The sequence below is a fragment of the Leptopilina boulardi genome, unplaced genomic scaffold (assembly GCF_019393585.1).
Source record: "Leptopilina boulardi isolate dan_hultmark-lab unplaced genomic scaffold, ZJU_Lbou_2.1 LbouV2_322, whole genome shotgun sequence".
Lineage (NCBI taxonomy): Eukaryota > Metazoa > Arthropoda > Insecta > Hymenoptera > Figitidae > Leptopilina > Leptopilina boulardi.
The window spans coordinates 1,013,541-1,085,629 of record NW_026137888.1 but is presented as its reverse complement, the minus strand read 5'-3'; the positions used below and the strand labels follow the sequence as shown (position 1 = coordinate 1,085,629).

The 72,089-nt window shown below is 27.6% G+C and overlaps 1 protein-coding gene and 1 pseudogene across 1 annotated transcript; both read left to right on the top strand.

Moving 5' to 3' along the window:
- Positions 1 to 18,706: 18,706 nt before the first annotated feature.
- LOC127284303 (uncharacterized) lies at positions 18,707 to 46,622 on the top strand (annotated as a pseudogene).
- On the top strand, positions 46,618 to 51,140 carry LOC127284302 (uncharacterized). Its single transcript, XM_051309691.1, has 9 exons — positions 46,618 to 46,684; positions 46,874 to 46,996; positions 47,645 to 47,677; positions 49,930 to 50,013; positions 50,160 to 50,243; positions 50,646 to 50,693; positions 50,759 to 50,857; positions 50,928 to 50,975; positions 51,040 to 51,140. The coding sequence occupies exons 1-9, from the start codon at positions 46,645 to 46,647 to the stop codon at positions 51,138 to 51,140; spliced, it is 660 nt and encodes a 219-aa protein (XP_051165648.1). The 5' UTR covers positions 46,618 to 46,644.
- Positions 51,141 to 72,089: the final 20,949 nt, after the last annotated feature.

The following is a 72,089-nucleotide window of genomic DNA, read 5'->3' as shown; positions in this document are numbered from 1 at the left end:
AAAAAAACAGCTGGACACGAAATACCCCCGTTTACAGACGGAAGGTGCCGAAAAAACGTTTACAGACGGAGTGTTAAAAATGTTCAATGGATCAATAGCAGCGGGTGTCAAAGACCTTCTCAAAAGCGTAAAACCGAAAGAAAATCTAAAAACCAATACGCTTTCTTTTTTTTGTTTCGTTTTCTTTCAATTGAGTAAATTTGAAGACAATTCTGAAAATTGCCTTAAAACCAAAAAAATAAAATAAAATTCTCCACTAAGCGGCAGACGCATCAAAGAAATAATAAAATTCTTCTAATGGCAACCTTTTTAGTCAAAAAAATACGTTATTAACTATAAAAAAAAAATTTTATTGCTCAATGTTCCTTCAACGTTGCCACGCTACCTGGAAACCTGGAGAAGCTGGAATTGTCAGGGAATTTTTTTGAAACTTGAGAAAACCTGCAAGTCAGGGAATTAATTTTTAAAACCTGCAAAGTAGCAAAGTTTTAACGAATTTGCATCGAAGACTGACTTTATTCTATGTTTTTTGTATTTACAAAATTCTATTTTTAATTTGTTGATTTTTACAATATTTTTTGAGGTAGTTTCCGTTTCCCATTTTTCTAAATCTCCATTCTTTTAATTTTCATTTGTATTCCAAGTTTTCTGAATTTATATTTTGCCGAATCTTAACTGAAATTTATTTCTCCAAGTTTCAATTCATCCAAATTTAGTTCTTTAAATTTCAATTGTTTGAGGGTTTCAATTTTATTCAATTTCCGGTATTTAAAAATCTCCCCTTTTTTTTATTTTTCACAATTTTTATTATCTCATTTTTATTTTTCCGAAATTTACATTTTTAAATTCATTTCCATTTCAATTGCGAGTTTCAAAATTTTTTACTCTTCTAAATTTGAATTGTAGCAAATCTAAACTACACTTTTTTAAAATTAATTTTCCAAGTTTATATTTTTCAAAGATTAGTTTTCTAAATTTCTGCTAGGTATTTGAAAAATTGTTCCTTTTATTATCTTATTTATCAACATTTTTTTTGTCATGTTCTTAATTTTGCTAAATTTTGACTTTTCTAAATTAGAGTTTTAACAAATCTGAAGTGGGATTTTTCTAAAAGTTGGTTTTCTAAGTTTCTATTTTTCGAAATTTTGTTTTTTCAATTTTAATTGTTTGTGAATTGTAATTTTATTTAACTTTTGGTATTTCGAAGATACTCTTCTTTATTTTTGAATTTTTAAGAATATATTTTTTGTCTATGTTTCAAGTAAAAATTTCTTTTTATTATTTCCAACTTTAATTTTTGAAACCTGGAAAATCGTAAATTTTTAACGAATGTGAATCAGTGACTGAGTTTTTTCTGATTTAGTTAAATTATACCAATAAATTAGTAAAAAGAAATTTTTTATTAATTGATCAGAAAAATTTAACGAAATGATTTCAAAAATTGAAGCCTTTATTGAATGACCAAATGAAAAGAAATAAATAAATTTATGTACCCAAATATTTTTATTCCTTGATAAATTTATAAATTTGTCTTTTGCCAAAAAAAATGGAAAAATTCCATTTTTTAGCCTAGAAAACCTGAAAAAGTCAGGAAATTTTGATAATTTATAGAATGTGTGGTTTTTAAAATAATTTCACACAATCCGTTTAAATTGGAAATAAAAAAATTTCCAATGAGCATCGGTTGAATGGAAGAACGAAATTTTCCTCCAATTTCGGTCTTTTATATTGTAATGAAAAAAGGAAGAAATGAAAATAATTTCGACAATATGTTCAGTATTGCTGTCATCAATTAAATATTTTTCTTTTATAATAATAATGTAAAATTATGAATGAATGAATTAATTAATTACCGAAAAACGAGCATTATTGTAAAAGAAAAAAATTTCGTTGTTAAATGTATTGTTGTATCATATTATTATTATAATTATTATTATAATATCGTAAGTGTACTGTAAGCTTACTGCAAACTTATACATGTCAACGTTACTGTAAGCTTACCTTGTAAACTTATAACGAATTTATTGTGTATGTTTACAGTACCATGTAAGCTTGAAGTGAGCATTTGAAAAATTGGTGGGCACTCTAGCTGCCACAAATTTTAATCGATCCTCTTAGTTTTTTTTATTTTGTTTGTGATCTAGAGGAATACGTACGGGTTTTTCGAAATATTAATATTTAAATTTTCTAGACAACTTTAAGTAACGAAATTTTGGAAAAATTAAGCACCTTTTCCTTAAAAACGATGCCATTTTGCGAAAAATGCATTTTTTTAAAACGAATACGTATTCCTCTAGATTTTGAGTTGCAGAAACTAATGCTTTTTTTATCTAGCTCAATTCTGGACCGAGTTATAGTGCCCACCGCACGGCAATCCATTTTTGAAGCACTCCGCCATATCATCTATCAGACCGATATTTTTGAAAAAAAAACAAATATTTTTTTTGTTCAAGAGTAGTAATATAGAGTAGTAATACTCTACTGTATTTTAATTTTCTTAAAAAAATTTCTATTCTTCAATAAAAATTGTTGAAAAAGCGCATTTTTTGGGCGGATCAAAAAGGTGTAACCCCTTAATGTTTTTTTCAACAATAAATTAAAAAAATTGTTGGGACATTTATAAATATTTTTCTGTAATTTTATAGAGTTTTTCAAAACGCATATTTTGACTGTTCTTTTATTCACAGTAATTAACATTTTGAAATTGAAAATTTTTGAAAAACCTTCTATTCTTGCATTACCATAAATTGGTCACAAAAAATCTCCATGAAGAAGCAAAGTGTTCATGATATGAACACAAAAAATTTATACTTCAACTTGGCAGCGGTTTTTTCATTTCAATTAGCAAAACCGAATTAAATGTAAATTCTATATTTCGTTTCGTTACAAATATCGAAACGAAATAAAAATTCGACTTTTGTAAAGTTGAAAGAATGAATGAAAGTAAAACATTATACCAAAGAAACAATAAATTTATTTTTTAGTTGTTAATAAAATTAATTTTGGTGAAATTTACTACCAAAAAATGGAGCATCATTTTGTATTAATTTACGTATGCACTTAAGTCTACGAAAAAATGACACTTTCAAATATTTCTAGGGTAACTGCACCAGTGGTGGATCAGTTAAGCCCCTTAACTTTCTTATTTTGACTTTGAAGTTCTGTATAGGTTGCTTTTAGACAAATTCGAGGTTATTCTTTATAGTATTATGGACCAGATAGTTCCAATAGACATTTCCTTCAAGGTTAGACTTGATTTTGACACCTACGTTTACTTTAATGCTCCATCAAAGATAATTTGTCAATGATCCTATTCTGGATCACTGTTTGCACCAGTCATGGTTATAGATTGCTCCAGTGGTGGATCACTTAAAAAATCATACTAAAAAACATTGCATTTCAAAATTACGAGACTGAGACGTTTTGCAACTTTTATAAGGCTTTACGGACAGATTTTCAAATTCACTTTCCTATCCATATCCCCTCCTCTTTCATTTCTATAGGTATAATGTGACTAAATGTTAATTAATCATCTTTTTATTAGAATTTTTGCTAATAAATAAATAGAAACTCATAAAGCTTCAGTTTCAATGATAAATAACATTTATTAATTCTGGGTATTTTAATTCAACAAAAATTTAACAATTTGAAATCAGGTGTTAACAATTAATAAACATTTGAATTAGTGTTAACTAAAATTTAACTCATAAAATTTTCAATAAAACAATGCGTCAACATGCGAAAAGTAGGACTGATCCACCACTAGATTTTGTTACTTTTTTGGTTCCAGGTGTGGATCACCCCAAAACAATGGACACGCGCTACTTACAGACGTAAATATTGTTCTCAGGGCTCTATGGGGATGAAACGAAATGCCCCCTATTGTGAAAAGAATTAAAAATTGTCCTAAAATGGCTCCAAAGCTTTCTATTCCAAAATATACTCTTAACTTACATGCTAAGGAAAACTCTTGTTTTCTGTCACCACTTTAGTAATTGTTGTCTTGCTTTCTTCGCGATGAATTTAAAATTTTTTTTAAATTGTAATATTGATCTGTATAACTTTCTTAACAATTACCGACACTTGCGGTTCATTTACTTACAAACGTGTAAACACAAATGACCATTTTTCTCGCAGTTGATCCACCACTGGTGCATGATCCACCACTGGTGCAGTTACCCTATTTGTTATTTAGCACGAATTTTCGTATACGAAAAAACTTACAAAAGGATTTTTGACTGAGATAATTTTTAAAAAATATGATTTACTTACGCAACTTTATCCCCGAGACATCTATACAGCATTTTGTTTTACTATATTGTTTGGCGGCAGCATCAATTTTAAAGCAAATTCCATACATACTTGAAATCGTTATCTTTATTCTATTATTGCCTTGGAGCAAGCTTGCCGTGCAAAATATGCAACCTACAAATCACAAGCTAAATCTTGTGGCAAGCTTAATCAACAAACTTGCTGCAAACTGACAGTGCAAGTTTACTGCAAGATTGCAAATGTATGCATTAATCAAAGTAGTAGGGCTGTAACAGTTCTAAAACAGTTTGACCTTGAATCCCTTTTTTCAACCCTCTTGGCCCCCCACCACCCCCTAATTTGCATATTAACTTTACTTTCAACCCTTTTGGTCACCCACCTTTTGAATTTTAACCCGTTTGGTCACCTCCCTCCACCCCTTACCACCCACTTTCAACCCTGTTGGCCACCCACCTTTTGAATTTTAACCCTTTTGATCACCTCCCACCACCCCTTACCCCACCTTCTTTCAACCCTCTTGGCCACCTACCACCCCTCTAATTTTCATATGTATTTTTAAACTTTTACCCTTTTGGTCGCCCATCAACCCTAATTTGCATAACCCTTTTCAGTATAAACATATACGGTCCCAAAAATTCAAAAATCATAATTAGAACCTCGAGGAACAAAGGGTTCGCGAGATACCGCGCGGGACTGTGGGTGGTTGGGAGTGGGTGGCTGTGGGTGGCGCACAGTGGATGGCTCAAAAGTGAAAGGTGCGCGACAGATGTGCGCGTACGGTTACCGGGGCCCGTTGGTAGTCCATGCGTCAAGTGGGGATGGAGTTCAGTGGTGGGATGTTATGTATGGTGGGGACTACATGTACCTCAGGCGATTCCCGTGGCAAGGAAAGTCATTCTGTTCTAGCTTCCAGAATCAGCAGCATCAGACCTCTGGCACTAGTCATATATCTACAGCAATCCTCTTGAGAGGTCTCATTCCAGTACAAAACTTTGTTGAAGAAGCATTACCATGAGTATCAGTGTAATTTAATCTTATTTATAATTTCTTATGTATAAATTATATCAAATTAATCATAATCCTTTTTTCTGTTATAAATACACTGTTTAGTTCAAAAAATAGCAAGTTATCTTCCTACAAGAGATAAACATTCATTTGCATTGCCAAATTGTGTAGCAGCTTTGTAAGTTTACTCAATTTACATGTCTTTTGCAAACATTTATCTTAATATGCATCAAATTGATTGTAATTTTATTTCTGTTTCAGTTATACTTAAACGAGCAAAGTGAATCTTCGCAACATCGTATTCGGCAGACATCTTTAAAAAGCTGTTGTCATCGAGAACTATACCCCACCCCACTCTCTTCACTTCCACTACTTCCTTTCCAACTTATTGGAAAACATCCATAGATTAGTTGTCAATATTAACAAATACAATCCTTTGCGTGTTGGTTCTTTCATTGATCTACCGCCATCTATTAAAGCTAAACGTGCCTGTGTCAATGTTAGAAATGAAAAGGATAATGAATGCTTCAAGTGGGCAATATTATCGGCATTGTATGAAGCTTCTTCAAACCCATCTCGTTTGCAAAACTATAAATATATTCAACATCATTTAAATTTCACTAATATTAAATTCCCCGTAGCACTCAATAACGTTGCAAGATTTGAAGTGCTTAACAATATTTCAGTAAACGTTTATTGTCTTGTTAAACGAAAGGGGAAATTCACAGTCTCGCCAATACACCTAACCTCGCAGAAACGGCCGAAACATGTTAATCTTCTACGCGTTGATGATCACTACATTGATGAGGATGATGATAAAGAAGATTCCTCAATTTCCAACAAATATCACTATGTTTGGATAAAATCTTTATCGCGTCTAATAAATAACCAAGTCTCAACAGATGGGCATGCGTTATTTATTTGCGATCGTTGTCTTCACTATTTCAGAAGCAACGAAAAACTTACTAAGCACACTGAGGATTGCCTGAAAATGAATAACACCAAAATCATCTTACCTAAACCTAGATCTAACAGTATTCAATTGAAGAACTTTAGTAATAAAGAAAAAGTACCATTCATCATATATGCAGATTGCGAGAGTCTACTAGTTCCAGGGGAGAATTCTTCATCTATGGGATGTCACACAGAAGAAATTCAACAACATCAACTTCTCAGCATGGGATTCTATTTTAAGAGTTATGATGACTCTTTAAATGAATACAGGGCATCACCCAGGAATGAAGAAGATCCGACGAGATGGTTTGCAAAAGAGTTGAAAAAGTTGGCGGAAGAAATTGAACCTACATTTATGGTAAATATTGCAATGGATACTCTAAATGCAGATCAAAAAGCCGCATTTAAAATAGCAAATATTTGTCATATTTGTATGAAAACTATCAAGCATGGAGAAGTAAAAGTTAGAGATCATTGCTATCTAACTGGGGTGTATCGAGGTGCAGCCCATGAAGATTGTAATGTCAATTATCAAGATTCCCGAATAGTTCCTGTAGTCTTCCATAATTTAAGTGGTTATGATGCACATTTTATTATTAAAGCAACTGCGAATGAGTTTGAAGGTAAAGTTGACGTTCTTCTCATTAATAAGAAAAAATATATTAGTTTTACAAAACATGTTGAAGCAAGTCTCATTAAATTTAGATTCATAGATTCATTTAGATTTATGGCATCATCTTTAGACAAATTAGCATCATATTTAAACGAATACAAAATTGTTAAATCAAACTTTTCAACCTATAGCGATAATAAACTTAATTTATTAACCCGAAAAGGAGTTTTTCCTTACAAGTATCTTGACTCTAAGGAAAAACTCGAAGAAACTCAGTTACCCCAAAAAGAGCGTTTTTATAGTACATTGAATGATTCAAATATATCAGATCAAGAATATCTACATGCTCAGCAAGTATGGTCAGAATCTTGCTGCTTGCTGATGTATTTGAAAATTTCCGTGAACAATGCTTAAAAGCATACGGGTTAGATCCTGCACACTATTACACGACACCGGGTTTTACTTGGGATGCTATGTTAAAATATACAAATGTAAAACTAGAACTGCTCACTGACAATGATATGATAATGTTTATTGAACGTAGTATAAGAGGGGGCATAAGTCAATGTACAAATCGTTATGCCAAAGCAAATAATCAATATATGAAAGAGCACAATGTCAATGAGGAGACTTTTTACATTGTCTATTTAGACGCTAATAATCTGTATGGTTGGGCCATGATACAGTCTCTTCCCTATGGTGATTTCAAGTGGGTTTTAAAATTTAACAATAACTTTAATTTTAACGTTGCAGATGATGCAACTATAGGTTATACTTTGGAAGTTGATTTAGATTATCCTACAGAACTACATAATATGCATAATGATTTCCCATTTTATCCTGAACACTTGAAACCACCAGGGTCAAAGCAAGAAAAGCTTCTAACTACTCTCCAACCTAAACGAAAATACATTCTCCATTATCGTGCACTTAAACAAGCATTAGCCAATGGGCTTAAATTGGTTCACATCCATCGCATTTTACAATTTAAACAATCAACTTGGCTTAAAGATTATGTCGATTTCAATACTAGTCAACGAACAAAGGCTAGTAATGAATTCGAGAAAAACTTGTTTAAATTAATGAACAATGCGGTGTATGGGAAGACAATGGAGAATGTACGTAATCACGTAAACGTAAAACTCGTGACAAAGTGGGAGGGTAGGTATGGGGTAGAAGCTTTAATTGCTAAACCTAACTTCCACACGAGAACTATCTTTAGTGATATACCTAACAACCTAACCAACTGAGCTAAACGGGGAACTGACAATGTGAATATTAATCTTGCTTTTAAGGAGTTGATTATCTTCTTGGTTCCACTTTAAAAGTGAGAATACTTTTCTCATTATCAGATCCCCGTTTAGCTCGGTTGGTTAGGTTGTTAGATATATACTTCGGTCCCGGGTTCGAATCCTACTCCTCCCAAATTTGTTTTCAAAACTTTCTGCGAAATGATAGGTTCCCAAAATAGAATAAGGCAAAAAAAATTTTTTATTGAATATTTATTTATTATTAATATTATTATTTGAATATAACTTGCCTTACTTTGTAAGCTTACCACAACCTTACCTCAACCTGACAACTTAATAATAACCTTACCACAGCCTTTACTCATAAGCTTACCTCAACCTTTACATGTAACCTTACCACAACCTTTACATGTAAGCTTACCTCAACCTTTACATGTAACCTTACCTTAACCTTTACATGTAAGCTTACCTCAACCTTTATTGTAAGCTTACCTCAACCTTTACTTGTAAGCTTACCATCTGGGCGGAACTTTTGAGTTCACCTTAAGTCTACCACAGCTCTATCGCGTAAGCTTACAAGCCTTACGATTAACCCTTACCACAGCCTTACAGCAAAATACTGTGCTATGTGGGATGACTCATATACTGCATAGCGAGGCGCAAGCACATAAGCTTATGCTACGTGACCACAGGGTAGCTTTCGCCTCGCGTTGCAATACAATACTCCTATAGAAAAGACTGTAGATGCATATGCCGACCTATATCTATTAGATCCAAGAAATAGTCTTCATGATTGTAAAATTATAATTCGATCAGGACGTGATCTCTGCTCATTTTCTCCCACTGAAGGATGATTTTGCTAGTATAAAAACCCTGCAATTAGTATGGGGCGTCGTCAGTTCTCCGGTTCTAAGATCGCACTTCCCGTCAAGTAATACGTCAGTATTTTGCTCTTTTTCGATAATTGTAAAATCTTTCAAGTCCAACAGTACAAGTAAACTCGTGTTCAATAGAGTAAGTTCTCTTGATCGCCCGGCTTGCGAGTATATTCTTAAAAAATAGCATAATCACCTAAAAAACGTATGAACGTGTATTGAAGAGATTATTGTTCTGTCGAGAGACCCTTCGGTTAATCATTTTATCAAATCTTGCAAAATTCTAAAATTAAGTAAACTCGTGTTCAATAGAATAAGTTCTCTTATAAACTGAATTGTGAGACATTATTGAAATTTGCATGTATCCGTCGTATTAGTCTAACTTTTGAACTATTTCTAAAATACCAAGTGAAATATCAGAAGTTACGAACTAAAGACAGTGTGTGTAAAACAACGATTCTGTGTGAAGTTGAAAGAACACCGCTGCGTTAAATTCTCAAGTGTCAACCACTTGAATCATCTTGTTTTTTGGCCCTCATAAGAGGTAGTTGTAAGTACTAATTTTCTATTTATAAAACTTCCACATTTTAATAAATTTTGGTACTTGTATTCACATAATAAATTGTACTCTTTTATATCATTTGCTTTTCAAATAATTAATTGAAATAAAATCAGAAACTACTGATTATAATGTATTTTGTTTTATTTATATTTCATACTTAAATTCGTAAAGCTTATAAATAAAGAGATAATTATTTAACAAATAAGTAAATAAATTGATAAAGGCGACCCCCATAGGATCCATAGATAACAACGATCTCACATAAATATAAATAGTCAGAACTTACTAATCTGACTGTAATCAGCCTACCTTGCCTCCCTTGTATTTTAAATTATATTTGAAATAAACATATTATTCAACCTCGCCTTTCGCTCGGGATGTAACAATAGAAAAGAATAAAATGTAATTTTATCTATATTTATGAATATTTATTGATGTTATTTATTATATTGATCAATATTTTATAAATGTTGTTATACACATTGCTTTTTAAATAAATGAAAAATTTTTTCTATATACTCTGAAACTTTGTCTACCTTTATTTAATAGAACCTTAATATAGTTTAACAATTAGGAAATAAAGAAATTCACTAAATAGTTTACATTTTATACAAATTTTATTTAAAAATAACTTCAATATAAATACAATACATTATTACATTTTAGGTTAACATTACTTCAAAGTCAGTTTAACTTTTCTTTAATTTTTTCAAAAGTTAACTTTACCTTTTCTAAAAGTTAACTTTAACTTTTCTAAAAGTTAACTTTAACTTTTCTATATAAAAAATATAAAAAGTTAAAGTTAACTTTTTGAAAAGTTATATGTAAAAAGCATGTAAATTTTAAGAAAGTTAACATTAACTTTTCTAAAAGTTAACTTTAACTTTTAGAAAATTTTAATTTTCTGATTTATTTATCCAACTATTGTGAGAATTATCGAATCCAAGCCATTTTACATAGACTTTATTATGACGATTTTTGAAAACTTTCTCTACAAGAAAAACATCTGAATATTTGACTTTGGAAATTTCTTCTTCATAGAAACCACCTTCGATGGGTTGATCTTGATAATCCTTCATCTTGTATGTTACCGGCTTTGTTGATTTTACTTGAGTGATGGTGAATATTTCAGTTGTCCAGTTGGGTGTGTATCCTTTTTCGAAAACATTCTTATACTTGCTAACTCTCACTTTATCACCAACTTTGAATTTGTTTTCTTAGATAAAATTTTCCTTTGTTTGGATATGCGTTTCAACAGTCTCTTTTCATCTTCTCTGCTGACATCCTTAGGTTTTATTCCGATAGTGCGATGTTTATTATTATTATACTTTTTAACAAGAGATGGTAAAATGTCTTCCCATTTGTAATTTCCTCGTAAGTTGAACTGTGGCCACATCATATTTTTTAATGTGCGGTTAAATCTTTCAATAATTGAAGCTTTTAAATTACTATAAGTTGAATACAGTTTAATTTTATATGATTTCATTAAACTTTAAAATACAGAATTATAAAATTCTTTCCCTTTATCAGTATGCAATTTTTTAGGAACACGTCCATTCACAAGTATAGATTCCATAGCTTCAGAAACATCTTTTCCACTTTTACTTTTTACAGGAATAGCCCATGCATACTTAGAAAATATATCTATAACTGTAAACATATATTTAAAACCTTTATTAACTTTTGAATAAGGTATCATTTCAACTAAATCTGCTTGCCAGGTTTCATCAATTCCACGCATTTCTACTTTTCGACGTGGATAATTTCTCCTAGCTTGCCTATGTAACTCTGTCACAACTGTTAACTTTTTATCATCCATGTTCAAGGATTTGTAACAAAAAATGATCTTGATAGAACAATATTCAATATAATAATGATTTTGATTTTACAAGTTCACTCTTAATATATAATTTGAGCTTCCCGTAATTCTTCAATTATTGACATAATTTCATTGTTATGACTTGAATTGACAGCCTGTTGTGATGCGACAAGTAAGCGTAAACGATCAACAATCTCGTTTGGATCATCCCAATAGACATTGTCTGGATATGATTCTTTCCTAACCGTCATAAATTGCAGTAATTGAGTTTTTCTCTTCAAATAAGAATCTCCAGATTTGAGCAAAAGTTTTGCAATAACATTAGTATATTTGAAAGTCTTATTACTACGAATAGGTTTATTTGGGCTATAGTTCTTTCTATATATGCATTCGTACTACGCAGGATTTCTTTATAGTTTACGAAATCATTAGCATTTGTTAACTTCTGATCAGGTTTTTGACGGAATATGAGTTCTAATAATCTATCCGTTTTAGAATATTTTTTCTTCCCAACTAGGTTAATGTAAGAACCTTCAAAATTAATTTGCGTATCACCAATCATAAATGTACCGTCGGGAAGTTTACGTACTCCATAAACCATATCTATATATTATTTCCTATTTTTGTCCAACATTTGTAGAAATTTCTTTGTTAATTTATCAGAATCTTCTTCTTCTATAGTATCAATCACATTACTTGTGTCTTTAATATTATACATGTCTTGCTCATGAAAGGCATCATAATATTATGATTCTCTTGATTGGGCAATCTATCAATTATATTTTCTTTTGATAAATTTTGCATGTCTTCTTCTTCTTCATAAATAGGATCATAAAACGTTACATCATCATTATAAATAGATTTGTTGAAAGGTGTATCTTTACTAATGGCAGTCTTAAAAGATGATTCAAAGTCTTCTTCTTTCTTTACATGGTTTTAAAAATTTTCAATCTTTATAGGATTGGTTAATATTTATAACTGAATAAAGCAATCAAATCCCTTCCTATATCTTCCATCATTTATATTTCTGTCTTTATCAATAACTACAAATCCATATCTGTCAGAGTTCCAACATACTGAACATAAATCTCGAAACTGTGTAAACGTCATATCTGTATTAACATGATCATTGTAAACATGCTTGAGATTCCTTTCATCTTGTCTGAATAGCACAAGCAAATTAATATTATCTCTAACAAGATGTTTTAGAATATGAGCATTTGTTTGACAAAGATAAAAACTATCGACGTTAACATGTCGCCCCATACAAAAAAACGCTTTAACATTGTCCTGCTTCTCACAAGCGATATCATCAAAAATGAAAATTGAATTAGTTTTTGCATCTTTAGGTGTAACAACTTGTTCATGTTCACTGAATGGGAAAAACTCGATGCCATCTACTTTACTAAGTACTTGTTCCAAAAATTTATATTTCGGCTGCTGTAATGATTTTGAATATAAATATATAATTTCAAATCCTAAACCATTCGGATGTATAATCAGAGAAAGAAGTGCATTCGTTTTTCCACAATTTGAAGGTCCACAAAAAGCTCACGATAAAGTGAATAAAAATTCTTGCAGTAGTCAAGGATTTCTCAATACTTTAATTAACAAATTACCATTCGAGTGTCACATTCCTGGTTATCAATATTGTGGACCTGGAACAAAGTTGGCAAAACGTCTTGCACGAGGGGATCCTGGTATAAATCCCTTGGATACGGCTTGTAAGGAGCATGATATAGCCTATTCAAAAGATAAAGACGTGGCTGCAAGAAATACTGCAGACAAAATACTAGCTGAAAAGGCGTGGGAACGAGTAATTTCCAAGGACGCTAAAATTAGTGAAAAATCAGCTGCATTAGCTGTAACTAATATAATGAAAGCTAAATCTAAATTTGGGATGGGTTTAAAAATTAATAATAATATTAAGAAAAAGATTGTGAAGAAGAAGAAGAATACAATTTCCAAGAAAAATAAACGCATGACATTAGGGAAGATTATTCATGCTGCTAAAAATAATATGAAAAATAATCATAACGCAACGGACACTATTAAAACAGCAATGATTGGTGCACAAAATGCAGTTAAAAATCTTGGTAGTAAATGTAAAATTTCATCACCTCGAAATCTTCCTGTACCTTCAAAAATTGGCGGTATTTTACCGCTAATACCAATTTTTACCGGGCTTAGTGCATTAGGAGCACTTAGTGGTGGAGTCAGTGGTATTGTAAAAGCAGTAAATGATGCTAATGTTGCTAAAAAACAACTTTCAGAAGCTCATCGACATAATGAAACAATGGAGGCCATTGCTATAGGAAAGGGTATATATTTGAAACCCTATCGTAAAGGACTTGGTCTTTTTATTAAACCACATCAAGGAAATGGATTGAAATATACAAAGAGTGTTCAAAAAACTAATATTGAAGCTACCTCACCGCGCACTAACCGACTATGATTTACTTAAATATGCTGAACTTATGAAAATACCTGAATTTCGTGGAGTTTTTATGAGGAATGAATTACCTATTACAGGACCTTATAAATGTGAATCAGCCATAATTAATCTTGATAATAAAGAAGGTCCTGGAACACATTGGGTAGCATATAAAAAGATAAACAATGAAACTGAATATTTTGATAGTTTTTAAAATTTTTCACCACCATTGGATCTCATTGTTTATCTAGGTGTTGGTAGCTATATAAAATATAATCATGAGAGATATCAAAATTTCGATACATTTATATGTGGTCATTCATGTCTTAAATTCTTAAGTAAGCAACTTAACGTTAAGAACAGTTTTAATCTATATAAGAATATTTAAACAATTATAACCTTCAGTATAAAAGTAGATGTCCAACATGAATGACTCTTTTACTTTAACGTTAACGGGAAAGTCTTCAATTCTGGAGGCTTCATACTTCCCACCTATTGAACTTTCACCTAATAAAAATTATACACTTGGACTTGTTGATTTATTTACATATAACTCAATTCCTAACATTGATGAAAATTGCAACAAATTTTATATAAATAATATTGAGATTACTATACCTACTGGTAGTTATGAAATTAAAGATATAGATTAGATATAGATAGATATAGATATAGATTCTATTGCTAGTTTATTGGGATTCACTGCTCGTAAACTACCACCGAATGTAAAACATTCCTCTGATTTACCTGTAAAAATATTGAAAGTGAATGCTCTACGCATTGAATGTAATATTACCACTGGAGCGTATATAAATAGTAAAAAGTCCACACTATACATGAATTTTTCCCCACTGTTCCACCGTGATATAAGATTTTAGAAGTTCCAGCACACATCATTTACCTTCCAGTCGCCGTAAGGACAATACATAAGATTCAGCTGCGTATAGTAGATCAGAACGGTATTTTGGTATCAACCCGCGGGGTTGATTATCCTTAAACAACGAACTTTTTTCCCATTTTCAATTCTTGGATCACTTTCAATATTATTACACATTTTTTATATTTTTGAAAAAAAAATTTTTAATTATATAAGAATTAAAAAAAGAATTTTTAACTTTTTTTCACAGAAACGAATTTACACGATGTTACTTCAGTCGTGAAACTTTTAAAAGTGACATCCCTCATTTAAGATTTTGGTGAACAAAATCATTGTAAAATGAGGGGAGGTAAAAAGTACTGGGGAAAAAAATGTGGAAAAAGTATGAAAATACTAATAAAAATAGAATGTAGCCAAAAATTTTTATGATGGGGTACATGCAGGTATGCATCAACCTTGACGCAAGATGGTACAGATGTCAAAAAAATAGAAAGTTAGGAAAAAGAATATTTTCAACTATGCTGAGTTAAAGAAAATATTTATTTTAAAAACTTTAATTTTTAAATATTCATATATAAAATAGTTATATGTAAAATAAATATAATATTCCATGAAAAAAAGGGTAAAATTCAAAATTTCCCACCAGCATTGGCGCCCTCTTTTAATATAAATCGGTAACATCAACCTATGGTAATGTGGAAACTTATCCTTCATTGGTAATCTCAAGGGTTGGTAAAAGAAATTTCAAAATTCCCGCGAGAATTATAGATATGTATTAAGAAACTGTTTTTGAAAAGGGTTATGCAAATTACATTTAAAAAAGATCCATTCAAATTAGAGAGGTGGCCAAAAGGGTAAAAGTTTAAAAAATACATATGCAAATTAGGGGGGTGGTGGGAGGCCAAGAGTGTTGAAAGTGGGTGGTAATATTTAAAAAAGATATATGCAAATCACAACATCCCACCACTGAACTCCAACCCCACTTGATGCATGGACTACCAACGGGCCTCGGTGACCGTACACGCACATCTGCCGCGCACCTTTCACTTTTGAGCCATCCACTGTGCGCCACCCACAGCCATCCACTCCCAACCACCCACAGTCCCGCGCAGTATCTCGCGAACCCTTTGTTCCTCGAGGTTCTAATTATGATTTTTGAATTTTTGGGACCGTATATGTTTATACTGAAAAGGGTTATGCAAATTAGGGTGGATGGGCGACCATAAAGGGTAAAAGTTTAAAAATACATATGAAAATTATGGGGGTGGTAGGTGGCCAAGAGGGTTGAAAGAAGGTGGGGTAAGAGGTGGTGGGAGGTGATCAAAAGGGTTAAAATTCAAAAGGTGGGTAGCCCACAGGGTTGAAAGTGGGTGGTAAGGGGTGACGGGAGGTGACCAAACGGGTTAAAATTCAAAAGGTGGTTGACCAAAAGGGTTGAAAGTGGGTGGTGGGAGGTTATCAAAAGGGTTAATATGCAAATTAGGGGGTGGTGGGGGGCCAAGAGGGTTGAAAAAAGGGTTTCAAGGTCAAACTGTTTTAGAACTGGTACAGCACTACTACTAATCAATTTAGTAGTTACCTAAAATTAAATTAGAAAAGTTATTTTATAATTATTTTCACTTACCTGAAAAGTATTGTCCGTCTATTGTCCATATATTAAATAACTTTTAATACTTTTTTCAATTTTTATATGGACACTATAAAAAAATTACGTTAAAGTTAAAATAACATTTAATTAAAAGCATAAATGTATGTCAATTTTCTGTGTAAAATTTGTAAACTGATATACTTAAATACCTACCTAAATAAAACGTAACAATAACTTCATATCACAATATTATATAAAATACTTGTAATATAACAACAAGATGATATTAAAATATTACCGTAATATTATAAAACTTTCATGTAATATTATTGTTTAGTTTAATATGTTACCGTATTGAGAGTACCTAGGTAGAAGTCGACGATTGGTATGGTACCGGCTTCATATAGTTTCCTACGGAAGATCCTACAAAACATGTCACAAAAAATGAAAAAAAATTTTTGAAGTATTTATTTTTTTATTAATGTATTTGTAGAAAAATCTTCTGGAACGTCTACAGTCAAACCTGGCGCAATCTAGAAAGCGTCTAGCATCGCTAGTCTGGAAGGTCTGGCTTGGCCCACTTCTGGTGCTACTCAGCCACTAATCAGACTCTGAATAGCTTCGCTGGTCTAGAAACACTAGTCAGACCCAGATCTGGTGCTAGCCAGAAGTAATAAATATTTAAAATTCTTTAATTTGGAATTTCTAGACTGTGTGTAGCGATGCTAGTCTGGAAAGTCTAGCCAGACCCAGGTTTGGTGCTGGCCAGAAGTAATAGATAGCAAAAAATTTTTATTTTGTAATTTGTAGACCATGTCTAGCGATGCTAATCTGGAAGGTCTAGCCAGACCCAGCTCTAGTGCTGTACAGAAATAATTTATAAGAAATTTTTTTTTGTTGACATGACAACATAATTGAGATTAATCTGATTTTAAAATTTTTTTCATTTAATTTAAGCTTATATTTTATTTACTATTTTAAAAAAGAAATATTTATATTGAATACATCCAATTAAAGAATTATTAAAAATAATAATAACAAATAATGTTTTTAACTTTTTTATAGTATAAATAGTATAACTATTATTAAATAGTTAAATTAAGTAAAATTAATAATATATATTCAGATTTTTTCAATTGTAGTTCATATAGACAATTTGAAGAAAATCTTTTTTGCCTTGCTTGTTTTTTGATTTCAATAGAAATCGAAAAACAAGCAAGGCAACAAATACATAAATAAAAAAATGAATCAATCAAAAATTTTTTTAATTTTTATTTTTGTGACATTCTTTGTAGGATCCTACCTAGGAAACTATATGAATTCCTATGGGAGGCCTATAGAAAGATATAATGAATCTATACAAGACCTATTCAAATTTATGCAAATTGTTTAAATTAAAGTTTTTTGGAAAATATAACAATAATTTTTTACTCACGTGAGAGTAAAAAATTTTTTTTTTAAAAAATGTAAAATATAACAATATTTAATTTTTACAACTTTCTTTATTTTTTCAAAATGTTATTTTTCACAAAAGCATTTTTCAATTATGTAAAAAAAATAAAATCAATGATATATAAAGATAAAAATAACATAAAAAATTTTTGTGTTAAATCTAACAATTACAGAAAAAAAATTACGCCGTAATGATACTGACTCCAACTGTTAGAAACTTATCTTTCTAACAGTTTCGTTAGTGTGTGACAGTTGCTTGAGCAGTCACAATAGGTCCCTTCCTCAGGTATATTTTCTTGCATACCTGCCTCCCCTTTGCCTCCCTGTCAAATAGTCAGTCGTGTATTAGACTGCGAAGAATTTGGAAGGTTATAGAGAGCGTTTGCGTAAATTTTACTTTTGTCTTTTTCTGTTTCTTGTTATTTTATTGTTTTTGTGAATAGTTAGAAATTGTTAGAATTGTTATTTTGTTAGAATTGTTGAATAAAATTGTTAGGATAGTAGAATTGTTAGAAATTGATTGTTTTCTCGCAAAACAATTATAATGGCCGAAGACTCTCCAAGTGTGTCTCATTTGGAAAATGAAGAAAAAAGTGAGCAAAGTGCAAGTACTGTTTCAAAGCAACAATTAAAAGATGCTGTGTGTTACTTTCAAAATTTATTAACAAAAGAAGATCTCATTGCCGAAAAACCATCTGCAAAAATGTCAGAAGAAGCGAAAAAAATTGGAGAAGAAATTTATAATAACACCATAGACATGATGCAAGATAAGAAAATAATAACAACTGAAGAATTAATTATGGAAAATGAGTTGGATGAAGAAGGTCTGTTTGAACATGTTCAAGAGAGTGAATCTTCGGATGAGTTTGAACCAGAAGAAAAGAAACAAAAAATTGAAGATCATGTTCCTTTGGAGTACAAAATTAAAGTGGTGAATTTGGCAAAAGCAAATCCGAGTTGGTCCTTAAAGACGCTTCAAAAAAAGGATGTTCGCGTTTAAAAAGTATGCGTTATTTGGAAAGATGGGAAGAACAGATTAAAAAAGGCGGAACATCACAAGAAAAATACGCATTTATTGACTCCTGGACTTACGACAGATTTAAGGAAGCACGTGAAAATTTCCAGCAAGTTACGACGAGGAATCTGCAGCAGTGGGCTCTATCTGCAGCGAGTCAATTTGAAAATTTAGAATTCAAAGCGTCGACTTGATGGGTTATCAAATTCAAATGTCGACACAAAATTCGACAAAGAAAGGTTACAAAATTTGTGTCAGAAAAAGAAACTGTAACACTGGAGGAAACGTTGCAGCATGCTGAAAATTTTCGAAAGCAAGTCCGAGCGGTGGCGCCAAATTTTGACAAACAATTTATTTTGAATACCGATTAGACTGGTAAGTTATATAAACTAATTATTTTTATGAATAGTAAAAAGATAATAATAATAATAATAATAACAATAAAAATATTTCATTCTTTTTGGATAAAATAAAGTTATACAAAAATTATTATTATTATTTTATACTATTTAAATTTCAATTTAAAATTTTTATAACTATTGTGTTACAGAAATTGAAAAATAATTACAGGTTGTCAATATCAGTCCGTATACAACAGGAGTCTTGCGGAGAAGGGCTGCAAAACCGTTTTTGTAAAACGCAAAGACATGAACAAAGCCACTCACTCGTATACTGCACAGTATACTATCACAATGTCAGGGAAATTGCTGCCAAAGGTTTTCGTGTGTTTGCAGGAGGCCACTACAGGATCATTTGGACTAAGAGTGAAAAAGACAGTACAGGAGTACTGTAAAAAGTACACGCAGGTTGAAGTCACAGCTTCAAAATCAGGAAAACTGACAACTTCTTTGTATAAGGATTTCTTAAAAAAATTATAAAACCTTATGTAAAAGAAGAGAAATTTCTCTTTCTTCTAGATTCTTGGGGAGGCCAAACTGACATATCCATGTACGACGAAATTTTTCAGGATGATGAAGGGTTGCCGACTTGTTCTTTAAAAGTGATACCTCCAAAATGTACTCCACTTGTACAACCTTGCGACGTTTACTTCTATAGGCAGGTCAAAAACTTTATTAAAAGACTGCAAAATTGTACACACTTGATCGAGCAAGAGAGAGAAATAACTGGCAGAGAAGATTGCATTAAAATACATGCTATTCTTCTCCACCAGTTATCTTCTCCAATCTTCGAAAATATGTTGAAATACGCTTGGTTCGCGTCAAAATTGACAGATGAACGTGAGGTTTTCTCAAATGTTAACCAAGTTTGTTTCCCTGTAGAAATTTTGAAAAATCCGTGTAATTGTAAAACTGCTGCATTTATAAGATGTGCCTCTTGCTTTCAAACTTTTTGTTTCCCCTGTTTTTATGATAATTATCATTCAGGAACATGCGATCCTCAGACACCAGCAGGATAGACTATTGTATAATTTATTGTATTAATAAACATCTTTTTATTTTAATTTATACTTGCGTTTCATTGTAAATTATAAGTAGAGAGATCCAAAAATTTTATATTTTATATACATACTTGAATTTATATAAAATTATTTAAATTATTTGAATATTTTTAAAAAAATGTTTATTTAAAAGAATTAAATAATTTAAAATTATGTAATTTACTGTAAGTATAAAATTACATGCATGACATATTAAGAAAAAAAAATGCCCAGTCCGAGACTTGAACCCGCAAAAAGAAAGTAACAGCCAACTGCTCTGACCACTAGACCAACCGACCATATGTGGAAACTCGCGCAACGGTGTATGTGAGGAGCGCCTGAATTTTCGCAAAATTTTAAACGCGTTTTTCTCGAAAACAAAAAAGCAGTGCGTCCTAATATTTTACCCAAGGAAACCTCATATAATAAGGTTTAATTACACAGAGTTTCAATTTTTTTAAAAATCGACACCTCGTAGTTTCCCCTTGTAAAGTAAAAAATTAGTGAGTTGCCTTTAAGTAAGGATGAATGTCAATTGGCTTGATTTATCGACATTCAACAATATATAGAAAAGCTATTTATTATTTTTTTATTTTGGACAACAGAAATGGTAATAATATTGTTTTTAAATGTATCTAATAATAATGATAGTAGTACGTAATAGTATTTTATTACATTGTCATATTTAATTTGTAGAAGTCAACGATCCTCTTGCTGTGAATGTTATTCAGAACAATGTATGTAGAGGAGCAAGTTCGTGATGAAGCAGAAAATGAAGATGGTAACTTTTTATTTTTATTTACATTTTCTACATACTGTTTGAACTTTTCAAGGATAAAATAAAAAAATTTGTCGAATATTCTGTTTTAAGAAAGCAATAACTTTAAAAAATGAAAGAAATTTTGTAAAATTTTGTTTGAAATTTTATACTCAATTAAGTCATTTGAATTATTAATTTAATTAATTTTTTTACAATGTATAACACACATAATGCTGCCTAATCATAAAAATTTCAAACATTTAAAATAAAACAATAAAAATTAAAATTTCTTCAACCTTTTAATAATCCATTTATTTATTTTTCTAAAACAGATGATGATGATGATGATGATGACACGCTATGCTGCATTTGCAAAGTGAATCCTAAAACGCATGCATTTTTACCATGCGGACATAGAATAATATGTAGTTTGTGTGCATAACATTATAAGAATATTCGAGGAGTTAAATGTGCTTTGTGTAGGAACCCAGTAAATTTAATCATAAGAATATATTTATAGAAAAAAAATGAACTATTACTGTTATAAACAAACATATTAAAAATATTATTTATAGAATTATGTTTGCATGTAATGTAACACTAGAAAAGTATTTTTATAAAGTGAACAAAATAGATATCTTAAAATGAAGATGATTATATTATATATAAACACTTATTTGTGAAGTTTATTTACTACGACTTTTGATATCAATGACAACAATTTCATTTTCTATTACTATTTATAAATAATTAAACTTTAAATTAAAAAAGTAAGTAAAAAAATGCCTCTTACTAATTTAAAAAATTATGTTTGGTGTCAAAATACATTAAAAAAATGCAAATATTAAAAAAATCAATATTAAAAAAAATTGTTGATACATTTTTAGAACATTAGAATGCAACTGAAAATATTTTTTGAAAATCTTAAATTCAAAATTGAAATATATTCTTATATTTCATTGTTACATTTTTTAAAAATTTTAAGATTTTTTTCTATTTTCTATAAATAATTGGTTTATTAAATTTGCAGAAAATAATTTTTAAAAATAAAAAAATTTCCAAATATTATAAATAATATTAAATATACTTACGTAATCTATAAATTATAAACACCGATTTAACACTTTTTAAATAAACAATTTTTATTTTAAATATAATGACATCCCAAGTTTTAATTCCTAAATTAAATATTAATTTATAAAATTGTACTTACCTAATACACGACTAATAATTATGTTATACAAAGTAAAAATCTCACCTTTTTAATTAAACCTGAAAACTTACTTATTCATATATTCAAGTATTATTTCTTATTAATTAATCTCAAAAAAATGAGAACAATATATTTTAATAAAGATTATTTTCTCCTGTAAATGCAACAGTCCTCAATTGCTATGAACTAATTTTTATTACTAATTAATTACCTTTAATTAACTTTATGTATATGATTCTAAAATGAACTAAGTTAATAAACCATTCAAATTTCGAGAAAAATTTACCCATTGGCAAAGAAGATAATCAGAGCGCCACCTACTCTGCTTTACCGATTAATTCAAACATATACCAACTACCTAATAGAAGCGCATCTCACTTACAAAAAAATCATTTGAATTTTTAGGCCAAATGATATTTAGAACAAATGAAATTTATGCCAACTGACGATTAGCTCAAACAATAATTAGATCAGATAAATAGTAGGTTGCATAAGTCGTAGGCTTAGTAAAAATTAGACCAATTAAGAATTAGTTCACATTTAATATAGATCGAAAAATAATTAGATTAAATAAAAATTCGACAACTTATTAATTAGTTTGAATGAAGTTTAGGCCAGGTAAGAAATAGATTACATGATGATTAGGTCAAATAATAATTAGTCTAAATAAATAGTAGGTTACATAAATCTTAGGTAAAGTAAAGATTAGGCCAAATGAGAATTAGATCAAATAAAAAATAGACCAAATATAGATTAGATTGAATAAAAATTCGACCACTTATTAAATAGACTGGATGAAAATTATACCAAATAAGAAATAGGTCAGATAAAGATTAGTCCAAATAAACTTTAGACCAGAAAAATTTAGGCCAAATAAGAATTAGGTTATATCAGGATTAGTGTAAATAAAAATTAGGCAACTTAAAAATTATATCATATAAAAATTAGATTAAATGAAAATTAGTCCAGATGAAATTTAGATCAAATATTAATTAGACCATCTGCAGATTAGATTAAATAAAGTTTAGGCCCAATAAGAATTAGACCAGGAAGAATTTCTGTTAATTAAAAAGTAGATTACATTAATATTATTATTATTATTATTAATATTATTATTATTATATAATATTATTATATTAATATTAGTGTAAAATATATCATTCTAAACTTCTCTGATTTATGTAAGTAAATTTAAGATTTATACATTTTACTCATCATTTTTTGTCATATAAATATTAATCACAATTTTTTGACATTTTATTAGCCAACTTTCACGGTTTGCATACGCTAGGGAAGAATGTGTACAAGAATTGTTTTATATAATTTGAATTGCATAACAAAATACGATTTCAATGAGCCTAAGCACGTTTAAAAATATTAATTTTTGCTAGAGAAATAAAAAAAATAGTAAAAACATTGAAAATTGGGTTTTTCTTAGATATCTAATTGAAAAATTAACATATTCTCTTTGTCAAGGTGTCATTTCTTTCAGAATTTTATTAACTTTAATAAAATAAAGGAGAAGGTATCATTTTCAAACAAATTTTTTTGTCAATATGTTATATTGTACAAAAGTGAATATTTTTATTTTATAAGAGAAGAAAAGACAAATTGTTTTTTATAACAAATCTTAAGTTGAAATGTGTGATTTTTTACAATTCTGGAATGAAGAAATGTTAGATTTTACAAATGTGACTAAAACACAATACACCTGTAAAACGAATATAAATAATTAATATAACTTGTGTTTTATGATATTTAGTAATGAAATAAAAAAGAAAATTAATAATGTATTAACGTAATTATTCTATAATATTATTAAATATTAATATTGTATATCATTCTAAATTTTAATAATCATTATTAACTGTAACAGTAGTAATAATTACAATTAATTATTATTATTGTAATGATGTGTGCCTAAGTCTGTTTTATCTCTGCAATATTAAGATTAAGAGTACCATACAATAATAAGACAATATTAATCTCTGTGTACTCTTTAAATTTAAATACGCGAAATCTCGCTGATCAATTGGCTAATTTTCACTGATTATTCAACGTATATACGCTGATTGATATCAGTGATATACTTATCGTTGATTAAAATTTAAAGAGTACTTATTCAGTGTCAGTTGTTTATTAAAAGTAAAAATTCTTTAAATAAATCATTGAATTTATCACTTTATAGTTCCTGAAGAGGGCAGCTGCGCTGCCGAAACGCAAAGAAATTGCTTTATTTTAAACCTGATTCGGAGTGATCGTTCAATTCATCTTAAAATTTTTAAAATTCTTTAATTTTTGTTTATGAAAAATTTGTGTTAAATAAGAGACATATATCCTGCGCAGCTGATGAGGTAAGTGAAAATAAAATAATATTTCTCTGTATCAGATATATTTTTTTCGTAATATTAAATATGTGGGAGAAATGGGAGTTGAGGACATGTGAGTTCGAAAAAAAATGTTTATTGTTTTTTACTACTTCCTAAAATATAAGTTTACATTTATAATTGTTACAAAGTTATTTTAAACTTGCTGTTCGTTATTTTCATATAGTATTAAGTTATTTGAAAGTAACTAAATAGAATATTAGATAAAAAAAATTTGTACTGTCTTTGTAAAGAAAAAGAATTCGACCGCATTTTTAAATGTAACGTCCCAGGCAGAAATCGACGACCGACATGGTACCGGGCCGGTACCGGCGGCGGACTTGCCGGTGCCGGCGTGATACCGGCATTTCCGCCGGCCCAGTCAACAATGATAACCCGGGAAATATACGCCCCGGTGCCGGTAAATCACCGGCCCGGTTCTTGTTTTTAGTGTTTTCATGCCGGTTTATTGCCGACATACTACCGGCGCGGTACTAGCATTTCCGCCGGCCGGTACTAAAAAAAATACTGTGTTAATTTTCTGCCGGCGTTATGCTGGCGCGGTGTCAGATCAGTATATTATATTCACAACACATTTCATATTTTTTAAACATTAAACAGTATTAATTATTATTTAATTTAATTGTAAACACTAAAGAGAATGCTGGAACATACACAGTAAAAACAAAGTCTTAAACCGTTTACACCTTAAATTAAGCCCATGTTTTTTGCATAAGTCTGTCCTTGTCTAGTTGGTCTGACTCCGTTTACACCTTAAATTCAGCCTAAAATATAGGCTAAAATCAAGATTTCTTTTTTAGTGTGTATGAATCATTATTAATAATTAACAGAAAATCTGAAGTCACGCGGAATTGAACTCAGGACCCTTGGACTGCAAAGTCGACGCCACATCCGCTAACCTAAACCTGCTTATGAGAAGTAAATGCAAAGTGCGCTTATAAAGTTTGAAACCAAAACCATTTGCAAAAAGTTCTAAATTAAAAGAAAACAACTTATGTAAAAGTCAATTTCAATTACACTACCGTCCGAAATTGTGCGAACTCTGCTTTTTCAACAAGTATAAAACTCTTCAAATCTTCAAAAATATTAAAACTAAAATTTTTTCTTCTTTATTTTATTAAAGTTAATAAAATTCTGAAAGAAATGACACCTTGACAAAGAGAATATGTTAATTTTTCAATTAGATATCTAAGAAAAACCCAATTTTTAATGTTTTTACTATTTTTTTATTTCTCTGGCAAAAATTAATATTTTTAAACGTTCTTAGGCTCATTGAAATCGTATTTTGTTATGCAATTCAAATTATATAAAACAATTCATGTACACATTCTTCCCTAGCGTATGCAAACCATGAAAGTTGGCTCATAAAATGTCAAAAAATTGTGATTAATATTTATATGACAAAAAATGATCAGTAAAATGTATAAATCTTAAATTTACTTACATAAATCAGAGAAGTTTAGAATGATATATTTACTTGATTTTTAAACATTATATTTTATTGTAGAATTAAATTTAAATTTTTTGACATTTTATGAGCCAACTTTCACGGTTTGCATACGCTAGGGAAGAATGTGTACATGAATTGTTTTATATAATTTGAATTGCACAACAAAATACGATTTTAATGAGCCTAAGAACGTTTAAAAATATTAATTTTTGCCAGAGAAATAAAAAAATTGGTAAAAACATTGAAAATTTGGTTTTTCTTAGATATCTAATTGAAAAATTAACATATTTTCTTTGTCAAGGTGTCATTTCTTTCAGAATTTTATTAACTTTAATAAAATAAAGAAGAAAAAATTTTAGTTTTAATATTTTTGAAGATTTGAACAGTTTTATAGTTGTTGAAAAAGCAGAGTTCGCACAATTTCGGACGGTAGTGTATGTAATGGCAAAGTTAATAATTATTTAGTACAATACATTCATTTATAACAATATACGTTGGGACGGAGGTAAAAGATAAACCGCTGGCACGGTACCGGCCCGGTACTGGCTTTAAAGAAAAAACTTTCAGAAACGCAGTGGCATGAAATTCATTAAATATCTTATTAAATTATCAAAATTCTATAAGATTAAATCGGAAAAGACTTCATGTGTAGCCGGAAAAACACCATTGCCGGTGAAAAAACGGTATTGAAAAGTGGTGCCGGGCCGGTACAAATTGTGATGCCGGTAAAACACCATTGCCGGTGAAGAAAAGGTATTGACAAGTGGTACCGGTCCGGTGCTGGGCCGGTACTAATTTTTAAGCCGGAAGAACTCCATTGCCGGTATAAAAACGGTATTTTATAGTAGTATCGGGCCGGTGCCGAAACGGTGCCGGGCCGGTACATACTTTGATACCGTCATAACTCCGTTTCCGGTATAAAAACGGTATTGACATGTGCTACCGGGCCAGTGCTGGGCCGGTTACTTTTTATCAACTGGACCGGTACCACGGTGCCGGTTATAGTCCGATTTTACCACCGGGCCGGTGTAATGCCGGTCGTCATTGAACATCCGGCCCGGTACTACGGTGCCGGTATCGGTTTTTATCCGACTTTACCACCGGGCCGGTGTCATGCTGTCGTAAGCATCGGCACACCACCTATTTTTCTGCCCGGGGTAACAGCCTGCAAAATTGACCATATTATGTTTTAGAAAATATTTTTTTAGAATTGAAAAACAAATCTTTATTGTTAGATTAAAAATTTCCAAGAAGAATGAAAATAGTAATTCTTCATATTAATTTATATCAACATTTTTATAAAGTGTCTGTTTGCCTGTGGTTTTTGTTTACTGAAGCATCCTGGAACTAAAAAGGTTGGAGGTAGGTTCAAATAGAAAAATGAAACGTAAGTATTATTGATTTCAATATAATTTTTGTAAATAACTGACAATTCAAATATCCCAGATAGCAAAAAAGCTTAAGTCAAGCTTAAAATAAGATAATCATGCTAGGGTGTTAAGCTTGCGCCAAGATTATCATGCAATCTTGAAAGTTAATTTTTGATAGAACTACAACAGACATGTGTTTGTGAATCAACACTCACGTAACTTTTTTATTTCAAAATAAAGAAAATTCTTTTTCAAAGATAATCAAATTTTACTAAAGTTTTAGTTTTTATTATATTCATTGACGATAAAGATAACATTTGTATTTTTTCCTTTAATAAAATAAATTTAGAGTGTGCTAATACTTTATTAAATCAACTATAATTAAATTTCTTCAGTTAAATTAATAAATTTTTATACTGATTCGCATCATCTAAGCTTTCATAATTTTATAAACTAGAAAATAAAACCACTTTCAATGAAATAATAATAATAATAATATTTGAAAAATTTATTTATATGACGAGAATGAAATGTAGATAAAAAACAAGTGTATTAAATTTAAAAAAAATTGTTTAAGAAGAATTGAAAAATTATTTTTACTTTGTGTGTAATTTCATTTTCTTTGATGGATGTAAAAATAGATATTTAAGTTAAATGATTTTTAATTATGTAAGGAATAATATGTATACGCAATACTGGAGTATGAAGTTTGATATTTAGTAACAAATTCTTCATCGTCTTTCATTTTTATCTGTTCTTCAATTGAAGTTTCTTCTTTTCTAATATTTTCAATTGCTAAAAATAATAATATAATTAAATATAATTTATTTCATACAAATTATTTTTATATATTGTTATGAATTATTAATTTTAGATAATAAATTTTAAGTTTTATACCAGGTAATGTATTATCACTTTCCGTGTCTAGTTTTGTATCAGATAGCTTCGTTTTCAATTCATCAGATTTTTCTAATAAATCTAAAAAATATATTTCTTCAATATAATACTTTTTCAAAATAATAATTAGTTAAATAATAAGTAAAAGCATTATATAACCTCTATTTGTGACAAAAGTAACCAAAAAATGATATAAATATACAAAATTTTAAACTGTGCTTGAATTTAATAAAATAAAAAATGTGAGAATAAAAAGTTTTTAATTCAAACTTTTGAACTTACAATTAGATACATATTATGGATAATAATTTCTGACATATATCAAATTCACTTAGGTATTATGTCCTTTTAATAAGAATTGTGACAATTCTCCTGAATATTCATATAGGTTATAATGCATGTAACAGTGTAATTTAAAAAAATGTTACAAATGTCTCTGTTCCCCCTAATTGAATTTAATAATAATATAATTGGAACATACTTTTAAATTGATTTCTTAAAGATGTTAAAAGTTCATCGAATTTTTTTAATTCTTGAAAATCGTCTTCATCTAAGTCATCATCATCACGATCCTCTTCAATAAGTTCCTCTTTCTTAATGTCACTCATTTTTATAGTTATATAACAATCGTATAATATTATACAGTATTTAATCGTGGATAATTAAATAATTTTTGTAATATGAAATTAATCTTATATTATGTAAACATACATGTAGGTTATGAAATTTGTAAAACAAAGGAAATTCTTGCAACTTGTAATGTCATATAAATAATTCGCTCGCTTGAATCTAGTTATATTTATTGTTATATATTTGAATTCTTTACATTATTTTAAAATTAGTGTTATTTCAAAATTTTTAAGGTTAAAATTAAAAATTTATAATTATTAATGTTTGAAGCTACTTTATTCTTTTGTATCAAATTAGTTGTATCAAAAAACTTACAAAATTACTAAGAAAATGACAAATTATTATATTAAAATATAAAAATATTCAAAAGCTACACATTCAATTAATTTGAGCTCGTAACCATATTGTAAATCCTTGTACAATATCTTGTACAAGAAAATGTTGATGTTCAGCAGCTGAACTTGTACCAGCTATGGTGCGGAAAATGTACATTTTCTTGCACCAGATTTGGTAAATCTTATCGACATTAATTAAACTATTTACCTGCACTCTGCACCACGAACAGAAAAAAAATGTTAATTTTTTACTTTTTTGCAATTTTAAAAGCTTTATACTGACAAATCAACAATTTCAACCCCAAATCATCAATCAATGACCGAAAATACATCTAAAAAGACTGGAGAAAAATTTAAAGCAGTTAATATTTACACAGAAGCTTAAATAGACAAAAAATTATGTGTACTATATTATTATTAATAATTATTAATTAATATGAATTTATTATTACAATTATTGTAAACAAAAATAAATATTTTTTTTATATAGATTTTTTTTAATTTAATAAAATAAAAAGAATTTAATTCAAATATCCATTAAAAAATTAAAAAGTATTCATCAAATTTAAATAGTAAAACGTGAAGGTATATATATAAATTTATATTTAATGCATATGTTGCCTTGGAAACTATAATTATTGACCGTTTTTGTCTTTCTTTAATGAGAAACATTTTTTCGTGAAATAAAGTTTCTTCTCATTGAAATCTCGTTTGATTTTAAAAATTGATTGTGGATAATGAATTCTAATTAATTTTCTTATTTTAATTCATGTTTATTTACGTAAGTTTTATCTCAATTTCTTATCATAAAATTCAAATTTTTATTTATTAAATAAAATCAAAAATTTATTTTCTTCAAAAAAATTAAAAAATTTTATATGTTAAAAAAATAATTATTGCTCTAATTAGAAATACCTTTAATACCTAATAAATATGTCAGTGTTTAACAATTTCATTTTTATTAATTGTCAAAATTTATCGAAAGAAACTAAAGAAATTTTTAATTTCAAAAAAATTTTTTAAAATTCTTTAAAATTTTAATGTATTCTTTTTTGTTTACATTTTATTTAGTGTTACAATGGAGGTATTTTACCACAACGACTTTAAATACGTAAAAGACGACAGATGCACGAAAACCGTTATATATAGGTCTGTATAAAGTATGTCGTATTTTTTCAAACCCATGTTTTCTAATGGAAAAAATTGTCTTAAAGGTTGCGCTGTCATTTAGCTTTAGCGTCTTTTGAGTGGGAATAAAAATTAGTTCAAGTTTTTTTGTGCAGAGATAATTCCTCCTGCACTTCTTCCTTTGTCATGTTCTCATATCCTTATGTGACACTCCAATTTCCAATACACAATTCTTTTTTTTTCTTATCACACTACCTTTTTTTCATCATATACTTTTCGTAACAATAAACAATCTATCATCTCTTATCGTGTCTTTGACTGTTTCTTTACTTCCACGAATTATTTTTGCATTTCTCTTTGCGTTACTCTACTAATCATGTCTTCGCTCTTTCCTCATCCTCTTTACCCCTCTTTCTTACTGTCTTTAAACCTCTCTTACTGCTACAATTTCACATTGCCTCTTCTCCCTTATCAACATTTACACTTGCTTAGTAAATTACTTCAATTTTCTTTACGTATCCTTATTTTTTACTTTCTGTTTATTTCATCACAAGCATCCAATAACTCCATTTTTCTTTTCAACTTTGCAAAATTCGTGTAGATGTTTCAACAGAACCAACAAAATTCAAGGAGTATGTAAGGGAGTCTTAAAAAAATTTGGCGAGACATATCGACTCACGCAACCGCATTCGTGTTCTTCAGATGTCAACCAAGAAAATAATGATGTTGCCAAAGCAGAGATGCTTAAGCGTTGCCTAATCATGACTTTGGAACTTAAAGAAATTTATGACAACGTTTGTTCTGAGTAAGCAAATTGAATAAACATCTTTGTTCTAGAAATGTTCCTAAATCGTTTTTAAAAAGTACGTGTTTGCTAAAATAACATTTTTAAAGAAACACTTGTAGAACGATATTTGAGCAGACATTACTATTCCAAAATCATCATAAGAACGTTCTGAAAAGGTTCCGCGTGTGTGGCCCATAAATAGTTTATTTTTAGGGTTCCGTGCTTGGTTCGGAACCCTATTAATATCGGTTTTTTTGAAATCGTGTACCCCCCCCCCCCTAGCGGCTACACGAATTTATCTGGAGGGCTGAAATTTGGTACACATATGGGTGATTCTACAAACGAAGGAATTATGAGCGGTCAAGCTTATTTTGTATATTAATTTTGAAAAAAAATTTTTTTTTTTATGAAAATTGTATATCTAAATGGTTTCTATTATGGCACTAAAAAGCAGCCGATGAAAAAAAAATTTCTTGCAAAAAATACACATCAAAGTGCTAAATTCTCATTCGTCTGGCATGTCCCGCAGTGTAATTGACAGTTCATATTGTGAAAAAATATTATTTTTCAAGTGTTTAGCGGAAAATTCATACTTGATTAGTAATTTTGAATAGTTGTAGATTATTAATATGGAAATAATTATGACATTACTCTATACCTTATTTATAAAATATCTTCTTGAATTTTGTCCCTGGATTTTGTTATCATTCGTCTGGCAGTTGAAAACACGTTAAAATTATTAAAAATCAACATTCTAATGAAGTTACAGTTCGTTATTGTTGTTAATTAAACTAAACTAAATGTGATACCACGCGCGTTTTATTTAATCTGTTATTCTATTAACCAAGATTTCTCAATTTGTGACCAAAATCGCGTTGTGACCAGACAAATTCTCATTCATCTGGCATCTATTTTTTTGAAAAAAATATTATTTTTAGGTCCTTTTATAGGCTTATGTATTACAACTTTGAATTCTCTATTGAGTAGAATTGCTTATTTTATTATTTAATGTTGTTTCTACCTTTTTTAAAAAAAAAACTGCCAAATTCTCATTCGTCTGGTTCTCATTCGTCTGGCACTTTTGAGACAGGATATACATTAAGCATTAAAAACATCGTAGAACTAATAATTTTTTAACAATTTTCGATTTTTTTGACTTAAAATAATCGTCACTAAATTTTTAAGATATTGCTAAACCCCAATCTTTAATTTTCATTTTGTATATATAATTATATTAATATGAATAAACAAATAAAAAGTACTTTTTTCCTGTGAATCGTATGAATGTCACAACAAAATCGAAATATCTTTTATTATTAGACACTTAAAGTACTCCTACACATTTGTGATTTGTAAAATTATGTTCTAGTAGAACACACGTAACTTGTTATAAACAAATTATATAAACAAATTACTAATTAAAGCGATACCTTTTATTGATCCTTGTAAAATTCGTTACTCGGGGGTTTTTGGGGTCGCTGAAAATGAATCCGGAGTCAGTTTTTCAAAATTCAAAATGGCGGATGCAACATGGCGGTCAAATATTTGAAAACACTGAAAACTACTCACTTCAGACAAATATATTAAGTTTTTTCAAAAGCAAATCCGAACGATTTTTAAAAAAAAGTCCGCCATATTGGATCCGCCATTTTGAATTTTGAAAAACTGACTTTGGATTCGTAATCAGCGACCCCGAAAACCCCCGAGTAATAAATTTTGTACAAATCCATTCATTATTTTTTGTGTTAATGTGAATTTTCTATACACGATCTTAATTTCCTGGATAAATTGTTTATAAACAACCATAACTCTTGTAATTTTTAATATTTTGTCTGGCCACTTTCAGATATCTTTTTTAGTGTCATTAACTTGAAGTTAAAGTACTTTTTAGACCTTAAATGAGAAAAAAATGTTGTGTCCATATTTTCTTCATTTTCGTCCTTCGTTTGTAGAATCACCCATATGTATTTTTGCGTGTAGATTACAGGAAAAATATAGCGAACCTGATAGGAATTGATTATCATAGCGTTGTCAAGGAAAAACCATGAATTTTTACGAAAAATGACTATGTACCCCACCCCTAGCGGCCACATCTTTTGACATAAAGAGCTCAAATGTGGCACACTTACGTATTTTTACGTGAAAATTACAGGAAAAATATAGCGAACTTGATTCGGATCAATTTACATAGCGTTGTCAAGGAAAAATCAAAAATTTCGAAAAAAAACACGTGAAAAAGTTATCGGGAGTCTCCCGGGAGCCCCCCGGGAGACTCCCGGGAAATTTTCCAAAAATCTTTTTTTTTAATTTTCCATAAAAAATGATCAAATTTATCAAATATGAATATGAATATGAAAAAACTTATTTTATTTTAAATTTCCTGAAAAGGTCAACTTTAATTGACCTGGTTACCTATTAGAAAATTTGCGATTTTCTAGGGTTTAAAGTTTTCTGTTCACGGTTAACTTTCCCAAAGAAGTTAACCGATCAAAATTAACCTGGATATCCGGTTAATCTTGATTTACGCACTGGGCATTTTCCTGAAGCGCGGAGATAAAAATGACATTGGGTTTTGTCATCTCCCATAAAATATTGAACGCCGAATTGATGTGAATATTTGATAAATTTGATCATTTTTTATGGAAAATTAAAAAAAAAAATTTTTGGAAAATTTCCCGGGAGCGACTCCCGATAACTTTTTCACGTGGGAAGATTTATTCTCCTTAGCGCACACAATATTCAACCCAGACAGTTCATATTTAGTATACAAATGTATTTTTACAGGAAAAATACAGGGAAAAAAAGCGGTCATAATTAGAGTTAATGATTAACTTTTTATCAATTTTTTCAAGAAAGAATGACAACTTTAGGAAAAAAATGTATTTTTTCACCAAAAACGAACAAAATTTTATTTAAAGGGATTTAAATTTACATATTTTAACATATTTTTACGTGTAGATTACAAAAAAAATATAGCGAGGATGATTGGAGTTGATTTTTCTGGAATTAATAAACAAATTTTATTTTTTAGATAACTTTCGATTTTTCCTTGACAAGCAGCTACTAGCCTTATATCAATATCTTAAGTTTTATCTCTTTTTGACTTAGAAAGATAAAATTTAATATTCAATGCATTTTTAAAATGTAAATACAATAAAAATATTGCGAGTTGAAATAAAATTATGTTTCTTATATTTTTTTAATAAAATATTTTTTATAAAATAAAATCGGACAAGTGCGAGTTACACTCGCACTGAAATCGAGGGTTCCGTACTCGAAGCGAACTTATTTGGTATAAAAACAAATGTTTAAAAAATATGTGTTGTATGACAAATAATATAAGTGATACAAAAAGGAACAATTTTTTTAAAAAATTTAAGAAAATTGTTCCTCCTTTGGTATAAAAACAAAAAAAATTTTAAATATGTGTTGTATTTCAAATAATATAAGTGATACAAACAGGAACAATTTTGTAAAATTTAAGAAAATTGTTCCTCTTCGTATCACTTATATTATTTGAAATACAACACATATTTAAAAATTTTTTTGTTTTTATACCAAAGGAGGAACAATTTTCTTAAATTTTTTAAAAAAATTGTTCCTTTTTGTATCACTTATATTATTTGTCATACAACACATATTTTTAAACATTTGTTTTTATACCAAATAAGTTCGCTTCGAGTACGGAATCCTCGATTTCAGTGCGAGTGTAACTCGCACTTGTCCGATTTTATTTATTCTTAAGGAATAAATTGTGCAAAATATTTTCATCGCATTAGTAATAAATATTTTATTTGTATAATAATAGGATTATGCTATGGATTTTAGATTCAAAGAAAGTGGAAAAACCTTAACATTAGAATGGAGTTCTGTAAAGCAAATTTTAATAAGAAAAAGAAAAAACGCAGGATTCCAGCGTCCAAATAGTTTAAAGGAATTAGCAGAGTATGTCTCAAAACATGCAGATCTAAAGCTCATTCTTAAAGGTATCGTAACTGAGGGAAATAATATGGCAATATTATTCTCCACTGACAAGCTCATAAGCGAATTAAATGAACAAAATGAGTTGTATATGGACGGCACATTTGAGGTAATGTTATGTTTTTTTATCATAATATACACTGAATTTCCGATTATTGGAAATATGGTTATATTGAGTATCTAGAGGATATTGGGGTCGCTGATTACGAATCTGATATCAGAAATCCAATATTGCTTCCTCAAAATCATATTAAATTTTTTGTATATTTTAAGGTATTTCTCCGGCAAATCGATTTTCGCTAGAATTTTTTTAAACTCTAGGAAAATGTTCCTTTTTATGTACTTTATAAGTGGTAAAAAACCCAGTACCCCTTGCCATGCTAAAAACTGAGAAATTTGGGTTCTAAGTTCCACCAGTTAACATAGGATTCCTATCTGAACATGCAAAACTCACATATTTTATTTGATTATTTAAAAAGTTATCGATAGATTTTTTTTAAAAACGAGTATATTGTAGAATGGAATTAATAGAATAATATAAAAAAAGTTTTAGTAGGGGTATCCAGGCTAATTTTTTAATTGCAACGTTTTGAAGTAGAAAAGTTAGGTTATTTATAGATTTTTGAATCAAGCCTTGAACCATGATCCAGTATTAAGCCATGATCAAAAATCGGAATCTTGACTCGAGCCATGATTCATAGTCTGAATAAATCCCTGAGCCACGAAAAAGAGTCTGAATCAGGAGTGAAGACATGATCAAGTCTTGAGACATAATGAATTGTCTAAATCGTCGAATTGTCTAGACCGAGCCATGATTTCGAGTCTGAATCAAGCCTTGAGCCATGATTCAGAGTCTGAATCAAGCCTTAAACCATGATCCTATATTAAGCTATGAGCAAGAATCGGAATCTTGACTCGAGTCATGATTTATTCTGGATCCATGATTTCGAGTCTCAATCAATCCCTGAACCATGATAAAGAATATGAATCAAAGCTGAAGCCATGATCAAGTCTTGAGCCGTAATGAATTGTCTAAATCAATCCCTAAGTTATGATCCAAAGTTTGAATCTAGATCGAGCCATGATCAATCCTGAAGCCATGATTTAGATTCTGAATCAAGCCTTGAGCCATGATTCGGAGTCTGAATTAAGCCTTGAATCATGATCCTGTATTAAGCTATGAGCAAAAATCGGAATCTTGACTCAAGCCATGATTTCGAGTCTGAATCAATCCCTGAACCATGATAAAGAATATGAATCAAGGTTGAAGCCATGATCAAGTCTTGAGCCATAATGAATTGTCTAAATCAATCCCTGAGTTATGATCGAGCCATGATCAATCCTGAAGCCGTGATTTCGATTTTGAATCTAGCCTTGAGCTATGATTTGGAGTCTGAATTAAGCCACGAGCTATGATCAATTCTTAAGCCATCATCAAGCCTTGATCCCTGATTCAGAGCCTGAAGCAAGCCATGCTCCACAATTAAGCTTCAATCCACAATCAGAAGATTATAAGGTTCGCGCAGCCATTCCAAATTCACTTGATGCTCTTTTACATGACCTGATGAATGAACATGTTCAAGATCATACACAAGATAGTGTACACGATCCTGTGCATTTTTTTCAACCGGGGAAGGAATTTAAAAAAATATTATTTCTTCAAAAACGTATTCAATTTTTATTAGGTTTGTCCCAAGATTGCAAAAATTTGTCAACTCTATATTATTGTTTTGCGGTTAAATGACAAGGTATGTAAAAACATAATTTTTTATTTTTGTACGGTAAGAAAAAGAGCAGTATATTGTTCATGTGTACTTTTGTCAATTTTTTTATATTTTGTGGCATGATTTTATAGAGTGTTGGTGCATTGTACATATTGATGACCAGACGCACTAAAGCCTTGTACAAGAAAGTTTTTTCAAAAATTCTGGAACTATGCCCTAATTTAAGAACTAACCTTAAAAATGCTATGCTAGACTTTGAAACTGCTGTTCAAACATCAATTAAGGAATTATTTCCAAATTGTAAAGTACACGGATGTTGGTTTCATTCGAAAAAGGTTAAATTAACGATAGTAACATAAAATCTAATAAAAATAAAATCAGACAAGTGCGACTGTAACTCGCACTGAATTTGAGGGTCCCGTACACGAACTTATTTGGTATAAAAGCGAATGTTTAAAAATTATTTTTATTGTATTTTAACCTTTAACTGGCGCAATTCTGCGTTCGAACGTAAATGGCACAACGGGTCAGCTGGACCCGACGTATTCAAAAGTGTATTATACAGCCGGTATTATATAGTTTTGCACAAAAATTTAATCTGAGGTAGCTTATGTTGTTTTTTTAAATGTAATTAATTTTACAGGGATTAATTTATTTTAAGTTAGTTAAAAAAAAATTTGATAAATAAAAACAAAAAATTACTGTGTCTTTACTAGAAAATTCATGAGTTATTTAAATTTTAATCTTATGGCTTAAAAATGAAAGGTTATACTCTTGTTGTATTATTCTTTTTTATCGAATTAGTTGTATAAAAAAACTTAGAGAATTACTAAGAATATGAAAAACTAATATATTGAATATAATAATATGAATATATAAAAAATATTCAAAAGCTACACATTTAATTAATTTGAGGTCGGTAAAATGCTCGGGTCTACAGGACTGGTGGTGCCAGTTAAGGGTTAATTGTAAAAATACATTGAATACTAAATTTTATCCATTTTGGTCAAATAATTGTAAAACTTAAGAGAAGGATAAAATTTTCTTAGTTTTTGGGGAAAAAATACAGTTTTCTTGAAACTATCAAATTGATACCAAAATTTGTATGAATTTTTTATTTAATCCACATTTTGGGTATCAATTCTTTTAATTTTGATACTTTTAAGTTATTATTAATTAATTAATTAATTAATTAATAGATTGCTTTTGCATTGATGCTTGCTGTGTCTTGTTGAAAAACAATAACCGATGACAATAATATGCTTGCCTATGGGATCATGATCCGGATCACTCAGTCATGCTCAATTGCATGTATTTTTCATAATTTTTCTTAGTTCATAATTACACTTCAAAGCAATTGAACACCTTTTTGTGATCCGGATCATGATTTGTAAGCAAGCCGAAAACACCAATTGTTGGCCATTGTTCTATTTACTTTCCCTATCATTTTTTGAATTTAAATTGTTTTGTTAGTATAACAATTGTGTAAAGTATTACGTTTCAATTCAAGGCTATGAAAAAGAATTGGAAAGTATTGGGATTAAAGAAGGCTAATAAAGTAATTTTGGATTTTGCTTGCTGTCTTGCATTGGCACCGGCAAATTGTTTTTTTGATGCTTTGAAAATAATCAAAGAAAAAGTAAAAGATTATCCTCTTAAATACCACAAGAAACTTAATAAGTTTATTAGATATTTAACAAGATTTTGGGGAAGAAGGAGAGAAATTTTGTGCATTGGACATTTGCCTCATCGTACTAATAATTTATGCGAATCATTAAACAGCAGGCTGAAAAAGAAATTGGGAGGAAGTCATCCACAAATATGGAGATTTGCATGTATAAAATTTTAATATTATATGTGTACGTCCGCATGAAAAGGGATTTTTAAAAATATTCAAAAAAAAAAATTTTATCGTCTTTTTTCTAAAAATTTTTAAATAGAAAAATGTAAGGTGATATAAAATAAAATCATCTTTCTTATGTCAAGACGAATCGATTGCTATATATAAAGTATAGATTTGATTTAAATTTTATGAATTAATGAAAATTAAAAAATCAAAAATTCATATTTTAGCTAAAAAATTTTGTATTTATTTAAATTCAAGTTAATACATAAAATAATTGTATTTCTTTCATTGAAACGAATTGATTCGTATATATAAAGTACATGTTACACCCAAAATTAATAAAAATTTTCTTATTTTAATTTTTCAAAAAATTTAATTAATTTAAAGCAGTTTGCAACTCGAAATGTTTTAAATCAATTCAATTGGAGAAATTCATTGCTTCTTCCAAGAGGAAGCAAATTTTTTGCTTCACACAATAAGGAAGTAAAATGTTTATGAAATAAACATAAAGGACCCCCCCCTTGTTTTTTTATTGTTGAAAATCTAAGTAAAAAGTGTTCCACGTTAAATTATGTATTCTAGATGACTTCATTATAATTAAAAAACTAATATTTTAATTTTTATTTAACATAGGAAATAATAGAAGATTTGAACTTCAAACTCGTTTTACTCTAAATTAGGTTTTTGACACTTCTAACTTTGAGTCTCCATAACTTCGCGAATTTTTACATACATTTATGCAGATAACTTTAATAGTGACAAAGTGGTCCCTTTTCATGCGGACGTACCATATAGTAAATTATCAAATAAAAAAATATTGAAAATAAGGTATTGTATTGTTTAAATTGTTAGAATTTAAAAAACCACAATTATAAATTTTGGAATTTTTCTAAAAATAATTTTACATTTTGTTTAGAAAACAATTTGTTATTGCTTTTTCTACTCAAAAAACATGTAAAAAGTAATAAGTAATCATTTTAAACTAATCATTGTTTTATACCAAATAAAACTATAATTGTCTCAGTTCCAAAAAAATAAAATTAAAGTAATATTTTTTCAAATTGAATCTGAGATATTAGATTAAGTATTCTGTCCGATAACATTTTAATTACTATAAAATGACAAAGTTCGTCCAAAATGAGTAAAATTGTTCTATTATACGTACAGGTCTTCCTTAATACATTTATTTTCTAAAGTCTCATTAATATATGTTTTACTTTAATTGTAGTTAAGTTGAAAAAAACACTTGCTATTGAGGAAATGAGGTTGGATTCTCTGCAAAATGGAAAGTTTATTGGTAAACTCATGTCAGAAAAAGACAAGCGCCGTGACAGAATAATATTTAAGGCTCGAACAGATTTACAAAACGGAGGGTACAAATAATATTATTTACAAAACTACAATTTAGATTTGATATCGGTAATTGCCGCGTATTTCCTTACCCTAGGGCGAATTTTTTGTCGATCCAAAGTTTTTTTTCCGACTGTCGAGCCAACCATAACCAATAATTTTAAGTCGTTTAAATTATATTTCGAGAAGTTTAGCCAACTGTCCGGCAAACCATTATCTATGATTTGAACGACGGTTGACGAAACTTTACATACCATGGTTTGATTAAAATGTCGGGCCAACCATGGGCACTTGCAATTGTCAAACTTAGGAAAACTTCAAACTCTGGAGGCCAACCTAAATTCGCATCTGGGTATAGAATCCAGCCCTTTAATTGTTTAATTTTATTTTTATAATGAAAATTTAAAAAATATTGCTGCAATTGTACTTATATATTTTATTGACCTATCAAAGAATTGAAACATTTAAAATTTTTTTTAGCAGTCTGACAGAGTTTTTTGAAACTTGTGTAAGTGCGTAAAGTGAATTTCCACCTTCCAAATCAACTAATTACAATTTATATTTTTAAATCTGTTCCTTTGAAAACGCATCAAGAGAATTTTTCAAACTGTAAAATTTAAACAAAGAAGGAGATGAATCTTTCGTAAAATACATACTTATTTTATTATTAATTTAAAATTTTTGAATAACTTCTTTATTGATTGTTAATTTTCTATTTTGAAAAAAAAAGTTTTTGAAGACATTTTTCCAGTATAATTTTCTATTCTGTTATGTGGTATGAAAACTTTATACTTTATAGAATAATAGTGATAATAAAAATAATTTTAATTAGAAATTTTTAATTAATTTCAAACTTAATGTTACTTTAATTTATGTTAATATTAATTATAGTAAATTAATTATTAATTTATACCATAGGAATTAAGCTTTAATGATTTAGTTTGAATTTTCAGAAAATAATTGATATATAACACACACTTCAAAATGTGAGACTTTCATTTTTTTGCTGTATATGTTTATGTATAAATGATAGGTTACTTGTCTTTTGGTAATGTGATAGTTCATCAATATTAAAATGTCTGAAGTGGAAGGAAAAATAAAAAATTCTACATTGATTATAGAAAATAATTTTAAATATTACTTGTCGTCAACTAATAAATTGACGGCATATTGTGCTCTTCGATCGAAAAAATGCCGTGCAAAATTAAATTTTATAGATGGGAAATGGAGATCTGATCAAAACGCGCATAATCACGAAGCTTCAGAAACTAATTTTATTGAAAAAAAGAGAGCAGAGGATGAGATTGTGGAGTTGTGTAGAACATCCATGGAGAGTCATAGAAAAATATTTGACCAAGTTTGTGAGCGGTATGATCTTTTTCATTATCTTATTATTCCATTATTTTTTAACATAATTTTTTTTTATTTTTAATATTAATCAATATTTATAAATATTTATATTTTTTCATAATTCAAAAAATTTATTTATCATTGAATTCTGAGACAATCTTATTGTTTTTAAACGTCGTTTCAAGGTGTTCTTCTGTCAATTTATAAAATAAAGTTAACTTATTACTATTACTACAATTTTTTTAAAAATTAAAAAAAACCATTAGGTGGAAAAGATTACTAAATTAATTAATATATTTTTATTTATCAATAATTTAATATTTGTACCATGAAAGTTAGAAACAGTGAAATTAGTCAGGGAAATCAGAGAAAATTCAAAGACTTTTATCAAAATTACGTAAAAAATTTCATATTTCTGAAAATGGAAACAAAATTCTTATTTTTGGCTTATAGCGAACTTTATAAATCTTGAAAAAAATAATGTTTGAGAATTTGAATTTACGTATGTTTTTTAATTCTGAAAAAAAATATTTTTGAAAAATTGCAATTCAAATTTTTCTGAAGGTGGTTGAATTTTTGAAAATATTAATTTGAAAAATATTTAACAATTAAAATTTCGTAAAATTGCATTAAAAATAATAATGAATGGTTTTAAAGAATTTTATGACAATTTTTGAAAAATTTTAATTTAAATATTGATACATAAGTTAATTTTGAGAAGAGCAACTTTAGGTTAAACTTCCTCATTAACGAAATATAAATTGCATATAAAAATAATTAAATTTTCGAAGAATTACCATAAAAACTTTTGACATTTTTTAAATTTGAAAAATTTAAATTTATTAAATTAGTAATACAAATTCATACAATAAATTTTTTTTCACAATCAACCATTTTTATCACATCATTAATTTTTCAAAATCATTTAAAAAATAATAAAACCGGCTTGAATGAAGTGACTATCAACTCATTTCAAGTGATTAAGAACTATGTTCAGTTTTCTTTTTCCCAATGTTTATTATTTTCAATTATGACGTTTACCATCTCCTCCTTATTTCTTGATATTAATGAAAAGTTCATGTGACTTGAAAAACATATAAAAAACAAATTTTCGTTCGATACTAAGAAAAAAATATTGTTTCCAAACTTCAATCGGCTTTCAGGGCGATTTCTTGTTAAATTACAAAAGCAGGTTAATTTATTATTATCATTATTATTATTCTTGTTACCACATTATTCAAAAAAAATATTTTCACGGATTGGTTTACAATTTTGTATGCTTATTGCAGTCATAAATATATTAAATTAGATAAGGATTTCTGAAAATACGTCAATTTTATAAATTTTTTTTTTAAAAAACATTTTTTGAAAAAAAATTTCATGAAGCTGTTATTTTAATTATGTTTCTTTGAATATTTCAACCTTCGGTTGCATACAGATATAAGGTAATATATTTTAAATTATTCAATTTAGGGAAAAAGTAATATTGTCTTTTAACGGTTTGAGACCAAGAATGTTAAAGGCAAAAATGGAGAAATATGAACAAGTTAAGACAAGCACGCAATTTTTCAAATTACTGAAGAAAGGACAAAACCATTATAAATCAGTGGCACCAGGGGTGGAAATTCTTAAAATTAATCCGATTAAAAATGATATCAACATTTTATACATCGATGATTCCTTTCAGGTTATTTTAACATTTGATTATTTATAAAGAGATATTGGCTTTATTACAGGATATTAAATTTATTTTACATTTCAAATTTTATTATTATGCTTAGGTTAAATTTACAAAAATGGTGTAGTATTACACTCAAAGAAAAATATATATTTATCTAATAACCTAAAAAGTATTTATTCCTTTGAAATAAATTATATTTACTTAAGATAAAATACATTCGTAGTAAATTACATTTTTTATTTGGCATAAATAAAAAATTATTATGATGAGTCAAATCTTTATGTTTCTAAAGTATCATATTAATAGTTAAGAATTTCTAAAATTATTTAATAAATATTTTGCAGTTGAGTTTTGAGAAGTTTGAAGCAAGTTTTATTAATTTTATTGTTGAAGATGGAGGAAAGGTATGCATTTTTAACGTTTAACCAGTTACAATATTTACATTATTGATACTACATTTTCTTTGAAAATAATGTACACGGAAAAAATATGCGTGTGAAACATATTACATATTCAATACATTATTAATTTAATATATTACTTTTTTAATGAAAATGTATTTTTTATTTTTAAGGCATTTATAACATTTTGTGCAGTTATAACCGTCTCAGTAACTATGGCTGTCAGAAATCAAATATTAAATGAAATCGTATCAGTCCCATGCATAAGAAATGTAAAATTAATTATTGGATCTTTTGATTCTGATTTAAAAATCAGTTGCCAACAAGTTTTTCGAAATGCAGAATACGAATGCAGCTGGTATCACTTTCGACAGGTACCCAATAAAAAATTTACTTTTGGCGCAGTACTGGCACCCAGTATTGGCGCCAGAGTTGGCGTAACTTTGGGATGATAATATTTTACCAGTATTGGCTACCAGAGTTGGCACTAGTACTCGTAACCACTACTGGTTCAGTATTAAATTTTTGTATTATTGTATTAAAATCAGTACTGTTATATTACTGACAAGTAATACTGGGCCAGTACTGGCAGTTTTTTAATTTATTGTATACGAAAAGAAAGTTTTAACTGTAACAGAGATAAGTTTCACTGCAATAGTGAAATCTCTGCTCCGGATAATACTTTTTTAGTATACTTAGGAAAAAGTGTCATAAATTTTTAGTAACCCAACACAAATTAAATATTAATTAAATTAATCAACTAACAAATTAATATTTTATTATAAAAAAGTCGAAAATACCAAGAATTTTATAAATAAATATACAATAATAAAAAATAATCAATAAAATATAATAAATAAATTAATTAACATTAAATTCAATTCAATTTACATAAAACAAAACATAAATATTTTTTTTTATTTTTTTAAGAAAAAAAAGTATACGTAATTTTTTGTAGGTTTATAAATTTCAGTTTTTTTCTAAAGTATAATATCTATTTTTAATCACATATATTTGCATCAAAATGAATTTTTGAAAAACTTTTTTAAGAAAATAAAAGTTGTTTTTTTTATTTTTAACAAGTGTTGCCAAGAAAATTTTTTAAAATTTTTATTTTAAAAAATATTAATTTTTATGAACAAATTTATTTATTTTTAGTTTGATCGTTTAAAATTTTTTTTTGGTTTATTGCATATCTGAAAACAATAAGACAATCTTACAAAATGTTTTGGAATTGGTCTCAGGAAACTTTTTGTTTAAATAATTTTACCCACAGAAAAACAAAATGAAATATACTTTTTAATTTTGAAAAATAAAATCAAGGTGAACAAATTTTTATAAACAAAATATTTAAACAAAAAGATTTATCAGGTTCACTCTACAACTTTATGTAAACTAGTATTAATCAAAAAGAAAATCTATTTGAGCCAGTACTGGCTCAATATCGGCTCAGTACTAGTTTGCCAGTACTGGGAGGTTTGTACTGCAACAGTACTGCTACAATTAAAATATCAGTACTGGTTCAGTACAGACTGCTTAGCATCGGCAGCCAATACTGAACCAGTTCTCCACCAGTAGTGAACTCTGGTATAATTCTGAAATTTTTGGTTGGGTATATGCCGTTTTAATGAGTCTACAATTTGATTATTTGTAAACATTATAAAATAATTCTAATTTAACAGAAACAATATTTTATTTAGGTCATGAAAGAGATTTGGCTCAGAAATAATTTATCAAAAGATACGACAGAAATTTTATGTGCCGCGTATGTTATTTCCTTAGTGCCTGTTCAATTTATTTTGGATGCTCATTCAGAGTTTGCACTCCTTGCTGCAAAAAATGAGGAATGTAAAAATTTTGCTCACGAGGTGATGCAAATAATTTCAAAAATGGGATCAAAAATTAGCATCGTTGATAAAACTTTACCAACTTATAACAATGTCTTTCAAATTTCGGAAAAACAATTTGATTTAGTCAAAAAGAGCAAATCACCTGGACAATTAGTTGGTATTTATAAATAATTAGAATATTTATCAAAATCTTATATATATATATTTAATGTAAATTTAATTCCCTTTGATTTCATTTTATTTCAAAATAAATTCCACTTCCCAATCAAAAATTTATAACCGTATAAGTGCTGCGCCTGTACTGGCAGAGTACTGGTCGCCAATATAGAACCAATACTTGGATATATTTGGAATAATAACGGTCGCCGTTACTAGTTGTTAGTAATGGCATCAGTCGGGTACTTTGCATTTTTTTAAAAAACCTGGTTTAAATTGATCAAAAATTTTTTTCATGCAATCGACATTATTTTCTCATTCTTTAATGTTCAAGGAAGAATTTTCAACGAGATTTGAACTAATTTATTTGATAGATTCTTTGTAAACCGATAATTCCAAAGAGGTACCCGGTTTCGCCCCACTCTCCCCTACTTCCATTAAATGGTAATTGTTCGAATTGCCGTAATTATTGCTTAAAGTACAGTTTATTTGTTTCAAATATATTTTTTTCAGTGTAAGCAAAATAGTTTAAAAACTTAATAAATTATGTATTTTTTTTAAAAAAGAGTTTTTATAATATTGGTTTGCCATTACAGTATTTACAATACCGGCACAGTATTGACTTGCAGTATTGGCACAGTATAAAATTTAATCCATGTCATTATTGAAATGATACTGTCAATATTGGCATTTGACATAAATTTTTGCTTGGGTTTAAATACATTTTAGTTCATTTTGAATTATTATTGTAAATGAATTTAAAGCAAAATCAAAGAATGTTTGAAATGACAGGATTGCTATCTTGGCCCAATATTAGCGCAGTAATGTCTGCCAAAAAAATGCAAAAGTAATTGATCCAGCACTAACGTACATGTACCTCGTTCCAATATAGTGCCAATATTGGCATTGATTCTCAGTTATTCGAATTTTACAACAATTAAAACAAACTTTTTCATTGTAGAACTTGATATTATGTTCATAATGATTACAGAAAATCTTGATGATTTACTAACAGAGCGACAAAAAACTAAGACCAAATCTGAATTTTGCAAAATTATGGAAGATACGATTCATAAATTGCAAAATGTCCCTAGGTAGGAATATGTTTACAAATATAATCAATTTCTATATGAAAGTTAGTTTCAATAACGTAGTTAATAATTTAGGTTGACAGCCAAAGCAGCATTTAAAATAATGCATGATAAAGTAAACAAAATTTTCAAACCCACAAAACGTAAGTTTTTTTCAATTTATCTTAAAAACTATTCCAATAACTGAAAATAAGTAACATAATTGAGTCAACGGAAAGCATAACCGACGCTGCGTTCCCCCTGAGTCCGAACGCAGCGTCGGTTATGCTTTCCGTGCACTCAATTATAGTTTTTTCACTTTGAAATTAAATAACATTGCTCAAAATTTCTAGTTCCACCGTTGGCAAGACTTAGAAGAATAAATGTAGATTCTCCCGCTGAAATTGAAGAGAGTAACGTCGAAGCAACACCAGAGACGCAAACAAAAGAAATGGAAGACGCAGAAGAGGCGGAAGGTATTACATTCCTACATATCTTTAACACAGTAGGGAAGAATGAATCTTTTAAATCAAAATCACTTTACAGGTCTTACACGATTTAAAAAAAAATTAAGTAATTAAATTCCTTATCACTTCTTACACCTACATTTAAAATTTTTTTTTACTTACATTTATTTTTTTGTAACAAAGTAAGATGAAGTCAATATTTTCATAAAATACAATAAATGCATCAATAATTAACGTAATACTTGTTATATTTTAAGTACATATTTTAAAATATAGAGTGGAAGTATATATATTTCAATAAACTAAAACAAAACATATTCATATAAATTAAAATTATAACCCATTTTTTCCACAATTACTTTTAACAATTTATTTTTAATTATTAAATAACGTTTTGGCAGCTCTCACAACCCTTATCAAATTAATATAACATTATTAATTATAATTTTAAACCAAAAAAATCAGCTAATAAAAAATTATTATTTGTGATATAAAATTAAAAATAAATTGTAAAAATAAAATTGATTAAAAATACATTAGAATTTGAACCCAACAAATTCAGATCAATAGATTAATTAATTAATTAATTTTAATTGTAATTAATTTTACTTGTAGGTATATAAAAATATTAACGTTAATTTTTACTTTTTATTTCAGGTGTCATTGTAGCGGAAATTACTATCCCCTCTGGTAAAATTTAACTCTTACAAATATGACATAATGATCTGGACAGTAAAATATGACCTATCATTGATTGATTTTCATTTTTGTACGATTAAATTTTGAAAATGCAGAAGCATGAATTTAATATTTTCCGAACGTATTTTTTGATCAGTATCGCACTCAAAAATCATTAAGGATTCCTCATAAGTGTCGTAAAAAGTACTATATAAAGTATCCTATACATGATTCTATAATAAAACTTATGGGCACCTTCTATAGGAGAAATAAAATAAGCTGGCTTAAAGGTCACCAATATGATGAATATTATGCAAGATCTTTGCGGGATCCAACATGAAAACTTATATGGGTTATTTATTTTGACAATTCATTATAGGATTCTATACATTATGATCTTATGTAGGATAATTCTTAACCTTCGCTTGACAAGATGCCCACCCAGGGTGGGCCAGACAAATTGAAATTGCCATATCTTCTAAAGTTTTGCCTTAATTGAATCGCGATTTTAAGTCACTGAACAAAATCTTAAGAACTTTCAAAAAATGTAAAAACAAATTTAAAAAAAAAATTTCTTCTTGATTATTTATAACTTTTATCAATGTATGTACGGAGATAACCGGGATGATTCAGATATTTTTTTAATTCTATTTTACAAAAAGACTTCAAATCATGCAGACTTTTCACTGTGAGTGTTTTATGATGTCAAATAATAGATATAAAAAATATTATATTGCATTTTTCATTTGTTTAAACAATTTATTGTTATTATTTATTAACTTTCTTTGTTCTGCACCTAGAAGGATGCAGTTTTTTTCTAATTTTGCAATTTATCAAGCGGAATATAATAAAAGATAGATTTGATGTAAAATTATTAATTCAACAATTGTTTAAACAATTATTGTTATTATTTACTAACTTTCTTTGTTCTGCACCTAGAAAGATGCAGTTTTTTTCTAATTTTGCAATTTATCAAGCCGAATAAATAAAAGATAGATTTGAAGTAAAATTATTAATTCAACAATTGTTTAAACAAATAAATATTGTTAATTACTTACTTTTTTCTGCGGACCTAGAATGATGTAGTTTTTTTCAAATTTTGCAACTCATTAAGCCGAATATAATAAAAGATAGATTTGATGTAAAATTGTAAATTCAACAATTGTTTAAACAATCGTTTGAATACTAAATTCATATAAAATCTTCATGTTTATTATGTTGAGCTTGTTAAGATGCAAAATTAGAAAAAAATTGCAATTTTCTAGGAATATTATGAAGAATGTTAATAAATAGCAACAATTATTTGTTTAAACAATTTATAATAATAGTTGTTGCAAATTGAATTATATATTTTATTTTATTTATAACCTTTGAATTAATAACTACGAAGAAAAGGTAACAAATTTATAAAATTCTTCTACTGTCGTATGTATATTTGAAAAAGTTATAAATTATTAATAATAAATTGTTTAAACATATAAAAAATCAACAAAACATTAATAAAATATATTATTTGGTGACATATAACAATTTTGGAAAAAAACTGAATGATTCTAAGTTTTTATTGCAATATACAAAGAAGAAAACATTTGGCCCACCCTGGGTGGGATCTTGTCAACCGTGTATATAAAAAGTATCCTGTCTGGCGAAGGTTAAAAATAATTTTTGTTAATTACTGTTAATTAATTAATTAAAATATAAGAGTACTAACTCAAACAATTTACTTTATTATTATAAACAATAATAAGTAATAATTATTAATAACAATCTCTCCCATATAGGATCATATGTAGGATTCTATATAGAATTCTATATATTATACATAAATCCTATGTAGAATTCTATAAACGATCCCATACAAAATCTTACAATCCTATGTATTTAATCTTGACGGCAGCTTATTCCATTTTTCAAAAGACACCTGGAATTTTGTAAAGGATCCTGTTTATAGTACCTTCACAGAAAAAAACTGAACTCAAAATGAATAGCATACAACTCAAAATTATTTGCGTACGCTACTCATTTTGAATAATCCTTTTTGCTGCACGTGAAAATGAGTAACTTAAAATTCGTTACTGAAGGGTTTTCGGAATCGTAATCAACGACCTTGAAAGTATAAAAAATGAGTTTCAAGCCGTATATACTGCTATTTTTTAGAAATATTATTTTTGGATGATAAGTCCTTTTTTACTGACCAAGACCAATCACATTACATTTACGTATGTCGTGTATAAAAATTTATTTTTAATTTCGTAATATTTCAGATATAATATCTGATCCAACCGACGTTTTTCTACCAATAGATGCGTTACACCTGAGCCAAATTTCTGTAGACAGTTACATTGATAGTGAGTAATAACAGATCTATTGAATGTAGTTTTCTAAAAAACTTATTTTCGGCTGATAAACCCCTTTTAAATTAACAATGACATATACATTTACTTACATCGAGCATAAAAATTCTTTAGAAATTTATCTTTTCATAATATTTCAGCTATAACAACTGATCCAGAGAACGGCTTTCTATCAGAAGATGCGATAAACGTCAACCAAATTACATTTAATAATGAGATTCGCAGTGAGTAATAAAAAATCAATTATTACTATTATTATATTATAATGCATATTTAATAGTGAATCTCCAGAATCTGTAGTTGTAAACAATGGCCGGTTAATATCAACCCTCACAGCACCGGATATTTAAGGATATCCCTAGAACATCCTGGGGATATCCATTGCCTTGCGGCGGTTTGGATATCCCTCGGACATCCTGAGGATATCCTGGGACATCCCTGGCATATCCCAGGGATATCCAAACCGCCGCAAGGCAATGGATATCCCCAGGATGTCTCAGGGATATCCTTAAATATCCGGTGCTGTGGGGGAACATTGTCGGAATTGACTGACTTGACATTGTCTACATTACCTGGTTCCGGAGATTCACCGTAAACCGTTCACTTATTTCCAATTCTAACTTTAGGAATTATCAACTTTGATAATCTGGAAATGATAATTGATGAAAATACAGGTACATTATAAATATACATTTTTTATTCTAAATTTCAATTTTTAAATTCTCATTGTAAATTTCAGAGAAGGAAACAGATGAAAATGAAGAAAACTCCAATGGAAGCGAGATTAATCAGCAATTGACAAGTCAACAGGAGCTTATAGCTGCAGAAAACTCGGAAAGTAATAATTTTTTTTAAATCGATCATTTATTTTTGCAAGTGTATACACTTATTTTTATTTCTAAATTTAGGATTAATCAACTTTGACAATCTGGGAATGGTAATCGGCGAAGATACAGGTACATTATAAATATACATTTTTTATTCTAATTTCAATTTTTAAATTCTCATTGTAAAATTTAGAGAAGGAAACAGATGAAAATGAAGAAAACTCCAATGGAAGCGAGATTAATCAGCAATTGACAAGTCAACAGGAGCTTATAGCTGCAGAAAACGGAAAGTAATAATTTTTTTTAAAATCGATCATTTATTTTTGCAAGTGTATACACTTTTTTTCATTTTAAATTTAGGATTAATCAACTTTGACAATCCGCGATCTCCTATATTTCAATAACTGGAATAAAAATTTCAGATAAAACAAAAAGAGGCAGATGAAGAAACTACCAGAGTCCATCAGCAAAAGTCTACTGATGTAATGAACTCGAAATGTAAGATTTTTTATAATTAAGCGCTTACACATTCAAGTGTATATTTTTTCTAGATTACAGCTAAAACCGTTTTAGTCTATAAATCCTACAAATAATTTATTTTTCAGATAAAACCCAAAATAACAGGAAACCAACATGGAGGTCAACATCCTATAAGTTAAAAAAATTTATAAAGTTCAGATTCCTCAATGGCAACTAAACCCTAACCAACCCCGATGGCAACCATACACTTATGCACTCTTTTTGAAAAGAAATCCTCGTATCGGAACGAGTGTAATATTAGTATTAAAAAACATTTTTATTTTCATTAGGCCCTTTTTTAAAAATGAAACTCGTATCGGAAGTGTGTAAATATTTATAATTGACAATATTTTTAATTTAATAGGCTTTTTTTACATATTGAAATCCTCGTATCGGAACGAGTGTAAATAAAAAATTGAAAAATATTTGAAATTTAATGGGCATTCTTTTTACACATTGAAATCGTCGTATCGGACGGAGTAAATATTTAGTATTAAAAAACATTTTTAATTTCATAGGCACTCTTTTTAAAAATGAAATCCTCGTATCGGAACGAGTGTAAATATTTATAATTACAAATATTTTTAATTTATTGGGCATTCTTTTTACATATTGAAATCCTCGTATCGAAACGAGTGTAAATATAAAATTGAAAAATTTTTTAAATTCATATGCACTCTTTTTGAAAAGAAATCCTCGTATCGGAAGAAAGGTAATTATTTAGTATTGAAAAACATTTTTATTTTCGTAGGCACTCTTTTTTAAAAATGAAATCCTCGTATCGGAACGAGTGTAAATATTTATAATTACAAATATTTTTAATTTATTGGGCATTCTTTTTACATATTGAAATCCTCGTATCGAAACGAGTGTAAATAAAAAATTGAAAAATATTTTAAATTCTTATGCACTCTTTTTGAAAAGAAATCCTCGTATCGGAAAGAGTGTATATATTTATAATTGACAATATTTTTAATTTAATAGGCATTCTTTTTACATATTGAAATCCTCGTATCGGAACGAGTGTAAATATTTATAATTACAAATATTTTTAATTTATTGGGCATTATTTTTACATATTGAAATCCTCGTATCGAAACGAGTGTAAATAAAAAATTGAAAAATATTTTAAATTAATATGCACTCTTTTAGAAAAGAAATTCTCGTATCGGAACGAGGGTAAATATTTAGTATTGAAAAACATTTTTATTTTCATAGGCACTCTTTTTTAAAAATGAAATCCTCGTATCGGAACGAGTGTAAATATTTATAATTGACAAATATTTTTAATTTAATGGGCATTCTTTTTACATATTGAAATCCTCGTATCGGAACGAGTGTAAATAAAAAATTGAAAAATATTTTAAATTAATATGCACTCTTTTAGAAAAGAAATTCTCGTATCGGAACGAGGGTAAATATTTAGTATTGAAAAACATTTTTATTTTCATAGGCACTCTTTTTTAAAAATGAAATCCTCGTATCGGAACGAGTGTAAATATTTAGTATTAAAAAACATTTTTAATTTCATAGGCACTCTTTTTTAAAAATGAAATCCTCGTATCGGAACGAGTGTAAATATTTATAATTACAAATATTTTTAATTTATTGGGCATTCTTTTTACATATTGAAATCCTCGTATCGAAACGAGTGTAAATATAAAATTGATAAATTTTTTAAATTCATATGCACTCTTTTTGATAAGAAATCCTCGTATCGGAAGAAAGGTAATTATTTAGTATTGAAAAACATTTTTATTTTCGTAGGCACTCTTTTTTAAAAATGAAATCCTCGTATCGGAACGAGTGTAAATATTTATAATTACAAATATTTTTAATTTATTGGGCATTCTTTTTACATATTGAAATCCTCGTATCGAAACGAGTGTAAATAAAAAATTGAAAAATATTTTAAATTCTTATGCACTCTTTTTGAAAAGAAATCCTCGTATCGGAAAGAGTGTAAATATTTAGTATTAAAAAACATTTTTATTTTCATAGGCACCCTTTTTTAAAAATGAAATCCTCGTATCGGAACGTGTGTATATATTTATAATTGACAATATTTTTAATTTAATAGGCATTCTTTTTACATATTGAAATCCTCGTATCGGAACGAGTGTAAATAAAAAATTGAAAAATATTTGAAATTTAATGGGCATTCTTTTTACACATTGAAATCGTCGTATCGGAACGAGGGTAAATATTTAGTATTAAAAAACATTTTTAATTTCATAGGCACTCTTTTTTAAAAATGAAATCCTCGTATCGGAACGAGTGTAAATATTTATAATTACAAATATTTTTAATTTATTGGGCATTCTTTTTACATATTGAAATCCTCGTATCGAAACGAGTGTAAATAAAAAATTGAAAAATATTTTAAATTAATATGCACTCTTTTAGAAAAGAAATTCTCGTATCGGAACGAGGGTAAATATTTAGTATTGAAAAACATTTTTATTTTCATAGGCACTCTTTTTTAAAAATGAAATCCTCGTATCGGAACGAGTGTAAATATTTATAATTGACAAATATTTTTAATTTAATGGGCATTCTTTTTACATATTGAAATCCTCGTATCGGAACGAGTGTAAATAAAAAATTGAAAAATATTTTAAATTAATATGCACTCTTTTAGAAAAGAAATTCTCGTATCGGAACGAGGGTAAATATTTAGTATTGAAAAACATTTTTATTTTCATAGGCACTCTTTTTTAAAAATGAAATCCTCGTATCGGAACGAGTGTAAATATTTAGTATTAAAAAACATTATTATTTTCATAGGCACTCTTTTTTAAAAATGAAATCCTCGTATCGAAACGAGTGTAAATATAAAATTGAAAAATTTTTTAATTCATATGCACTCTTTTTTAAAAATGAAATCCTCGTATAGAAACGAGGGTAAATATTTAGTATTAAAAACATTTTTATTTTCATAGGCACTCTTTTTTAAAAATGAAATCCTCGTATCCGAACGAGTGTAAATATTTATAATTGACAAATATTTTTAATTTAATGGGCATTCTTTTTACATATTGAAATCCTCGTATCGGAACGAGTGTAAATAAAAAATTGAAAAATATTTTAAATTAATATGCACTCTTTTAGAAAAGAAATTCTCGTATCGGAACGAGGGTAAATATTTAGTATTGAAAAACATTTTTATTTTCATAGGCACTCTTTTTTAAAAATGAAATCCTCGTATCGGAACGAGTGTAAATATTTATAATTACAAATATTTTTAATTTATTGGGCATTCTTTTTACATATTGAAATCCTCGTATCGAAACGAGTGTAAATAAAAAATTGAAAAATATTTTAAATTCTTATGCACTCTTTTTGAAAAGAAATCCTCGTATCGGAAGAAAGGTAATTATTTAGTATTGAAAAACATTTTTATTTTCGTAGGCACTCTTTTTTAAAAATGAAATCCTCGTATCGGAACGAGAGTAAATATTTAGTATTAAAAAACATTTTTAATTTCATAGGCACTCTTTTTTAAAAATGAAATCCTCGTATCGGAACGAGTGTAAATATTTATAATTACAAATATTTTTATTTATTGGGCATTCTTTTTACATATTGAAATCCTCGTATCGAAACGAGTGTAAATATAAAATTGAAAAATTTTTTAAATTCATATGCACTCTTTTTGAAAAGAAATCCTCGTATCGGAAGAAAGGTAATTATTTAGTATTGAAAAACATTTTTATTTTCGTAGGCACTCTTTTTTAAAAATGAAATCCTCGTATCGGAACGAGTGTAAATATTTATAATTACAAATATTTTTAATTTATTGGGCATTCTTTTTACATATTGAAATCCTCGTATCGAAACGAGTGTAAATAAAAAATTGAAAAATATTTTAAATTCTTATGCACTCTTTTTGAAAAGAAATCCTCGTATCGGAAAGAGTGTAAATATTTAGTATTAAAAAACATTTTTATTTTCATAGGCACCCTTTTTTAAAAATGAAATCCTCGTATCGGAACGTGTGTATATATTTATAATTGACAATATTTTTAATTTAATAGGCATTCTTTTTACATATTGAAATCCTCGTATCGGAACGAGTGTAAATAAAAAATTGAAAAATATTTGAAATTTAATGGGCATTCTTTTTACACATTGAAATCGTCGTATCGGAACGAGGGTAAATATTTAGTATTAAAAAACATTTTTAATTTCATAGGCACTCTTTTTTAAAAATGAAATCCTCGTATCGGAACGAGTGTAAATATTTATAATTACAAATATTTTTAATTTATTGGGCATTCTTTTTACATATTGAAATCCTCGTATCGAAACGAGTGTAAATAAAAAATTGAAAAATATTTTAAATTAATATGCACTCTTTTAGAAAAGAAATTCTCGTATCGGAACGAGGGTAAATATTTAATATTGAAAAACATTTTTATTTTCATAGGCACTCTTTTTTAAAAATGAAATCCTCGTATCGGAACGAGTGTAAATATTTAGTATTAAAAAACATTTTTAATTTCATAGGCACTCTTTTTTAAAAATGAAATCCTCGTATCGGAACGAGTGTAAATATTTAGTATTAAAAAACATTTTTATTTTCATAGGCACCCTTTTTTAAAAATGAAATCCTCGTATCGGAACGTGTGTATATATTTATAATTGACAATATTTTTAATTTAATAGGCATTCTTTTTACATATTGAAATCCTCGTATCGGAACGAGTGTAAATAAAAAATTGAAAAATATTTGAAATTTAATGGGCATTCTTTTTACACATTGAAATCGTCGTATCGGAACGAGGGTAAATATTTAGTATTAAAAAACATTTTTAATTTCATAGGCACTCTTTTTTAAAAATGAAATCCTCGTATCGGAACGAGTGTAAATATTTATAATTACAAATATTTTTAATTTATTGGGCATTCTTTTTACATATTGAAATCCTCGTATCGAAACGAGTGTAAATAAAAAATTGAAAAATATTTTAAATTAATATGCACTCTTTTAGAAAAGAAATTCTCGTATCGGAACGAGGGTAAATATTTAGTATTGAAAAACATTTTTATTTTCATAGGCACTCTTTTTTAAAAATGAAATCCTCGTATCGGAACGAGTGTAAATATTTATAATTGACAAATATTTTTAATTTAATGGGCATTCTTTTTACATATTGAAATCCTCGTATCGGAACGAGTGTAAATAAAAAATTGAAAAATATTTTAAATTAATATGCACTCTTTTAGAAAAGAAATTCTCGTATCGGAACGAGGGTAAATATTTAGTATTGAAAAACATTTTTATTTTCATAGGCACTCTTTTTTAAAAATGAAATCCTCGTATCGGAACGAGTGTAAATATTTAGTATTAAAAAACATTATTATTTTCATAGGCACTCTTTTTTAAAAATGAAATCCTCGTATCGAAACGAGTGTAAATATAAAATTGAAAAATTTTTTAATTCATATGCACTCTTTTTTAAAAATGAAATCCTCGTATAGAAACGAGGGTAAATATTTAGTATTAAAAAACATTTTTATTTTCATAGGCACTCTTTTTTAAAAATGAAATCCTCGTATCCGAACGAGTGTAAATATTTATAATTGACAAATATTTTTAATTTAATGGGCATTCTTTTTACATATTGAAATCCTCGTATCGGAACGAGTGTAAATAAAAAATTGAAAAATATTTTAAATTAATATGCACTCTTTTAGAAAAGAAATTCTCGTATCGGAACAAGGGTAAATATTTAGTATTGAAAAACATTTTTATTTTCATAGGCACTCTTTTTTAAAAATGAAATCCTCGTATCGGAACGAGTGTAAATATTTATAATTACAAATATTTTTAATTTATTGGGCATTCTTTTTACATATTGAAATCCTCGTATCGAAACGAGTGTAAATAAAAAATTGAAAAATATTTTAAATTCTTAAGCACTCTTTTTGAAAAGAAATCCTCGTATCGGAAGAAAGGTAATTATTTAGTATTGAAAAACATTTTTATTTTCGTAGGCACTCTTTTTTAAAAATGAAATCCTCGTATCGGAACGAGAGTAAATATTTAGTATTAAAAAACATTTTTAATTTCATAGGCACTCTTTTTTAAAAATGAAATCCTCGTATCGGAACGAGTGTAAATATTTATAATTACAAATATTTTTATTTATTGGGCATTCTTTTTACATATTGAAATCCTCGTATCGAAACGAGTGTAAATATAAAATTGAAAAATTTTTTAAATTCATATGCACTCTTTTTGAAAAGAAATCCTCGTATCGGAAGAAAGGTAATTATTTAGTATTGAAAAACATTTTTATTTTCGTAGGCACTCTTTTTTAAAAATGAAATCCTCGTATCGGAACGAGTGTAAATATTTATAATTACAAATATTTTTAATTTATTGGGCATTCTTTTTACATATTGAAATCCTCGTATCGAAACGAGTGTAAATAAAAAATTGAAAAATATTTTAAATTCTTATGCACTCTTTTTGAAAAGAAATCCTCGTATCGGAAAGAGTGTAAATATTTAGTATTAAAAAACATTTTTATTTTCATAGGCACCCTTTTTTAAAAATGAAATCCTCGTATCGGAACGTGTGTATATATTTATAATTGACAATATTTTTAATTTAATAGGCATTCTTTTTACATATTGAAATCCTCGTATCGGAACGAGTGTAAATAAAAAATTGAAAAATATTTGAAATTTAATGGGCATTCTTTTTACACATTGAAATCGTCGTATCGGAACGAGGGTAAATATTTAGTATTAAAAAACATTTTTAATTTCATAGGCACTCTTTTTTAAAAATGAAATCCTCGTATCGGAACGAGTGTAAATATTTATAATTACAAATATTTTTAATTTATTGGGCATTCTTTTTACATATTGAAATCCTCGTATCGAAACGAGTGTAAATAAAAAATTGAAAAATATTTTAAATTAATATGCACTCTTTTAGAAAAGAAATTCTCGTATCGGAACGAGGGTAAATATTTAGTATTGAAAAACATTTTTATTTTCATAGGCACTCTTTTTTAAAAATGAAATCCTCGTATCGGAACGAGTGTAAATATTTATAATTGACAAATATTTTTAATTTAATGGGCATTCTTTTTACATATTGAAATCCTCGTATCGGAACGAGTGTAAATAAAAAATTGAAAAATATTTTAAATTAATATGCACTCTTTTAGAAAAGAAATTCTCGTATCGGAACGAGGGTAAATATTTAGTATTGAAAAACATTTTTATTTTCATAGGCACTCTTTTTTAAAAATGAAATCCTCGTATCGGAACGAGTGTAAATATTTAGTATTAAAAAACATTATTATTTTCATAGGCACTCTTTTTTAAAAATGAAATCCTCGTATCGAAACGAGTGTAAATATAAAATTGAAAAATTTTTTAATTCATATGCACTCTTTTTTAAAAATGAAATCCTCGTATAGAAACGAGGGTAAATATTTAGTATTAAAAAACATTTTTATTTTCATAGGCACTCTTTTTTAAAAATGAAATCCTCGTATCCGAACGAGTGTAAATATTTATAATTGACAAATATTTTTAATTTAATGGGCATTCTTTTTACATATTGAAATCCTCGTATCGGAACGAATGTAAATAAAAAATTGAAAAATATTTTAAATTAATATGCACTCTTTTAGAAAAGAAATCCTCGTATCGGAACGAGGGTAAATATTTAGTATTGAAAAACATTTTTATTTTCATAGGCACTCTTTTTTAAAAATGAAATCCTCGTATCGGAACGAGTGTAAATATTTATAATTACAAATATTTTTAATTTATTGGGCATTCTTTTTACATATTGAAATCCTCGTATCGAAACGAGTGTAAATAAAAAATTGAAAAATATTTTAAATTCTTATGCACTCTTTTTGAAAAGAAATCCTCGTATCGGAAGAAAGGTAATTATTTAGTATTGAAAAACATTTTTATTTTCGTAGGCACTCTTTTTTAAAAATGAAATCCTCGTATCGGAACGAGAGTAAATATTTAGTATTAAAAAACATTTTTAATTTCATAGGCACTCTTTTTTAAAAATGAAATCCTCGTATCGGAACGAGTGTAAATATTTATAATTACAAATATTTTTATTTATTGGGCATTCTTTTTACATATTGAAATCCTCGTATCGAAACGAGTGTAAATATAAAATTGAAAAATTTTTTAAATTCATATGCACTCTTTTTAAAAAGAAATCCTCGTATCGGAAGAAAGGTAATTATTTAGTATTGAAAAACATTTTTATTTTCGTAGGCACTCTTTTTTAAAAATGAAATCCTCGTATCGGAACGAGTGTAAATATTTATAATTACAAATATTTTTAATTTATTGGGCATTCTTTTTACATATTGAAATCCTCGTATCGAAACGAGTGTAAATAAAAAATTGAAAAATATTTTAAATTCTTATGCACTCTTTTTGAAAAGAAATCCTCGTATCGGAACGAGTGTAAATATTTAGTATTAAAAAACATTTTTATTTTCATAGGCACCCTTTTTTAAAAATGAAATCCTCGTATCGGAACGTGTGTATATATTTATAATTGACAATATTTTTAATTTAATAGGCATTCTTTTTACATATTGAAATCCTCGTATCGGAACGAGTGTAAATAAAAAATTGAAAAATATTTGAAATTTAATGGGCATTCTTTTTACACATTGAAATCGTCGTATCGGAACGAGGGTAAATATTTAGTATTAAAAAACATTTTTAATTTCATAGGCACTCTTTTTTAAAAATGAAATCCTCGTATCGGAACGAGTGTAAATATTTATAATTACAAATATTTTTAATTTATTGGGCATTCTTTTTACATATTGAAATCCTCGTATCGAAACGAGTGTAAATAAAAAATTGAAAAATATTTTAAATTAATATGCACTCTTTTAGAAAAGAAATTCTCGTATCGGAACGAGGGTAAATATTTAATATTGAAAAACATTTTTATTTTCATAGGCACTCTTTTTTAAAAATGAAATCCTCGTATCGGAACGAGTGTAAATATTTAGTATTAAAAAACATTTTTAATTTCATAGGCACTCTTTTTTAAAAATGAAATCCTCGTATCGGAACGAGTGTAAATATTTATAATTACAAATATTTTTAATTTATTGGGCATTCTTTTTACATATTGAAATCCTCGTATCGAAACGAGTGTAAATATAAAATTGAAAAATTTTTTAAATTCATATGCACTCTTTTTGAAAAGAAATCCTCGTATCGGAAGAAAGGTAATTATTTAGTATTGAAAAACATTTTTATTTTCGTAGGCACTCTTTTTTAAAAATGAAATCCTCGTATCGGAACGAGTGTAAATATTTATAATTACAAATATTTTTAATTTATTGGGCATTCTTTTTACATATTGAAATCCTCGTATCGAAACGAGTGTAAATAAAAAATTGAAAAATATTTTAAATTCTTATGCACTCTTTTTGAAAAGAAATCCTCGTATCGGAACGAGTGTAAATATTTAGTATTAAAAAACATTTTTATTTTCATAGGCACCCTTTTTTAAAAATGAAATCCTCGTATCGGAACGTGTGTATATATTTATAATTGACAATATTTTTAATTTGATAGGCATTCTTTTTACATATTGAAATCCTCGTATCGGAACGAGTGTAAATAAAAAATTGAAAAATATTTGAAATTTAATGGGCATTCTTTTTACACATTGAAATCGTCGTATCGGAACGAGGGTAAATATTTAGTATTAAAAAACATTTTTAATTTCATAGGCACTCTTTTTTAAAAATGAAATCCTCGTATCGGAACGAGTGTAAATATTTATAATTACAAATATTTTTAATTTATTGGGCATTCTTTTTACATATTGAAATCCTCGTATCGAAACGAGTGTAAATAAAAAATTGAAAAATATTTTAAATTAATATGCACTCTTTTAGAAAAGAAATTCTCGTATCGGAACGAGGGTAAATATTTAATATTGAAAAACATTTTTATTTTCATAGGCACTCTTTTTTAAAAATGAAATCCTCGTATCGGAACGAGTGTAAATATTTAGTATTAAAAAACATTTTTAATTTCATAGGCACTCTTTTTTAAAAATGAAATCCTCGTATCGGAACGAGTGTAAATATTTATAATTACAAATATTTTTAATTTATTGGGCATTCTTTTTACATATTGAAATCCTCGTATCGAAACGAGTGTAAATATAAAATTGAAAAATTTTTTAAATTCATATGCACTCTTTTTGAAAAGAAATCCTCGTATCGGAAGAAAGGTAATTATTTAGTATTGAAAAACATTTTTATTTTCGTAGGCACTCTTTTTTAAAAATGAAATCCTCGTATCGGAACGAGTGTAAATATTTATAATTACAAATATTTTTAATTTATTGGGCATTCTTTTTACATATTGAAATCCTCGTATCGAAACGAGTGTAAATAAAAAATTGAAAAATATTTTAAATTCTTATGCACTCTTTTTGAAAAGAAATCCTCGTATCGGAACGAGTGTAAATATTTAGTATTAAAAAACATTTTTATTTTCATAGGCACCCTTTTTTAAAAATGAAATCCTCGTATCGGAACGTGTGTATATATTTATAATTGACAATATTTTTAATTTGATAGGCATTCTTTTTACATATTGAAATCCTCGTATCGGAACGAGTGTAAATAAAAAATTGAAAAATATTTGAAATTTAATGGGCATTCTTTTTACACATTGAAATCGTCGTATCGGAACGAGGGTAAATATTTAGTATTAAAAAACATTTTTAATTTCATAGGCACTCTTTTTTAAAAATGAAATCCTCGTATCGGAACGAGTGTAAATATTTATAATTACAAATATTTTTAATTTATTGGGCATTCTTTTTACATATTGAAATCCTCGTATCGAAACGAGTGTAAATAAAAAATTGAAAAATATTTTAAATTAATATGCACTCTTTTAGAAAAGAAATTCTCGTATCGGAACGAGGGTAAATATTTAATATTGAAAAACATTTTTATTTTCATAGGCACTCTTTTTTAAAAATGAAATCCTCGTATCGGAACGAGTGTAAATATTTAGTATTAAAAAACATTTTTAATTTCATAGGCACTCTTTTTTAAAAATGAAATCCTCGTATCGGAACGAGTGTAAATATTTATAATTACAAATATTTTTAATTTATTGGGCATTCTTTTTACATATTGAAATCCTCGTATCGAAACGAGTGTAAATATAAAATTGAAAAATTTTTTAAATTCATATGCACTCTTTTTGAAAAGAAATCCTCGTATCGGAAGAAAGGTAATTATTTAGTATTGAAAAACATTTTTATTTTCGTAGGCACTCTTTTTTAAAAATGAAATCCTCGTATCGGAACGAGTGTAAATATTTATAATTACAAATATTTTTAATTTATTGGGCATTCTTTTTACATATTGAAATCCTCGTATCGAAACGAGTGTAAATAAAAAATTGAAAAATATTTTAAATTCTTATGCACTCTTTTTGAAAAGAAATCCTCGTATCGGAACGAGTGTAAATATTTAGTATTAAAAAACATTTTTATTTTCATAGGCACCCTTTTTTAAAAATGAAATCCTCGTATCGGAACGTGTGTATATATTTATAATTGACAATATTTTTAATTTGATAGGCATTCTTTTTACATATTGAAATCCTCGTATCGGAACGAGTGTAAATAAAAAATTGAAAAATATTTGAAATTTAATAAGCATTCTTTTTACACATTGAAATCGTCGTATCGGAACGAGGGTAAATATTTAGTATTAAAAAACATTTTTAATTTCATCGGCACTCTTTTTTAAAAATGAAATCCTCGTATCGGAACGAGTGTAAATATTTATAATTACAAATATTTTTAATTTATTGGGCATTCTTTTTACATATTGAAATCCTCGTATCGAAACGAGTGTAAATAAAAAATTGAAAAATATTTTAAATTAATATGCACTCTTTTAGAAAAGAAATTCTCGTATCGGAACGAGGGTAAATATTTAGTATTGAAAAACATTTTTATTTTCATAGGCACTCTTTTTTAAAAATGAAATCCTCGTATCGGAACGAGTGTAAATATTTAGTATTAAAAAACATTATTATTTTCATAGGCACTCTTTTTTAAAAATGAAATCCTCGTATCGAAACGAGTGTAAATATAAAATTGAAAAATTTTTTAATTCATATGCACTCTTTTTTAAAAATGAAATCCTCGTATAGAAACGAGGGTAAATATTTAGTATTAAAAAACATTTTTATTTTCATAGGCACTCTTTTTTAAAAATGAAATCCTCGTATCCGAACGAGTGTAAATATTTATAATTGACAAATATTTTTAATTTAATGGGCATTCTTTTTACATATTGAAATCCTCGTATCGGAACGAGTGTAAATAAAAAATTGAAAAATATTTTAAATTAATATGCACTCTTTTAGAAAAGAAATTCTCGTATCGGAACGAGTGCAAATATTTAGTATTGAAAAACATTTTTATTTTCATAGGCACTCTTTTTTAAAAATGAAATCCTCGTATCGGAACGAGTGTAAATATTTATAATTACAAATATTTTTAATTTATTGGGCATTCTTTTTACATATTGAAATCCTCGTATCGAAACGAGTGTAAATATAAAATTGAAAAATTTTTTAAATTCATATGCACTCTTTTTGAAAAGAAATCCTCGTATCGGAAGAAAGGTAATTATTTAGTATTGAAAAACATTTTTATTTTCGTAGGCACTCTTTTTTAAAAATGAAATCCTCGTATCGGAACGAGTGTAAATATTTATAATTACAAATATTTTTAATTTATTGGGCATTCTTTTTACATATTGAAATCCTCGTATCGAAACGAGTGTAAATAAAAAATTGAAAAATATTTTAAATTCTTATGCACTCTTTTTGAAAAGAAATCCTCGTATCGGAACGAGTGTAAATATTTAGTATTAAAAAACATTTTTATTTTCATAGGCACCCTTTTTTAAAAATGAAATCCTCGTATCGGAACGTGTGTATATATTTATAATTGACAATATTTTTAATTTAATAGGCATTCTTTTTACATATTGAAATCCTCGTATCGGAACGAGTGTAAATAAAAAATTGAAAAATATTTGAAATTTAATGGGCATTCTTTTTACACATTGAAATCGTCGTATCGGAACGAGGGTAAATATTTAGTATTAAAAAACATTTTTAATTTCATAGGCACTCTTTTTTAAAAATGAAATCCTCGTATCGGAACGAGTGTAAATATTTATAATTACAAATATTTTTAATTTATTGGGCATTCTTTTTACATATTGAAATCCTCGTATCGAAACGAGTGTAAATATAAAATTGAAAAATTTTTTAATTCATATGCACTCTTTTTTAAAAATGAAATCCTCGTATAGAAACGAGGGTAAATATTTATAATTACAAATATTTTTAATTTATTGGGCATTCTTTTTACATATTGAAATCCTCGTATCGAAACGAGTGTAAATAAAAAATTGAAAAATATTTTAAATTCTTATGCACTCTTTTTGAAAAGAAATCCTCGTATCGGAAGAAAGGTAATTATTTAGTATTGAAAAACATTTTTATTTTCGTAGGCACTCTTTTTTAAAAATGAAATCCTCGTATCGGAACGAGAGTAAATATTTAGTATTAAAAAACATTTTTAATTTCATAGGCACTCTTTTTTAAAAATGAAATCCTCGTATCGGAACGAGTGTAAATATTTATAATTACAAATATTTTTAAATTATAATGATAATTTCCTTCCCAATTATGTATTAGAATGTGAAAATTTTGATCCACGGAAGGTATTTAAAATAACACAAATTTTATGTCATTTTTTAATTTATTGCTAAGCAACGTTTCGATGACATGGTTTTGTCATTCTCTTCAGGCTGATAAAGAAATTTATACACCAATTAAAATAAAATAAAAAATAAAATATAAAAAAAACTAAGATACACAAAAACACAGTATTCACAATAAATTAAATAAAAAAGTCAATTACCAAGTATAAAATTAAAATTACATTTTTTGTAATTAGTCAAATGAATATGAGATTTTGTGTCTTGTCATGGCAAGCAAATTTTCAAAACTAACAATAAATATTATAAGTTTGATGCGAATAGTGACGATGACAGGGTGAATGAACTCAGATATAAACAATGCGACAAATAAAAGTGAAGACAAGTCATGAATCTAATCTTTCAATTATAGGAAAGTAAATTTTGTTTAAGTATAAAATATCATTTTTTCTATTAATAGTATTTTTGTTATTTTTTATATGTAACATTTCAGAAAAACAGCGTTTTTTGAAATCTTGTTCTCGATCGAGAATAATAGTATTAGACCAATCAAATTCATGACCTGGTTCAGATTGATGTTCATTCACTACAGTTTTTTTAGAATTATCAATCTTTTTATGTTCATCAATGCGTGTTTGTAATGTACGTTTCGTTTCACCTATGTAACAGGCTGGACATTTTTTACATTTAAATTTATATACTACATTAGTTTCTGACCATTTTTCGGTTTTATCTTTGCCTAATTTTACAATTGTTTTTAAATTTTTGTTAACTATTGGAATGCTCTGAATATTGTAGGATTTTAAAATATTGGATAACCTAATGAAGTCAGGATAATTAAAAGGGATACAAACTTTCATATAATAGTAATATACAATTCACACTTGAAATTCAAGAAAATGAAAAAATTAATTTTTTAGATGTCACTTTGACAATTAATAATAATCAAAATATTATTTACAACTGGTATCAAAAATCTATTTCTTCCGGGAGACTTATCAATTACTTTTCAAATCATCCTGTACAGCAAAAAGTAAATATAGTCTATAACTTAGTAGACAGAGCAATTTTACTCTCACACTCGTCGTTTCACAATGATAACCTAATGAAGCTAAAACAAATTCTTCTAAACAATGATTATCCTATCGAGTTCATTAAAAAACATACAAAAGTTCGATTAAATTGTTTAAAATCTCGTAATATTAACAATCAAAATTTAAAGAGTATTCGCTCACGCATTTATAAACAAACCCCAAAAGTTTGTATCCCTTTTAATTATCCTGACTTCATTAGGTTATCCAATATTTTAAAATCCTACAATATTCAGAGCATTCCAATAGTTAACAAAAATTTAAAAACAATTGTAAAATTAGGCAAAGATAAAACCGAAAAATGGTCAGAAACTAATGTAGTATATAAATTTAAATGTAAAAAATGTCCAGCCTGTTACATAGGTGAAACGAAACGTACATTACAAACACGCATTGATGAACATAAAAAGATTGATAATTCTAAAAAAACTGTAGTGAATGAACATCAATCTGAACCAGGTCATGAATTTGATTGGTCTAATACTATTATTCTCGATCGAGAACAAGATTTCAAAAAACGCTGTTTTTCTGAAATGTTACATATAAAAAATAACAAAAATACTATTAATAGAAAAAATGATATTTTATACTTAAACAAAATTTACTTTCCTATAATTGAAAGATTAGATTCATGACTTGTCTTCACTTTTATTTGTCGCATTGTTTATATCTGAGTTCATTCACCCTGTCATCGTCACTATTCGCATCAAACTTATAATATTTATTGTTAGTTTCGAAAATTTGCTTGCCATGCCAAGACACAAAATCTCATATTCATTTGACTAATTACAAAAAATGTAATTTTAATTTTATACTTGGTAATTGACTTTTTTATTTAATTTATTGTGAATACTGTGTTTTTGTGTATCTTAGTTTTTTTTATATTTTATTTTTTATTTTATTTTAATTGGTGTATAAATTTCTTTATCAGCCTGAAGAGGATGACAAAACCATGTCATCGAAACGTTGCTTAGCAATAAATTAAAAAATGACATAAAATTTGTGTTATTTTAAATACCTTCCGTGGATCAAAATTTTCACATTCTAATACAAATATTTTTATTTATTGGGCATTCTTTTTACATATTGAAATCCTCGTATCGAAACGAGTGTAAATATAAAATTGAAAAATTTTTTAAATTCATATGCACTCTTTTTGAAAAGAAATCCTCGTATCGGAAGAAAGGTAATTATTTAGTATTGAAAAACATTTTTATTTTCGTAGGCACTCTTTTTTAAAAATGAAATCCTCGTATCGGAACGAGTGTAAATATTTATAATTACAAATATTTTTAATTTATTGGGCATTCTTTTTACATATTGAAATCCTCGTATCGAAACGAGTGTAAATAAAAAATTGAAAAATATTTTAAATTCTTATGCACTCTTTTTGAAAAGAAATCCTCGTATCGGAAAGAGTGTAAATATTTAGTATTAAAAAACATTTTTATTTTCATAGGCACCCTTTTTTAAAAATGAAATCCTCGTATCGGAACGTGTGTATATATTTATAATTGACAATATTTTTAATTTAATAGGCATTCTTTTTACATATTGAAATCCTCGTATCGGAACGAGTGTAAATAAAAAATTGAAAAATATTTGAAATTTAATGGGCATTCTTTTTACACATTGAAATCGTCGTATCGGAACGAGGGTAAATATTTAGTATTAAAAAACATTTTTAATTTCATAGGCACTCTTTTTTAAAAATGAAATCCTCGTATCGGAACGAGTGTAAATATTTATAATTACAAATATTTTTAATTTATTGGGCATTCTTTTTACATATTGAAATCCTCGTATCGAAACGAGTGTAAATAATAAATTGAAAAATATTTTAAATTAATATGCACTCTTTTAGAAAAGAAATTCTCGTATCGGAACGAGGGTAAATATTTAATATTGAAAAACATTTTTATTTTCATAGGCACTCTTTTTTAAAAATGAAATCCTCGTATCGGAACGAGTGTAAATATTTATAATTGACAAATATTTTTAATTTAATGGGCATTCTTTTTACATATTGAAATCCTCGTATCGGAACGAGTGTAAATAAAAAATTGAAAAATATTTTAAATTAATATGCACTCTTTTAGAAAAGAAATTCTCGTATCGGAACGAGGGTAAATATTTAGTATTGAAAAACATTTTTATTTTCATAGGCACTCTTTTTTAAAAATGAAATCCTCGTATCGGAACGAGTGTAAATATTTAGTATTAAAAAACATTTTTAATTTCATAGGCACTCTTTTTTAAAAATGAAATCCTCGTATCGGAACGAGTGTAAATATTTATAATTACAAATATTTTTAATTTATTGGGCATTCTTTTTACATATTGAAATCCTCGTATCGAAACGAGTGTAAATATAAAATTGAAAAATTTTTTAAATTCATATGCACTCTTTTTGAAAAGAAATCCTCGTATCGGAAGAAAGGTAATTATTTAGTATTGAAAAACATTTTTATTTTCGTAGGCACTCTTTTTTAAAAATGAAATCCTCGTATCGGAACGAGTGTAAATATTTATAATTACAAATATTTTTAATTTATTGGGCATTCTTTTTACATATTGAAATCCTCGTATCGAAACGAGTGTAAATAAAAAATTGAAAAATATTTTAAATTCTTATGCACTCTTTTTGAAAAGAAATCCTCGTATCGGAACGAGTGTAAATATTTAGTATTAAAAAACATTTTTATTTTCATAGGCACCCTTTTTTAAAAATGAAATCCTCGTATCGGAACGTGTGTATATATTTATAATTGACAATATTTTTAATTTAATAGGCATTCTTTTTACATATTGAAATCCTCGTATCGGAACGAGTGTAAATAAAAAATTGAAAAATATTTGAAATTTAATGGGCATTCTTTTTACACATTGAAATCGTCGTTTCGGAACGAGGGTAAATATTTAGTATTAAAAACATTTTTAATTTCATAGGCACTCTTTTTTAAAAATGAAATCCTCGTATCGGAACGAGTGTAAATATTTATAATTACAAATATTTTTAATTTATTGGGCATTCTTTTTACATATTGAAATCCTCGTATCGAAACGAGTGTAAATAAAAAATTGAAAAATATTTTAAATTAATATGCACTCTTTTAGAAAAGAAATTCTCGTATCGGAACGAGGGTAAATATTTAGTATTGAAAAACATTTTTATTTTCATAGGCACTCTTTTTTAAAAATGAAATCCTCGTATCGGAACGAGTGTAAATATTTATAATTGACAAATATTTTTAATTTAATGGGCATTCTTTTTACATATTGAAATCCTCGTATCGGAAAGAGTGTAAATAAAAAATTGAAAAAAATTTTAAATTAATATGCACTCTTTTAGAAAAGAAATTCTCGTATCGGAACGAGGGTAAATATTTAGTATTGAAAAACATTTTTATTTTCATAGGCACTCTTTTTTAAAAATGAAATCCTCGTATCGGAACGAGTGTAAATATTTAGTATTAAAAAACATTATTATTTTCATAGGCACTCTTTTTTAAAAATGAAATCCTCGTATCGAAACGAGTGTAAATATAAAATTGAAAAATTTTTTAATTCATATGCACTCTTTTTTAAAAACGAAATCCTCGTATAGGAACGAGGGTAAATATTTAGTATTAAGAAACATTTTTATTTTCATAGGCACTCTTTTTTAAAAATGAAATCCTCGTATCCGAACGAGTGTAAATATTTATAATTGACAAATATTTTTAATTTAATGGGCATTCTTTTTACATATTGAAATCCTCGTATCGGAACGAGTGTAAATAAAAAATTGAAAAATATTTTAAATTAATATGCACTCTTTTAGAAAAGAAATTCTCGTATCGGAACGAGGGTAAATATTTAGTATTGAAAAACATTTTTATTTTCATAGGCACTCTTTTTTAAAAATGAAATCCTCGTATCGGAACGAGTGTAAATATTTATAATTACAAATATTTTTAATTTATTGGGCATTCTTTTTACATATTGAAATCCTCGTATCGAAACGAGTGTAAATAAAAAATTGAAAAATATTTTAAATTCTTATGCACTCTTTTTGAAAAGAAATCCTCGTATCGGAAGAAAGGTAATTATTTAGTATTGAAAAACATTTTTACTTTCATAGGTACTCTTTTTTAAAAATGAAATCCTCGTATCGGAACGAGTGTAAATATTTAGTATTAAAAAACATTATTATTTTCATAGGCACTCTTTTTTGAAAATGAAATCCTCGTATCGGAACGAGTGTAAATATTTATAATTGACAAATATTTTTAATTTGATGGGCATTCTTTTTACATATTGAAATCCTCGTATCGAAACGAGTGTAAATATAAAATTGAAATATATTTTAAATGAATATGCACTCTTTTTAAAAAGAAATCCTCGTATCGGAACAAGTGTCAGGATTAAAAATTCAAATTAAAATTAAATAAAAATTAAATTTCATGAGCAATATTTTTTGTACATCGAAATCCTCGTATCGGATCGAGTTTAAATAAAAAATTAAAAAACATTTTTATTTTCATAGGCACCCTTTTTTAAAAAGAAATCCTCGTATCGAAACGAGTGTAGAAAAAAATTGAAAAATATGAAGACAAGACTTGCAAAAAATAACTAAATTATATGATTTTTGAAAATAATTTGAGAATTCGTTTTTGAAAAATTAGAAATTTGGCGTTTTTGTTTTTAGGGAGTCTAGTTGTTTTAAAAATAAATTATTATTTCATTATATTCTGTTTTATGTGCATTGTGTTTTAGTCAAATTTGTAAAATTTAACATTTTTTAATTTGATGATTGTAAAAAATAACAGTTACCAATTTGACATTTGTTAGAAAAAACAATTTTTCTTTTTTCCTGTTATAGAATAAAAATAATCACTTTTGTACAATTTAACATATTGACAAAATAATTTGTGTGAAAATGATACCTTCTCAAATAAAGAGGAAAAAATTTTAGTTTTAATATTTTTGAAGATTTGAACAGTTTTATAGTTGTTGAAAAAGCAGAGTTCGCACAATTTCGGACGGTAGTGTACAAAATAATAATATATGATTTTTTCATGTTTTTTTTTATTTATATCTTGTCCTATGACAATTTTATGAATCCAATTACAATAGACAATGTAACAGTTGACAGTTTTAACAGTTCAATATTACTGAAATGTTATTTTAAATAAAAATTGCAGTAAAAAGGTTTCCATGGATGCTGAATTTCATTGATATACTTTTTATTAAAAAGTTTCATGGATTGAACATATATTTACTTTGAAAACATATTAAAAACGTTTTTAAAAATGAATTGAATTTAGAATATGTAAAAATTGTTGTTTGGGAAATAAAATTATTTAAGGAAATTACTTTTTAAAGAAATTTCAGTGACTACTCCCCACACAGCACATTAAATTTCCTGAATTTGTCCTGAATATTTCATTGAAAGATTCGAAATATTTCAATGAAAGGTCCATGAAATTTTGATGCAAACATAAAATGTCCGCCTATAAGAAATATTGCAGTTCTAGTTGTCCTGAATATTTCAGCGAAATGTTGAGGAAATGTGAGGATGAAAAATTACTGACATATTATTTTTTAATATATGCGAAATAAAAAAATGAAATATTTTACAAATTTTTAAGTGAAATATTTTGAAAAGATTATTGATTAAGATTCTAGAAATGTGGAAAGGAAATATTTCTAAATTGTTAAAAATACATATTTCGGCAATATCATCCGGATATATTTGTGAAAAATAAAAATAATGAATTACAGAAATAAATTGAGGTATTGATTGTGAAAATATGTGACAAAAATTGTGTATTTAGTTAAAT

Bases quoted from the DNA above. Each gene is read 5' to 3' on its own strand.
- LOC127284302 (XM_051309691.1), top strand. From the start codon at position 46,645: ATGCATGATAAAGTAAACAAAATTTTCAAACCCACAAAAC. The intron at 46,997-47,644 runs GTATTACATTCC...TTTTTATTTCAG, and splicing joins AGACGCAGAAGAGGCGGAAG to GTGTCATTGTAGCGGAAATT. The intron at 50,244-50,645 runs GTGAGTAATAAA...TTCTAACTTTAG, and splicing joins ATTTAATAATGAGATTCGCA to GAATTATCAACTTTGATAAT.